Source organism: Magnolia sinica, chromosome 17, assembly GCF_029962835.1.
Source record: "Magnolia sinica isolate HGM2019 chromosome 17, MsV1, whole genome shotgun sequence".
Classification (NCBI taxonomy): domain Eukaryota; kingdom Viridiplantae; phylum Streptophyta; class Magnoliopsida; order Magnoliales; family Magnoliaceae; genus Magnolia; species Magnolia sinica.
Window position 1 is genome coordinate 4879394 of NC_080589.1, and position 64331 is coordinate 4943724.

Below are 64331 nucleotides of genomic sequence, written 5' to 3' on the forward strand. Positions count from 1 at the left end.
TTTTCTCAAGATTACACACCTCCACATTAGGTAAGAAATAATATAAAACATACAGACAACCAAAACAGAGTAAATGCAGTCTTGTTAGATGCATGGATGCATGAATGTAATGATCGACCAGGGTAAAACATCCAGACGGGCAATGTCCCAGGAAAAACATCCGGACGGACATTGGGGTCGTCACCCAGGGATAAGACTGGTCATCAGCGCAACATTCAGTGTAATCACAGGGCATGATAATCCAAGTCAATATCATCATCGAATGACTGGTCATAAGCGCAACATTCAGCGTAATCGCAGGGCAGAGTGATCCAAGTCATCGAAATATGTCATGTATGCATGACTTATCAGCCCATTATTAGTCCATTTGCAACCAGCCAATTTAAGTAAGCTCATGGTCACTACGGGGAGCACATGGCCCAGCGTAGGCTGACGGCTCGGGCATAGTATCCCATGACCACCATCCCCGGCCCATGAGGCTACCACCTTAGGATGTTTAATGGAACCCCATCGACTAGTGGCCAATCATATTACAATATATGGGGCTTACCATCACATGGTTGCACTGTGTAAAACATCGGACCCATATAGGAAAAATACTAGAACAAAGCCACATAGGGCGACATCAAAGTAGGCCACATAGGGTGAGTATCAGAACCGTGCGATAAAAGACCATCCTTGAAAGCTATTGGATACAACAACCTTGGATGGTAGGCCCACATCAATGATCCATCTAGACCATCACTCAATAACCACCAAGTCGAAGGTCCATTACGATTACGACTAGTCAAGTTGCATCCCAAGTATGGGTGTACATTCATATGTGGAAATTTCTCACTAATGTACCAGTTTAAGTTCCATAAGGAATCCACAAAAAGAAATCCACAAGCATGAACAATTATACAGGATAATCATAAAGCATGTAATACATCAATTCAATTTCCACCAGCTAACACATGTAATTATAAAGGGAGATATCAATTATGAATTTAAATAAAAACTATAACTTAAGCTAATGAGAAGATTGAAAGCTCAAAGGGAAGAATCATCACCAGACAAGTTGTAGGGCATCCTTTGGTGTGAGCCCTCTCGAGAAGCTAGCGTCTCTACGTCACTTGAACAGATTCCTAGAGAAATCCCTTGCATTAGCTAATAAGTTCTAAGATTCTAGGACGCCATGGTTGGTCGAATGGCCCAAATCATGATGGTTTGGTGTTTATTTGAGAGGGTACAAGCCTAATAATACTTGTCCCAATAAGTGGGCACAATATTTAGTTACCTAGTTGGTGGGGTCCATTTCAGGACAGGCAGATAAACATTTATATCATGGAGGGGCCCCCATAGGTGGCCCACCGCCATATAGATGAGCTTGCCCACTATATACATCCCATAGTATATCTGTGTATACATTATGTACAATATATTTGCATCATACGGTATACATGTATACATTATGTACAATATGGGTGCGTCAGATAGTATATCTATGTACAAAGCATGCATATTATATTTGTACCATATGGTATGTATGTATATATTATATACATTATAGATATATCACATAGTACATCTACGTACAAAGCATGCATATTATATTTGTACCATATGGTATGTATGTATATATTATATACATTATAGATATATCACATAGTATATTTATGTTTACAATATGTATACTATATGATACGTATATAAATACCGAGCGTCCTGGTGCATCACGTCCAGCCCCTGGATAGTTTATATCCATAGCACAAAAGTGGGTTCCACACGTGCAGGACTCACCCTGCATGAATATATGAGACATGCTTACTTATGCATATAGGTACGGGCATACCTTCACACCTGTGACATGGGTGTCGAATCCGAACGGTTCATGAGGTGTGGAATCTCGAGACACCTTAGGGAGTAAATTTTCACCCTGATCCAAGATTCCGGTGGGCCATAGCAACGATAAATGCAATTTCAAGGGAAGAAACTGTTTGCCTTAATCATGGCCCGCGGAAGTTTTGGTTCAAAGTAAAAATTGGGACCAGAGGGTTTCATGAGGTTCTGTTTCAGGTGGACCATTCAGATTTTCCAGATTCATCAGTCATGGGGAGTTCTCGAAATTTTGCAGTGGCTTACGTGAACTGACATATTATGTCTTCACTCCCTGGTGCATGCATGCACCGCTAATTTACTTCACGTATGGGTCCCGCGTAAACATAGGTGTCAAATCCGAACGGTCCATAAGATGTAGAATACCAAGAAACCTCAGGGCATGAGTTTTCACCATGATCCAAGATTCTGGTGGGCCATAGCAAGAATAATTTCAATTTTAAAGGAAGAAACTATTTGCATTCCTTGTGGCCCTACGAAGTTTCGGTTTAAAGTAAAATTTGAAACCAAGGGGTTTTATGAGGTGCTGCTTCATGTGGACCATTCGGATTTCCTAGACTCATCATAGCTGATGAGATCTCAACTTTTTGCAATTAGTTTACGTGAACTGATTGGTAGGTGAACAGTATGTACTGTTTACACGTCCTGGTGTGTACGTACACCACTCTTTCTTTTTTTCCAGGTGGGTTCTACGTGGACCTTCCACGTATACAATTCAAGGTGGGCCCTAAGTCCGAAGCCAGAATGGATGGACAGCCTAGATGTACCCCACTTACGTCCCACTATGTGGACGGACGGTGCATGCGCACATGTTACACACATAGACATGTGTTCTTAAAAAGGGGAGTCCAACGCTGGACATCATTGAAGGACGTCCAGCCCATGGTCCGCTGCTGGGCCATCATCCCTGATGGACGGTCCAAATCATGCTGCTCGGGGTGGCCTACCATGGTGCAACCCACTATTAGTTGGTGGGGCCCACGGTCAATGTAGGACCTGCGGTCAGGGTAGCCCATAACTGAGGCCCACCTGCATTTGTGCAGGCCCAAGCCAGTAGTCAGCCCATCAGCCTACGTGAACAGTCCTCCCCCCACAAGTAGCGTCTTCTTCTCCTTCCCTCGACCCGGTTGCTGCGGTTTAAGGTCCGATTTGGGACCCACTCACGACCCATCTTCTGATCAGCCCTGAGGCTGGATTGAAGACGATCCAAGGCCAGTCTGAGAGCTCGAATCAGGGCCCGTACCCAGCCTAAACAGAACCCGAAACAGGGACGTTTGATGGCCTGATCGACGGCCTGTGATCAGCTCCAAACAGGGACTAAACTCACTGTTTTCTTGGGCTGACTCTCAGCCATTGATTGGCTGGTCTCTCGTCGAAGCTGAGCTGATTTTGAGCTTCTATAAAGAGCTCAAAACGGAGCTTCTGTTCCACCCTGTCCATGGCCTGACGCACGGCCATAATTTAGCCGAGTTTTTGCCCGAAACAAATGCTGCAGATGGGGTGGTTCTCAACCCGGAACAGAGCCATGGATTGGCTCAGTTTCAGTTTCAAACAGGGACCCAGCGGTTGGCTCCGTTCTAGCCTAAAAACAGGGACCTACTTAAATGCTTTGCTTTAGGTGTGAACACAGCCATTACTTGGCTGGCTTTCAACCCATCTATGGCCATATTCAGGCCTGGTGTTTGCCTGAGACCCGACCATCATTTGGTCAGTCCCAGCTCTAAACAGAGGTTTGAAATGGACCGCTTAATCAACACAAGGGTATTTTTCGGTCTGCTTTCTATCCAAAAGCTTGGCCATTGATTGGCCATCCTTCATCCTAATACAACCATCACTGTGGCCTCAACCTAACTAAAACAGAAAGAAAGAAATGGAAGGAGAAATGGTCACCTGTGGAGGAGAGAACAACTCTCTGTTTTTCTTTCTCTTATACTCTCTCTTTCTTCCTCTCTTGATACGAATTTCCTAGGGCTACAGGGCCCATCTTATAGAGGGAGTGAGAGAGAGGGAACGGTTGGGATTGTTTCCCAACGGATGGCTAAGATTCATCCTTCTTAAAGGGGAAGGGCGGTTCTTTTTCTCCCTTCTACCACAGGCTCGGGTCAGGTAGTTTTTGGCACGGATTGGACGGTGGCATTCAATCTCCTTTGTCCGTTTACAAGTGATCAAACGGCTATACCATTTTGATCGTGTGGGTCCCATGAAGGATTTGAACGGTTTAGAATGCTCGAAAAATGATCGTGTTGGCCCACTTATAGGTTAAAGTGAGTCGGTTTGAAACAAAGAGAGGAAGGGTTGAGAAATGCTCGGTCAGCGCTAGTTTGATCGAGCTATTGGGTTTAGTACACCTCGTGCCCAAGCACTCTTTGTATACATGCATTGCGTAGGGGCCCACTGAAATGTGATTACCATGATCTACTCCGTTCATTTGTTTTGGGGGACATTACCCAAGGATCTTAGTTCACCTTGGGTTGATGGTGAGTCTTGGGTGGCCCGTTACATACATCCTTGGGCCATCATTGGTCCATAGGTCGTGATCCACCGATCAAGTGGGCCTGACAAACTTTTTCAACGGTTAATATAGGGTATTAGTTATGATGAAGGCTTCGTTTGTAGCTAACGAATTCTAGAGTGTTAGTGACAAGTGTGTTGCACCAGAATTAACTAATATAATGGCTTCAACTTTGAGTGTTCGAGTGGTCTCACCTTCCCGACTGTCGTAGGGAGTATTCTGGCTCCTGGAGACCCTGATGGATGGGTCTAATGTCGATGGGAATCCCTATCCTGCGTATGTCGAGTTCACGTTTTGGTTAACCCAAGTAATTTTTAGTTTAGTGTGGGTTTAAAAGGTAACACCCGAGTACTGAAAGTACGGGGTGTTACATCTATCCACGCCATCCATCCATTTTTCCATCTGATTTAAGGGGTTAAGCCCAAAATTGAGGCATATCCAAAGATCAATGTAAAATGCATGAGTCACACCGTCAGTCATGCAGCAATCCTGCGCGTACAGCGCGATAATGTGGGGCACTCCGTTTCATAAGGAGTCCCGTAAATGGTCTGCCTAGTAGCATATGCTATGATCAGTCACTACTCATATCAAGCATACATATGATGCGTATGGGCATGAATCATGGAGTTATACTAAGCATGTTATATGGTGGTGAACTATCCTCACAACGAAGATGGGCCTAGACGACCTACATATAACAAGTATGGGCCTATCAATGGGCCGTAGGGAGAGTTATAATGCGAACATTTAACCAACATTATTCTTACAATGTGGACGTCAAACCAACATTGCTCCCAAGGCATGGCCCGCCATAAAGGTCAACACATAAACCACGGTGGGATCACATTACAATGGGCCTTATGTACATCCCATTAGGCCTCGACCCATGGGCCTTCAATACATCAATTGGGCCTCATAATGTGGGCCTCAATAATGGGCCACAAATGCACCAAGATGAGCCTCCTCAAATGGGCTTTATAATATCAAGGTGGGCCTCAACTACGGGTCTTATATATATCAAAGTGGGCCTCAACAATGGGCCACAAATGCATCAAGATATATAATTTTTATATAAATGAATCACTTCAAAAGATCAACTGTATCGCACTCCAAATAACAGTGGTAACGATGATTTCCACCGTTAAAATCCTATAGGGCCCACCGTTATGTATTTTTGGGATCCAACCTATTCATAGGTTAACATGGAGATAGATTGAGTGAGAGCAAAAACATTAGCTCGATCGGAACTACCGTGGCCCTTAAGAAGTTTTGAACGGTGAATGTCACTGTCCCTACTATTTTCCAGCGGTGGGGATCCACTTGAACCATGGATCTGACTCATTCTTTAGCTCATGCCAAAAATGAGCTTTTAAAGTGGATGGATGGTTTGGATGCAGCACATGCATCATGGGGTCCCATTGTCCACCACTGGACGGTGTGGTGGAAACACATAAAACATGGTGGGTTCCACTGTCCAAAACGGTGGACTGTGTGAATAAAACACATACATTCTTGGTGGGTTCCACGTGGGGCCCACCATAATGTTTATCTGCAATCCAACCCATTGGTAAGGTCACACGGACCCTAGATGCATGGGAAAAATAAATTTCATATTGATTCAAAACTGCTACAACCCAAAAAGGGTTTCAATGGCAGCCGTTCAATCTCACTGTTTCCTGTGATGTGGGCCACCCGAGTTCCAGATAGGGCTGATTTTTGGGGTGGGGCCCACTGCCCTAAGGGGCCATCAAATGCATGGTGTTGATGTTCTCACACATCACGGTGGGGTCCACGGCTGGGACCCGTGGTCCTTGCCTCCAGCGTCTAATGTAACAGGACGCTGCTGCGTCAGCAGCAGCAACGCATGCTGCTAATTTTTATTTTTTATTTTTTTTGAAACGAATATTTTTTCACGATTTTTCATAGGTGGGGCCCGCATTAGATGGATCCACTCCAACCATTGCATTCCATGGCTCAAGACCGACCAAACAAGCCCAATATACGGTATGTTTTGGCATGTAGAAAAATCAAAGTGGATTTTAATGGTGAAAATCACTGTTTTTTATGCTATGGTCCGCCAGGGAATCAGATCAGCTTCATTTTTCAGCTCAACGCCTAAAATGAGCTGGGGAATGGAATAGATGGCGTGGATTAAACTTATACATCGAGTTGGGGCCTACATGGACAGCCCTTCCCAAAAACCATTTTTTTGTCTTGCTGCTGCCGTTAGTACACCCACTGTCAGCTCACCCTTCACTATTTGGCAACGTCCAGCGTCCCTGGACGCTGGACGGTTGGGTCACACATATATTTAAGGTGGGCCCCACCCACAGACATGCTATCAGGGTGGGCCACCAAATAGTTGGATGGCATGGATAAAACATACACCAAGGTGGGGTTCATCCGGGTGGACCACACGGCCACATCATCACACCTAAAAAAATTGAAAGAGAAAGGGAGAGAGAGAAAAAAAAAGTGGGACACACGTGTGATGGAGGGACCTCGACACTATGGGCCCTCCTTTGCAATCAATCATACATCAAGTGGGTCCCATTACACGTGGGCCCATCAAATCAAAAATCAACGGTGGAGATCCTTTCTCCACCAAGATGTAAGGTCTAGATGACCTTATTCATAAAAGGAGAATATACATCATGATGGGGTCCATGGAGAATGCCCCCATCGTGGAATGATCACAAGGATCAAGGTGGACCATCGGCCACACCTAGGGTCCAAAGTGAGATACATACCATCAATCGGTAGGCCTCACTTGGCCCATTATCAAAACATAAAAAATCTAGCCTAATAAGCACCCACCGTTCGATCTTCTTGGTCCGTTGGAAAGCCGATCTCCTTGTGTCTCACTTTGATGGTGGAAGATGAGAAATGAATGGCTAGGATGAGAGATCTTGGGATGGAAAGTGGGCCACACAACTCACTCTTTTCTTTCTTGAAATGGCTTGGACGTGCACTCTCTTCCTTTGCTTGGAAAGTGTGTTGAGAAATGAGAGAGAGGGTTGTAAGGAGAGAGTGTGAGAGATGGGTGATGGATGTGAGTGATGGGTGAGGTGATGGTGTACTTGACAAGTATGGGTGTGTAAGAGAGAGGGTGAGAAAGAGTTCACTTTGGGGTTGCTTGACTTGAGGAGAAAGAAAGCATTGATTGATTTGAGTGATTAATTGATGGGATATTTTATAGAGATTTTCTTGAGATTGCACACGTGCAGCGTTTCTTCGAAATAAACGCTGGCCCACATCTTCTGGCTTGGGTATCGGATCGATGCGCGAGTCACGGTGTTGAAACCGCGGCGACGGTGTTGTCGTAATGGTATAAGTCTCGAATTAAGCCGACTCAAATCTATAGAATACGACTTAGGGTCGCACGTAAACATCAATTATAGTTCGCGGATTGCCGGACTTCGACGGGAATGATCGTGGTAGTCGACGGAACAGTATGGGTTAGGATACGGGTATTACATTTGAGGCCCATGTGATAGGGCCCACCTGCCTTGTAATTAAGGCTCATATGATGGGGCTCATTGTGATGTATTTGAGGCTCATGGGTAAGGCCCATTGTGATATGTATTCAAGGCCTGGATACATGGCCCATTGATGCATATGAGACCCATGTGTAGAGCCCACATGTGATGTATTCGAGGCCCATGAGCAGGGCCCACCAGTTGTGTATATATGGCTCTTGAGTAAAGCCCATTGTGTTATATATTAGGCCTTTGTGTAAGGTCGTGGGCCCATTATATGTTTAGCTCTATGTAGGTCACTACTTGGGAGCGATATTGGTTAAATGTCCACAATAATGGGCAATGATGGTTTAATGTCCACATTGTGACCTTCCCTTAGGCCTTGTTCGGCAGAGTATTAAGGCCGATTCCGATTGTCGAGGCCGGGTATCGAGGCTGATTTCGATCTGTCAAGGTCGATTCCGATCTGTCGAGGCTGATTGTATAGGCCGATTCTGATTGTTGAGGCCGATTCTGATTTGTCGAGGCCGATTATATAGGTCACCGATTCCGATTGTCGAGGCCGAGTATGGAGGCCAATTCCGATTTTTCAAGGCCGAGTATGGAGGCTGATTCCGATTTGTCGAGGCCGATTGCATAGGCCGATTCCGATTGTCGAGGCCGAGTATCGAGGCCGATTCTGATTTGTTGTGGCCGATTGTATAGGCCGATTTCAATTGTCGAGGCTAAGTATTGAGGCCGATTCCAATTTATTGAGGCCGATTGTATAGGCTGATTCTAATTGTCGAGGTTGATTTCGATTTGTCCAGGCCAATTGCATACGCCGATTTCGATTGTCGAGGTAGAGCCCGATTGACGAGGCTGATTCCAATTGTCGAGGCCGATTTCGATTGTCGATTCCGATTGTCGAAGCCGATTATCAAGGCCGATTCCAGTTGTCTATTCCGATTGTCAAGGGCGATTGTCAAGGCCGATTCTGATTGTCAAAGCCTAATGTGATGTATATGTGGTCCGTATTTGAGGCCCATTGTGATGTGTATTCAGCCCGTGTTTGAGGCCCAATGTGATGTATATTAGGCCTATGTGATGAGGCCCATTGTGGTGCATTTGAGGGCCAGGCGATGGAGCCCATTGTGATGTATCTTAGACCCATGTGAGAGCCCATCGCAATGTGTATTAAGCTCTTGAGTGAGGCCCATGGTGTTGTATATTTAGCTCTTGTGTAAGGCCATGGGTCCATTATATGTTAGGCTCTATATATATGGGTCATTCCTTGGGGGCAATGTTGGTTAAATGTCTACATTGTCAGGTTTGATTGTCAATGCCGGTTATTGATACCGATTATGAGTATGTGACAGCATATGTAACGCCCCAAACTTTTCGATGCTCGAGCATCGAAAAGTCCTCGAGCGTTACCAAGGAGAGTAGCATATATGATCTATGCATGTGTACAATACAAATCTCACCATTCTTACCTTACACCTACACCATGACATGAATCTAACCATCGGAAGTGACGCCCATTCATAAAACTCTTAAACTAGCAACAAATACAATAACACTGTTAAAATAGACCCGTGATTTTGAATCACATGGTCCCCACAATCAGTTGGATACGAAATTTTATACCATGCCTTTATACCATAATGTAACCGTACACATAAAATTATAGCCCTTGATTCATCGTAAAACTGACCCAATGGACAGATCAACCTTTAATAATAAAATCTAGGGCCTCCTGATCTCAGGACATGCTTCGAAAGTGGGCTCACCCCCTTAAATTAGATGAGTAAGCTATTGGACGGTGTATATCTCTCATGCAGAAATCATAATGGACCCCACGTGTGAGTTGCGTGTACACCACTGTGGTGCACCCGCTGTGCACCGGGTTAGGAGCGTCAGTCAACATGCACCGACCCGACTCCTGTTCCAGCACGGAGAGATTTCTCTCTCTGTTTTTCTACCGCTACATAACGGGCAGACCACGACCGTTTGAGGACTGCTATGGCCCACCATCACAGCCCCATTGGAAGATCCAAACCGTTCACCTGGTGCATAGGGCAAGGAAACCCAACCTATCCCCACTTTCGATGCCAGATTTAGATAGGAAAGACGGGGAAGAAAGCGTTCGTAGATGGGGGATTCGCAGGCCATCCTTTGGAATGAATCTGAGGACCCATCATCGTCCGTAGAGCTGATCGGAACCGTCCATAATGCTCCTGGGACGATTTCGATCAGATCTCAATGTTTCCCACCTTCGATTAGGTCGCATCCTCGTCCGCAAGCTGCATGGATAGGAGCTAGGGCGGATTTCACTCCGCATTGTAGGACAGACTGGTAAGGGAGTTTCGACCTGATCATGGTCGTTCAAAACCCGAGAAGAGAGGGGACCGACTACTTCCAAGAAGGCTGATCGGGACGTTTAATCGGTATGAATGCCGATTTTGGCTGGGACGCAAGCCCTCTTCCGGAAATCGCTGCACAAGAGAATCCTAGTGCGTAACTGATTACGAGCCTTCGCAGGACGTTCTGGAAAGTGCGCTGCACTCTATAAAAGGGGGAGTGCACGTCCAGGAGGAAAGAAAGAGAAAGAAAGGAAAGAAGAAGAAAGAGAGAGAGAGAGAGAGAGAGAGAGAGAGAGAGAGAACGCTCGACCAGGAGCAGCACCCACGAAAGGAAGAAGAGGGAGCTCTGTTTGTCCAGCAGTTCCCAGGGGAGAAAGAAAGAAAGAAAAAGAAAGAAGAAAGAAGAGGGACTGAGATCTGGCCAACCGTTGTTGCAGCCACAGTTCGCCTAAGACATCAACTCAACCGGGATCACCAGTGGAATCATCCACATTCCTAACCCTATAACGATCAAAGGTACTAATCCTAGAAATTCTAACAGCTTAAGATTGTTCAAGTTGCCATAGCAAAAGATCGATTGAAACCGAGCTCGATCAGATGGTGATTAGAGGTGAACTGAAATATATCCACACTTATCCCAATTGTTCACTCTGATCTTAACCTAAATCATAAAACGTAGTAGACATAATAGTACTATAACCTAACGTACGTGAATCCTATCTGTACTAGATTTGAAGCGTGAGGTCAAAGATCTAATAACCTTGGAAGGGACTGAAATTAATAGGTGAGGGTTCTATCCTTTAAGCTTACTCTAATTTAAAGTTGATAATTGAATTATGCCTTTCCCTGTCTTCATGAGTTTGAATTCGTCTTTACATGTATCTCATCTGGACTTTACATATCACTTTGAATCTTCCATGCTATTATATGTTTCACATCAAATATTAGCCTTGTTCGTGCCTTTTACGATATGAATTATCCTGTAATGTCATGTTTATATGTTCTCTAGGAATTATCCTATCAATTGATTTATTGGCCCCTTTGGGATTATGACATGATGTCAAATACAAAGAGAATTTCTCTAAATTTATGTGAGGCCATGGATGCAAGCCTTGCCCCTGCCTCATCAATTATTGAGTTGGCCCTGCCAATCGTCTCTATATTTGAGTTGGCTCTGCCACTCCTCTTTATATTTGAGTTGGCTATGTCATTCGTCTCTTTAGTTGAGTTGGCTCTGCCACTCTTCTTTCGTTGAGTTGACCATTGTCACTCTTCTCTTATTATATTGGCCTTGTGCCGTCTATCTTTAAGGCACGGGCATGTGTCCTGTTATTCCAGAACCTTCATGATATAGTTTTATTCTTGATGACTCAGCTATATTCTCTGTAATGTGCAAGTGATGTGTTAGGAGGTATCATGACTAGTGATTCGATCATCTTATCATGGACGTAATGCATTACGGGTAGCGGCCCTCTTGGTCGGCACGTAACTCCGTGGGTTGGCTTGCGTGGTGCACAAATCGATGTATGTAAATTGGTATATGTGTTACATCAACTTTTCGGGATTGGATGTCGCAAATAGTCGCTCCATGAACACATCGTGTTACGTAAATCCCCCAACCGCGTGCTGTGTTGCCTTGAGATGTTCCCATAAATCCACGTTAGTGTTGGCCATGCCGGCGAATATCTGTAGTTATGGGATGCGGGTCGAGCCGGGTGTCCTATGAATTATACTTCACATCGTGACGATCACTATGTATGATGAGTCGCACACACTATACTAGGCATTGCACCTCATGTAGGTGGATTGTGCATGCAGATATCTCGTGTATTAGTGGAGTACGAGACATATCATTACGTTATTTTCTCTTCATGAATCTTTTGAATTATTGTTAATCTTGAAGGATGACCATCACTATGAGTAGGGCATTGACTCTCTCTCAACCGTATAGATGATGCAGGTGACGAACAGGTGGAAGAACCTAAGGATCACCAACTTGAGGAAGAACACGATGAATAAAGTAGAGAATAGGAATTTAGTTTTACTTACGTTTCTGCTATTCATGGAATTGATGTTGTGCTCCCATTATGAGAGCCTTTGACAATTTAATTATTTTATTTTGGAATAAGGAAGACAGTTAATATCATTCTTATGGCTGGTTTCCATCTAAAGTGTAATTGAATGTGATGTCGATAGGAGAAAATCTCAGGGCAAGTCCTTGGGACATTCTCACTTTACAATATTAACATCTGGTTTCCTCGGGCACGAGTACATACTCTGGTCGTGAAAATTCGGGATGTTACAGCATAGCATCATGATACATGCTCATACGCATCATCTGCATGTTTGTTATGAGATGCAGTTGACCATTGCATATGTCATTAGACAGGTTGTTATGAGATTCCCTGATAAGCGGAGGTTATCTCACATGAGCGCACGGTATGCGCAGGATTGATGCATGACTGGATTGTATGACTCATGCATCTTGCATTGTGTGTTATGACTACTGTTTGCCCTAGCGATATCAAGGTCATAGCCTCCACAGGCATATCGTGGATGGTCAGATGGGACACCGAAAATATTTAGTTCTAGCATACGGGCTCCATAGATGTCCCTGAGTGAAAATCCATAAACCTCCGTGGTCAGGAGAGGCCCCAACATCGAGACCGAGTGGATATAGATGAGCGCAAGATAGCCGAATACCAGGAGGCCGCGTCTCCCACTGTGTCGTGGTCGGTTGGGAGGAGGTGTGGCCTTACCCGCCCGAGGGTAAGGGGCATTGCTAGGTTGAGTTTGACCAGCTCGTGAATGGATCCGCCATTGACGTGCCGGATAGATATTGGCTGACGACTGGCCAGGTGGATGGTGAGGTCTCTTCCACTCACATGGTCGCGCGTCAGTGGGCGGTGATTTGCATGTAAAGTGTACTAGACCCCGGTGATTTTTCAGAGAGGAACCGTGCTGATATGTGGACTTATTGAGCAAGAGTTACATATTCATTTATTCATTCACTATCCAATCGGGCTGGTGGTGCCCAACTATTTGTTATGTGTACCTTTGTAGTGGCCAGGATTTCGGTTAGAGCGCGCGACTAACCTGAGATCAGGAGTTTACCATATTGAGTTTGACTATCCAAATTTAGGTATGGGACTGGTTTGGATAGAAGTCTCTTGTGAAGGACCCCATAGCCTACGATACTACGTACTATCATCCTGACTTCACTACAGCTTGGTCATTTCATTCGCATCGCATATTGCATTTCATCATCAGCATTTGATATTTGGCTTATTGTCCCTGCATTGCATAGCTGATCTACATTACCTCACAGTATATGATATTATTTTTATTATATTTCTGCATCGCATAGCCTGGATAAGGCTGATGGTATTTATGGGCCTATCAGCATGTTTTCGCATTGCTCTGATATTGTATGATTTATGATCTTATCAGTATTTTCACTTACTCTGATTACTCTGATATTGCTTACTTGACACTTACCTTGTGCACACACTTTCACCACCCACTAAGCTTTCTATAAGCTTATGCATGATAGATGGGTGCAGGAGGCGTTAGGTTGCAGCAGCGTTGAGCTTGGAGCATGCAGTGGATTTCTGGAGCTTTGATTTTGTCATATGTATTTTCCTTTCAGCACTGTATTCAAATGTTTATATTAATGGATATGTGATGATGATGTTGCCTTTGTGATTTGGATAAAGTTATGGTTATGCTTATTACGAGTTAAATGTATGTTGGAAAATCTCCCTTGTAGGGTCCCAGGATCAGAATCTGGTGTATGGACGCTGGGAACTGAGAATGGGGTACTACGGAGGTTGTCGGCACCGAATTCGGCAATCGAAAATTTTGTGAGCTCAGTTTTCGAGTTTGGGGTGTGACATAATTAGAGTAGAACAAGGAGAACCTACATGATTTCTAGGGTTTTGCAAAAGGAAAAGCTAGATTTTTCCATCTATAAGTTGTTTCATCTCTTGTAATTCAGTGTTCATAACGGATTGATCGTTGCTTTGTGTTGTGGTTTTTTCCTGCAAGAGTTTTCCACATAAAAATCTCCATATTCTCTGTGGTTACTTATTCTTTTTCATTCTTTATTGCATGATTGACTCTATTTGAGGTTGCTTCTACACCTAGTAAAAGGTTTAAATCAGAGTGTACGTTAAGTCATCAGATTGAATATGAAAATATGACATCAATGAGATCGAATGTAGAGTTAGAGATAAAGAAGTTCACAGGTAAAAATAATTTTGAACTATGAAGGTTGAAGGTTGAACATAAAAGCCGTCCTAGTTCAGCAAAAGCTACATCATACACTCCTTGAGAAAGCGAACGATCTGAAATTTATAGAGGAAGAAGATTAGGATGAACTTGATCAGAAAACGATTAGCACCATCCAATTGAACTTTGCCGATGAAATCCTATACAATGTCATTGATGAGACGACTACAACATGATTGTGAGTGAAGTTAAAGAGTATCTATGTGATGAAATCGCTCTCTAATCGTTTATATCTAAAAAGATAGTTTTATATTCTAAGGATAGCAGAAGAATTGGATCTGTTTGAGCATATTAACATCTTCAACAAAGTAATTGGTAAACTGATAAGTGTGGAGGTGGAGATCGATAGAGAAGACAAAGCCCTAATTTGGTTAATATCTTTCCCGGAATCCTACGAGTATTTGATTGATACTCTATACTATGGTAAAGACACATTGTATGTCGATACCATTATCTCAACCCTTTAATTGAAGTAGTTTAGAAGGAAGAGCAAAGGCGAAGGTACTTCTACGGATGTATTATTTGCTCGGAAAAAACTATTTAAGCGAAAGAAGGAGAAGTCGCGATCAAAGTCTAAGTTGAAGGGCAAAGGCAAGTTTAAGTGTTAAAATTATGGAAGGATGTGACATATGAAAAAGGACTGTCAAAATTCTAAAACTCAAATGATGAGAAATAAGATGATTCGTTAAAGGAAGCGAATTCAACAGAATCTAGTAAAGGGATGAGTGGTTGTAGTGTGTTGTCAATATCCAAGGTTAGTCACTTATATCATAAGTAAATTTTGGATATAAGGGCATCATACCACATGTGTTCTCATTGGAGTTGGTTCACCACATATAAAAAGTATGATCATGGCTTGGTTCTTATGGGTAATGATCATGCCTGTAAGATTATCGGAATTGATTCGATTCACACTAAGATGTTTGATAGAGTGGAGCACACTTTGACCAATGCGAAACATGTTCTGAATTTAAAGAAGAATCTAATATCTCTAGGAGTTATAGATGCACTCGGGGTGCAAGTTCGCTGGTTATGAAGGTGTCCTAAAGGTTTTAAAAAATGACATTCATAATTATGAAGGCACAGCTAAGTGAAAATCTTTACAAGTTAATTGGGAATACTATATCGGGTGAAGTTGTAGTGTCTCTTGCGAAGTCCACATCGGCATGTTTGTAGCATGTGTGCCTATGCTACATAAGTGAGCACAATATGAATGTATTTCTTGATCGTCAATTAATTCTTCATTTTAAAAGTTTTGATTTAGATATATGTAACCATTGTATATATGAGAAACAATCAAAGTTATCATTTAAAAGTGGAAAATATGTTGGTAAGGTCAGCTTAATTATATGCATTCGGATGTGTGGGGGCCTTCACCCGTTGTTTCTAGAGGAGGGTCACTATTCTTTATTATGTTCATTAATGATTTCTCTAGAAAGGTACGCGTTTATTTCATAAAACATAAATATGATATTTTCACCACTTTCAAGATATAAAGGCAATGGTTGAAAAACAAACAGGATGGAAGTGAAAATTTTAAGGATAGACAACGGTGAAGAATTTACTTGTAAAGAGTTTAATTAATATTGTAAAAAGGTGGGATAGTGAAGCACAACACAGTGAGGCATATACCAGAGCAGAATGGTGTGGCTGAATATATGAATCAGACTCTTTTGGAAATGGTCTACAATATATTGAGTAATGCTAGGTTGGGCAAAAAGATATGAGTTAAGGACATCTCTATGACTTTCTATTTAGTTAATTGATCTCCCGTCTACACATATTGATTACAAAATTCAAGAGGGAGTATGGAGTGGTCTGGAAGTTGATTACTTAGAGTTGCATCTAGTTGTGATGCTTACTATCATGTGTTGTCAGTTAAAAGTGATAAGCTAGACCAAAGGACAGAGAGGTGTACTTTTGTCGGCTATGATGATGAGGTAAAATGATGTAGATTGTATGATCGAGTTTCACGAAAAATCATATTTAATCAAAACATTAAGTTTGATGAAGGTTCTTTATTTTGGAAGGATGAGCACAGAGAAACGAAAATTTAGTGATTGATGTTGAAATACTTGAAGAAGTTGAGTCGCATACAGAAGTATAAGAAGAGGTGATTGCACCATTGGTCTAAAGAAATCCACTAAGGGATCGTGGTGTACCGTTGAGATATAGGGATAACTCAAACGTTATATTTTTTCTTATTACACATATGAGGGAGATCCCTTTACTTTTCAGGAAGCTCTAAAAGACATAAACGCAAAGAAGTGCAAGGCAATGATGCATGATAAGATGGACTAATTGTACAAGAATGAAACGTGAGAGTTGGTGGAGTTGTCTGTTACGCAGAAAGCGATTGGGCGTAAGTAGATTTACCGAAAGAATTGGATAGGTACAAGACCAAATTGTTGGCGAAGGGTAACTCTTAAAAGGAGGGTATTAACTTCGGTGAGATATTCACGTATGTGGTCAAGCAAGTATCTATCATATTTGTGTTAGCATTGGTTGCCCAATACAATTTGGAAATGAAACAGTTAGATGTGAAGACTATATTTTTATATGGGAATTAGAAGAACAGATATACGTGAAGCAATCAGAAGGGTTTGTTATGTTGTGAAAGGAGAATATGGTTTGTAAATTAAAGTGGTCATTGTATGGCCTGAAACAGTCACTTAGGCGGTGGTAAAAGATTTTTGATTCTTTCATGTTGGGCCGGTAGTTTATTACAAGTGAATTCGATCGTTGTATTTATTTTAGATAATTGAGTGATGAAAAATTCATTATTCTGGCGGTATTGATGATATGCTTATTACTAGCCATAATATGTATAAAATAAACATATTAAAGGCTCAATTATCCAGGACACTTGACATGAAAGATCTGGGGGATTGTAAGAAGGATTTTTAGCATCAATATACACAGAGACAGGGAAATGAGCAAGCTATAGTTGTCTCAAGAAGAATATCTTAAGAAGGTCTTTGTCAAGTTTGACCTGAAAAATGTTAAAATGGTTAGCAAATCATATGCTGCTTACTTTCGACTTTTTTCTAAACAATGTCATACGTCAAATGAAAAAAAGTGATATATGTTTCGTGTGCCCCACTCAAGCGTGGTTGGTAATCTTATGTATGTCATGGTCTATATTAAACCGGATATTTTACATGCAGTGAGTGTTGTGAGCAGATATATGTCAAATCCTGACAAGCAACATTGGGAGGCAGTGAAATGGTTGCTCTGTTTTATACAAGGTATGACGAACTATGTCTTGATTATATTCAAAATTTCTAAGGAAAAACTTGTATGCTATATGGATGCGGATTACAAAGGGCCCGTGGATAACAGAAGGTTGACTTTTAGTTATTCATTTGTGCTAGAGGGCAGAGATATCAGTTAAATGTCAAAATTTTAATATGTGGTTGCACTTTTTATAACTGAAGCTTAGTATATGACAGTGATAAAAGCATTCAAGAAAGTTGTTTATTGAAAGAGGTGGTGAATAAGTTGAGGCTTCTGTAGGAAGTCCTATTTGTGCATTGTGACACGGAGAGCGCTATCAATTTGGAAAAAACTCGGTGTATCATTACCAAACTAAACACATTGATATGCATCATTATTTTATTCAGCAGATGCTAGAGAAAAATAATGTTCTTCTTGAGAAGATTTACACTAGTGAGAATTCAGTAGATATGCTTACGAAGATTGTTCCTGTAGAGAAGTTCAAGTTTTGCTTGACTTCTCTAGACTTAGCAATGAAGAAATGAATACGAAGTGTGCACAAGAAGTTATGACGATGGTGTTACTATTGAAGATGATTAGAGATAATGATAACAACTTGGAACGATGGAGTTGGAGGATTAAAGTTATAGTGGAGATTGTTGATCGACTACTTTTAATATGGTATAGTCAATTGGGTCATCCGAAGGTCCAATCGGGTCGATTGAAGCATGTTATGATGTTCCCAGTCGACCAAGGTCTATTTTGTTTCCCCAATAAACTCTGTTGATATCTCAGTTGATCGAAGATGTAACTAACGAAATGCATAAGTTTTTTAAAAAGTGCATGTTTTGTTTCCAATGTTGTATTTATTAGGGGTCGTTGCACAAAACCTTAGAATCTAGCCTCCTAAATACACCAGAATTATGAGATAATAAAGCAATGAAATAAATCAAAACACAAACCACACAACACGAGATTTTTACAAAGATTGTTCCTGTAGAGAAGTTCAAGTTTTACTTAACTTCTCTAGACTTAGCAATGAAGAAATGAAGACGAAGTGTGCACAAGAAGTTATGACGATGGTGTTGCTATTGAAGATGATTAGAGATAATGATAACAAATTGGAACGGTGGAGTTGGAGGATTAAGGTTATAGTGGGGATTGTTGATCGACTACTTTTAACATGGTACAGTCAATTGGGTCATCCGAAGGTCCAATCGGGTCGATTGAAGCACGTTGTGATGTTCCTAGTCGACCAAGGTCTATTTTGTTTCCCCAACAAACTTTGTTGACATCTCAGTTGATCGAAGATGCAACTAACAAAATGCATAAGTTTTTTAGAAAGTGCACGTTTTGTTTCTAATGTTGTATTTGTTGGGGGCCGTTGCACAAAACCTTAGGATCTAGCCTCCCAAATACACTAGAATTATGAGATAATAAAGCAATGAAATAAATCAAAACATAAACCACACAACACAAGAGATTTTTATATGAAAAACCCTCAAAGAGGTAAAAACCACGGGACCTCGTCCAAAGCAACAATCCACTATGAAGTAGAACGTTATAACTGATTACAAGCACACACCGCTTGGATCAAACCTTCTTCACTCACCCAGGAGTGGATAAACAATAAAAGAATAAGAAAAACGAAGAGATCTCACCGATCACAAGGACGTAAGAGTGTTGAGACGTCGATTGCACAATAGATCACCTCTACGAGCATAACTCTCCCTTCCACAAGCTTCCTCTCTATCTCTCTCTCTCTCTCTCTCTCTCACCCCTTTGATAGCCCTAAACCCTTTAGCAAACCCTTTCAAAGCTTTAAGAAACTCCCTTGCATTACCTAGAAAAGCCCTAGGAACTCCTATTTATAGTTTATGCAACTCCCTTTCGCACCTCTTGCGAAACCGCCTCAAATTTTCGTAGTCTACACAAAATTCGGACTCAAATCTGCATAACCTCGATTGGTCGAGCAGGGTCCTCACCGGTCGAGCACCTCCCTTGACTAGTCGAGCACCATGGGATTTCAAAACCAAAACCTCGCTGGACTTTAAGTCCCCCCTCGACCAGTCGAGCAGCTCACTCGACCGGTCGAGCAGCTCGAACTGAGGAGGAAAAATCCCATCAGTATTGGGGTATATAAGTATGTCTCTAAGTTCGATTATGGTAGAACAAGGATAGCATACACAATTTATACGACTTTGCAAAGGGAAAAGCTAGACTTTTCCATCCCTAACTTGTTCCATCTTTTGTAATTCACTGTTCATAGTGGACTGATCGTTGCTTTGTGCCATGCTTTTTTCCACAAGGGTTTTCCATGTAAAAATGTGTTTTCTTTTATTGCTTATTCTTTTTCGCTCTCTATTGTGTGCTTGATTCTGTCTGAGTTTGCTTCCACGCCCATTAAGAGTTTTCATCACCCAACATGAGCCTATACTCTGGTGATCCAAACTATTAATATTATGGGCATCAATATGGATTGACAATGCATTAAAAACCCCTTAGATTAGAAGATCCTAACCCTTTAGCATGCAATTGATGAATGAATAGGTGAGACGAAAATACAACACCGATTCACATTCATCAAGTTTTTATTTTTTATTTTTTCTTAAAGAGAGAATCATACCACCTATAACTTTGTTGATATGAATGCATAGATAACAAGCATTTAAGTGGGCATCACCAAAAAACAAAAGAACAAATCTCACCTATCATTTAAACTCAAAAATATAACAACTGATTCACATTCATTAACCTATCCGCTGCCAAGTCACTTTGTTAATGGCAACACAACAGCAAATTCTAATTCCATCAAGCAATGCTCAGATGTCCACTTCCGTATTGGAGACCATCTCATCATAACGACGATGAAATACAAAAATGAAATCATCTCCTTTGATGGTCCTACAAACTCGACGAGCCATCTATGTACATTGAGCTTAACCCATTCATCCTTGGGCTTCTCCCATTCGGTGATCGTAACGGATCACCCCTTCTCGAATTTTAATTTTGCAGGACACCATCATTTGCACAATTACTCAGAACCATATGTATGTATCCACTAATTGGGTCGGACCAGACACACCTTTATATTTATATTGCATTCTTAAACCTGAGTTGGGTCTTGCCAAGTCCAGTTAAGTTACTCAAGTACGGCGGGGTCCGGTCCAATGACAATTAGATGGTTCAGGTTAGGTTGGTCTTCATCAAGATTTAAAAAAAAAAAAATTTAAGTGGGCCCCATTGGGCAACAGGGTAAAGGGTTGCAGATTGGGTTTGATTTGGTAAATATAGCAGGCTCAGGCAAACCAAGCCAAAATCGGAATTGGTCCATTGCCACACCTACTCTTATCAGTCTTTTATTCATCCGCACACCCAACCCATCCCAATAAGTCTTTTGGGCCTAAAAGCAGGTATAATACAATCTTGGGCCTTTAGCCGAAGTCAAAATCCAGTCCAAAGAGTGCCGTACCACGGCCGAACATAGGCCAGGCCAGCCCACTTTACACGATATCTCCATACACATGATTGTATTTGCACGGATAATTTACTGAGCCCTAACAGCATTTATTTTAAGGGCTGATTATCGTACCAGGATTGGACTATTGGCTTAAACTTCTGGCCCAAGCACATGCAACTACAATGATAAATAGGCCTTGGACCTTGGATAGGGCCTGGGCTCAATCGAAAAGCTATCAAAGACCATTTTGTCTATATGGGCCTGTTTTCTTCCAGAACTTATCATTAAGCCCAACAAGCCTATTGATAGGATTTTTATGGGTTCTCACCACAGAGAAAATTCTCATTCTTCACAATCCCTTGGTTCTGAAATTACTCTGGAGATTTTTAATTTTTCGGGTTTTTTTTCCAAATATTATCAGGAAAATCTCAAAAAGTTAAAATACATTATTAGTGTATATATATATATATGTGTGTGTGTGTGTGTGTGTGTTTAATGTAGCAAAGGTCTCAAGTCCAGCGGGTTGTACCACAGGTTATAGTTCACCTAGTAGATAACTTCCAACCTATCATGTGCACTGTGACATGCAGCCTGCAACATCAACCCTTCAAATAGGTTGGCCCCACCATGATAATCTGCCAGTGCTAAAATCAGCGCTGTCTGCTCATCGGGTGGGCCACAGCATAGAACACAATGTCTAGCCATTGATAAATGGCAAAATTGACACAGGGAAGGACATGATGAGGTTAGTCACCGTCTTCCTCAGGGAATAACTACTCCACATCTACCGAGCTCTTTAGACTCTTCACAAAGTTTTCTTGAATCCACAAGGGATAAAAATAAAAATAATTTCTAATAAATTGATTGATGATTAGAAAAAACAAAAATAAAAGACACTTTACCGTCAATCTGATGGAATCTCGCAAATCCAACGTGGCCAATCTGGCATAGCAGGATTGGTTGGCTAAAATAGCCTCTCTTACTCCAAAATCATATATGATATGTCGAAAAACTCGTCTTAGTTTGCGAGATACAATTGTTTTAAGGTTCCAACGGTCCAGATCATTTCTGCTTCTGATAGAGCGTTCTTTAGTCTATCTGTGCTATGAAACTGTCTGCAACCCACTCTACATAAAAAAAATACAAGTTATACATGAATTATTACATCAATACACATGAATTGTTGGAAGTTACATGTGATCACTCAAACACACTGCACTTTCTCAGCTAATGAGCCCACGACATGCAACAATCCTACTAAAAAAAACCTTACTAATTTGGAAATCTTTGCTAACACACACGTGCACAACAAAGATAGTGTAAATGCCGCACATGTGCCAACATGGCACACAAGTAGCAGATCTAATCCATCCGTCAGCTTGGTCCAACCTTATGCGATTTTTTCCAAAAAATAAAATAAAATCGAATCAGCAGTGGGCCCAATATTGGAAACATGTGAATTGGTTAGAAAACTTACCCCAAGTTCTTTTTTAGAGCCATGCATATGTTTTAAAAAACACTGGTCCACCTGACCAGTAGAAAAAACCTGATTAATTCTTGGGTTGGATGTGTCATGCTGGCACATGTGCAGATCCTACATGAGTTTTCCAGTCATTTTTCATACCAATTCAAGCGGCACGCCAAACCACATGAGCACACATGAACTATAAAACCTAATTTAATAAGAAATGATTAGGTAGAAAAATCATTTCCCACAAAATTAGTGTTTTAACTTAAAGGATATGCCATTTTAATTAGTATCTTCCTTAGCCAAATCCAAGTTCCTCAGGAAATAAAATACTCATTACAAGATTCAGATAAGGTGATTGAGAAATTGGACATGGATGGCTCCAAAATCAACCCAAGTGTCCACGTCAGCCTCAACCTAGTTCTTTCGCCGTCGTTGTAGCAGGTGGTATACAAAGCTGATGTGTTTGTCTCTCTGTTGTTTGATATTTCTTGCTTTCCATTTTTCCGAAGTGTCATTTTCAGTCGGGATCGCCGACTTGCTTTCAGGGAGGTTGGGTCGGGCCGCAGCTCAACTTGTGGCTTTCTTCGCTTCCACGTGGCTGGCATGTCTTTTCCTTAAAAAAAATTGATGACGAGGGGATGTCCCTGCCCCTTTCTAAGACGAAAGTAATTCCCTTCCACGTACGCAAACACCCATAAACCACATCCATTGGATAAAGATGGGGAGGGAAATCGAACTAGTGCGCATGCCCGTCTTTATTCAATAACAAAATTAAAACTTCTTTAATTCAACTCTAATATGCTGTTTCATATATTAATTTCGGCAATTTATAAATAAAGAGTGATATTTTAGGGTGGGACATGTTTAGTTACAGCTGGAAGGACAAGTTGGGTGAAATGGCTTTCCACCAAAATGAGGATCCCTTGTGTTTCAGGTCATATGGGAAACATTAGGTATATGGGAAACATTTTGTGAATAGGTAGTCATTTGATACTCCACTAGCATATGATGCTTTATACACAGGTGGGACTTAGACATTGTACACAAATTAAATGAAACCTCTTAAATTGTGGAACCCACTGTTTCTAAGTCACAGTCTCAAAACAAAAGTTGTTGAACGGTGATGATGTCATGGACACTTGTTTGGTAAAATAGCACCATTGGATTTTTATTTTATTCATTTTCAACAGTTGAAGAAATATCCAACAATCCCACAGTCAGATGATCAGATAATCTTAATTTCTGGTTCCTTATTCCAGTAATCTAGCCAGTCGCCACCCGAGCAATCAGTTTGTAGTGGGCCCATTGTTCAGTGATCCAAACTGTTGATTCTAAGGGCCATACCTCAATAGTAGTCCACAAATTTTCTCATAAAAGAAAAGGAATAAATATTCTACAGCTAGGATCCTCCTGCTCACACTTGGTCTGATGCAGTGCAGATTAACGAGTGAGAAGTCACCACGTGCTTGCATACACATATGGAAACAAAGGAGCATACATACAATTGAAAATACTATTAATACCTATTTGCTAAGAACATGTATCCTTCCAAAAAGGCCGGACTCTCAAAGATGTATGCACGGCCAAAATGCTAAAAAATGGTCATTTATCTTACAACATGTGACTAACAAACACAAGGCACTTTTTTAATCAGCAACGTGTAGAGAAAGTTTTACAAAAAACCCATCGTTGGTGGAGTGCTCTTATTTTGAAAGAAAAAAGTATCACTAGAACACATGAGATCCCTTCAGAAGCAACAAGAAATAGGATGAAAAGATAAGAAGCCATTCAAAGACAGAGACATCATCATTCATGGCCCTGAAGGACTTCAGAACCAAATAGAATATTATCGGAAAGGCCACTACCTAATGGAAGACTACCTGTGGAAGCTTTAGGATTTTATGCACGGCTAACACCTTTCCAATTTTATAAAAGCATAGCAGAAAAAGTAGCTCGAGTCTTTGCGCCAATATAATCACCCATAAACTTTTCAACTTTATATTGCATGTCTTTTCTGTTGGGGGCCTTTGCACAAAACCTTAGGATCTAGCCTCCAAAAATACTAGAATTATGAAATAATAAAGCAATGAAATAAATTAAAGGATAAATCATATGACACCAGAGAATTTTACGTGGAAAACCCTCAAAGAGGTAAAAACCACGAGACCTCGTCCAGATCAACAATCCACTATAAAACAGAAAGTTACAACCGATCACAAGCACACACTGCTTGGATCAAACATTCTTCACTCACGCAGGAGTGGATGAACAATAAGATAATAATGAAAAATAAAGGGATATCACCAATCACGAGGACGTATAAGCACTAAGACGTGGACTGCGAAGTAGATCACATCTACGAGCAGAATTTCCCTTCCACGAACAGAATCTCTCCCCCCCCCCCCCCTCTCTCTCTCTCTCTCTCTCTCTCTCTCCCCTTTGATAGCCCTAAGCCCACTTAGAGTACCTTTAGGAAACCCTAGAATACCTTGAAATACACCTCAATCCCGCATACACCCCTTTATATAAAAATAGAAAGAGGTAGAATCAAAATATGAAACAAATTCCGCAGAATTTGCGTTTCCGCAATCATATCTGTGTAACTCTTAAATGATATCGAAGGTCCTTCGATGACAACCTTCGATATCATTTAAGGTCCTTCGATGATATCGGCCCAGAACTGTCCAGCGACCAGGGGTGAAAAATCCCGACAATTATCGATGATATCGAAGCTAGTTCGATTTCATCAAACCCAGTAATGAGGAGAAAATCACCATTAAATCTCCCCCTTTTCGACTCAGGAGGAATTCATTTTCTTTAAGCCAGGTTGGTTTCTACAAACCTCAAACTTGCCATTGAGGAAAGCCTTGGTTATCATGTCTGACCCATTATTGTTCGTGTGGACATTCTCAGCTGTAACATATTCTGTTCCAAAGTATCTCTAATCCAGTGATACCGAATCTCTATGTGCTTCGACTTGGAATGCTGACTTGGATTCTTACTCAAGTGTATGACACTTTCACTATCGCAATAGACCACGTGTTGTTCCTGCTTCAGGCTAAGTTCCTGTATGAACCTCTTCATCCAAAACATCTCTTTACATGCTTCTATGACTGCAATGTACTCAGCCTCTGTCGTCGACAATCTACGACCTTCTGTAGCTTGCTCTGTTAAGAAACCGATTCCCTTGCAAACGTAAAAATGAACCGCGATGTAGACTTCCTGGAGTCTATGTCGTCTGCCATATTTACATCTATGTAGCCCTATAACACAGATTTTCCGTCCCATAGCATAGGCTCAACCTGGATGAGCCTCTCAGATACCGCAGTATCCACTTCACCGCTGCCCAATGTTCTTTACCAGGATTGACAAGATACCGGCTGACAACACCAACCGCATATGCTATGTCTGGGCGTGTACACACCATAACATACATCAAACTTCTTACTGCTGACACGTAGGGTATCTTCTGCATCTCTTCCACTTCTACCTTCGTCTTGGGATACTGTCTGTCGTTCAATTTGAAGTGACCATCCAGTGGAGTGCTGACCGGCTTCGCTGCATTCATATTGAACCGCTTTAGGACTTTCTCAATATACCGCTCTTGTGACAGCCAAAGCTTTCTGCTGCTTCTGTCACAGGTTATCTCCATTCTTAGGATCTGTTTAGTTGGGCCCAAGTCTTTCATCGCAAACGACTTGCCCAATTCCTGTTTCAGCCTGTCGATTTTCTTGATGTCTTTTCTCATGATAAGCATGTCAGCAACGTATAACAGCAGAACTAAAAAATCACCATCTGAGAACTTGCGCGTGAACACACAGTGGTCCGACTTTGTTCTGTCATACCCATGCTTCAACATAAACGAGTCGAACTTCTTGTGCCATTGCCGTGGAGCTTGTTTCAGCCCATACAAGCTCTTCCTTAGCTTACACATCATATACTCCTTGTCTTTAACTTTGAACCCCTCTGGTTGGTGCATGTACATCTCTTCTTCCAGGTCACCATGGAGAAAGACAATTTTAACATTTAATTGCTCTATCTCCAGAAAGACAGTTTTAACATCTAACTGCTCTATCTCCAGATCCATGCTAGCCACCAACTCAAACAACACCCTATGGATGTCATCTTCACCACTAATGAGAATATCTCATCGAAGTCTATACCTTTCATCTGACCAAACCCTTTCATCACAAGTCTGGCCTTGAACCTCATCTGTGAATTTTTCTGCTCAACCTTCTTTCTAAACACTCACTTGTTGTTTGAAGCTTTCTTACCCTTAAGTAGTTTCACTATGTCATTGGTGTGGTTCTTATGCAAGGATTTCATCTCCTCTTGCATAGCTTTCAACCACTCTTCCTTATGCTCTTCGGCTAGGGCCTTAGAATAATCTTCTAGCTCTCCTCAATCAGTGAGTATAATGTACTCATGCGGCGAGTACCTCTTGGACGGTTGTCTGTCCATAGATGACCTCCTCACCTGTGGCTCAACAGGTGGATCAAGTAGGGACTGCTCCCCTGGTCCATCTTCTTAAGGAACTCCCTCGTCCTTTACACCTTGTTGTACTCCTCCATCATCAGAAACCACAGGAGGAATATATCGGATTCATGTCCTCTAGCTCACCTTAACTAGGTGTTTCTTCTCTGGCTTACCAATGTCTTCTATACACCGATCTTCAAAGAAAATCACATCTCTACTCCTGACGAGCTTCTTCTTGGTAGGATCCCACAATCTGTGATCGAACTTTTCATCACCGTATCCCAAGAACACATACTGTCCAATCTTCATATCGAGGTTGGACCTCTCGTCCTTTGGTACATAAACGGATGCCCTATAACCAAACACCCTGAGATGACTGTATGATGGATCCTATCCAGTCCACACCTTCTCAGACACTTCTCCATTCAACGAGGCTGATGGAGACCTATTTATCAGATACACTGCTGTGTGCATTGCTTCTCCCCAGAATGTCTTGGGCAATTTCGCATGGGATAACATGTATCTGATTCTCTTTACAATGGTGCAATTCATTCGCTCAGCTACACCATTATGCTGGGGGGTCTTGGGAACCGTATGTTCATGCTGTATACCCAGGGACTTGCAATACTTATGAAAGTCGCCAATGTATTCACCGCCATTGTCAGTGTGGATGCACTTCAATGATCTACCTGTCTCTCTCTCGACCATAACATGAAACAATTTAAACACACCAAAGACCTCGTCCTTAGATTTCAAAGTACAAACCCAAACCTTCTTAGATGCATCATCTATAAAAATGACAACATACAATGCCCCACCCAAGGTTTTTGTCCTCATAGGACCATAAACATCAGAATAAACTAAATCTAATGCATGCACTTTATTAACATGAGAAACAGATTTAACAAATGAAACTCTATATTGTTTTCCTGATAAACAATCAATATAGGTTTTGAGAGGTGTACCTGTCATGTTTGGAAGAAGCTGCTTCCTCGCTAGTAGCTGAGCCATTTTTCACTCATGTGGCCTAGACGCTTGTGCCACATGTCAATGGCTGAATCTTCCACTGCATTCAACTCACTCATGCACACACCGACACTTGCCTTGTAAAAGGTGCAACACTTATTTCCTCTAGCTGTAATCAACGAACCCTTGATGAGCTTCCAGCGCCCACCAGCAAACCGGCTTTCATAGCCATCATCATCCAGCCTTCCCGTCGACATTAAGTTGAGGCGAATGTCTAAGATATGCCTCACATCCCTAAGAACCAATATGCAGCTCACATCGGTCTTCACACAAATATCACCGACCCCTACGATGTTCGATACGTCAGAATTTCACATCTTCACGGTCCCATAGTCACCTGACTTGTAGCTTGTAAAGAAGTCCCAGCGTGAAGTCGTATGAAAAGAAGCTCTTGAGTCAATCACCCAGTTGGTGTCCTGACTCGTAGCCGTGAGACATACATCGTGATCTGCTGAAGGAATAACTACAACGTTGCTATCTGAAGCGACTGTAGTAGAATCTAATTCATCTTCCTTCTCATTTCTTTTTTCTTTCTTGTCGTCGTATTCTTACGACATTCATGCTTATAGTGACCATTTTTGCCACAATTCTAGTATTCAACATCCTTCCTGGTACTTGACTTATTTCTTGATTTATCTCGAGCCTTCCCACCCTTCCTGTTCTTTCCTCTCCCCCGTTCCTGTGTTATAAGAGCCTCTTGCTGAGTAGACCCCTGATACTTCCTCCTTGTCTTCTCATTGAAGAGACAACTGGTTACCTATTCCATAGATACCTTTCCATCTGGCGCAGAGTTACTTAGAGACACCACCAATATCTCCCAACTGTTAGGCAATGAACTAATCAATAACAAAGTCTGCAGTTCATCATCCAGGACCATCTTCATAGTGAAGAGCTGGTTCACTATATTGCTGACCTTATTCATGTGCTCGGCCACAGAACCATCATCTTTAAACTTGAGATTCACAAGTCGTCTTATCAGGAAAATTTTATTATCGGCTGTCTTCCTCTCTACAGCCCTTCCAATTCAAACCATAGGCTAGCGGCTGAGGTCTCCGTAAACACATGGTGGAATACGGAATCGTCCAACCATTGTCTAATAAACCCCACCGCCTTCTGATCCATTTTCTTTCAATCATCATCTATCATATCCTTTAACTTTGCTGATATGTCTTGAATTCGAGAATACAGGTCCTTACAATAAAGCAAGTCCTCCATCTTAGCCTTCCATATGGTCCAATTAGAACCATTGAGGCTGATCATTCTTGATGAGCCACCTTTCATAATTCAAAAACCGATCTCACTCCGTTCAATGAACTTAGCTTTGATACCACTTTGTGGGGGGCCTTTGTACAAAACATTAGAATCTAGCCTCTAAAAACACCAGAATTATGAGATAATAAAGTAATGAAATAAATCAAAGCATAAATCACACGACACTAGAGAATTTTACGTGGAAAACCCTCAAAGAGGTAAAAACCACAGGACCTCGTCCAGATCAACAATCCACTATAAAACAGAATGTTACAATCGATCACAAGCACACACTGCTTGGATTAAACTTTCTTCACTCATGAAGGAGTGGATGAACAATAAGAGAATAATGAAAAATAGAAGGATTTCACCGATCACGAGGTCGTAGAAGCGTTGAGACGTGGACTGTGAATTAGATCACCTTTACGAGCAGAATCTCCCTTTCACAAGCTTTCTCTCTCTCTCACTCATTTGATAGCTTGAAGCCCTCTTAGAGTACCTTTTGGAAACCTTACAATACCCTATAATACACCTCAATCCCATATACACCCCTTTATATAAGAATAGAAAGAGGTAGAATCAAAATAAGAAATAAATTTCACAGAATCTGCGTTTCCACAATCGTATCTGCGTAACTCTTCGATAATATCGAAAGTCCTTCGATGACAACTTTCGATATCATATAAGGTCCTTCGATGATATCAAAACCAGAGCAGAACTGTCCAGCGACCAAGGGTAAAAAATCCCGACAAATATCAATGATATCGAAGCTAGTTTGATTTCATCGAACCCAACAATGAAGAGAAAATCCCCATCATTTTCCTTTGTCCCTTAATTATGGAAGTCTATTCTAATTAATTTAATTTCTAAATTCTCTATTTCTATAGGTCCGGAGTCTCTAGTTTCTAGCATAGTCTCTTAGCTTGGTCTCTATTTTCCTTACCACAATAGAGGTCAGTCTTTCTAATTGTGATGTGCTTTTATAATTTTATTCCTTACTAATCATTACACAAGTCAGAACTTCCTTTTGAATGCTACCAATCCATTGATGTTTTTAACCAAGCCAAAAGCACACTATGAACGCCAACCTAATCACATGATAAAATGACATCGAACACATTGTTGGAGTCAATCAATTTGTATAAATATCCATGACTTCGTTGTTGGATCTTCCAATTTGCTAAAAAATAATTGGTAGTTCTTTGATTTTGACCGGTTAACCATACACTACAAGGGTCTAATTGATTTTAGAATCGTCCGAGTCCCGACACTTATAAAACAACGACTATTCCATCAGCATATATAGCTGTCAATAATCTTTTCTACTTATTTTTCTTCTGTTAATTGTATTGTATTCATAACTAGATTAATAAAATTATTAACAAATTATTTTTAACTTTTATATCTTTATTAATTTTATTGAGAAACATGACCAAATCCATTATTATTGTAAAATTTATTTTTTTTAACTATTAGTTTCAATGACAAAAGAATTCAACAGGGGTACTAACTCCTCTCTTTATAAATTGCTTGATTTCCATAACAATCATGGGCTGAATGGTCTGACAAATTTCGTCGGATCTTAATCTGACTAATCCAGTGGCTGAGATTACGAGGCGTTTTATTTTATTTGAGTTGAATAAGTCTCTAGCATGGAATGCCAGACATTTAACCTATTTTCACCTATTTAATCTCCATGTGGGCCATATTTTACAAAACAGATTTACGGCTAAAAATACATTTCTAAAACTTTTTAACCGTCCAACTGCTTCTGATTTTGTAGATCCTATTCTCGATAGACCAGTTTCATTTTTGGAAAATAATATCTAAATGGTCAAAACCACCTTATGGATGGCTTGGATATTTCAACTGTGAGCCAGGATGGCACATGTGTATGCCTGTGCATGAGCAGCCTTGTACACGCGAGTGGGCTTACCAAAGCTCATAACCAAGATACCCCTCCACTTCCACTTGCAATTTGGGGAAGCGGATATCATCCTGCCTCCACTTGGATGGACCAGGGGCTCCGTGGGGCCCACCGTGATGTATTGATTTTATCCACGCCGTCCTTCCATTTTTTCAGATCATTTTACAGTTAAAGACCAGAGATGATGCAGATCCAAGGCTCAAGTGGACCACACCACAGGAAACAGCGGTGATAATGACACCACCGTTGAAACTTTCATATGGCCCACCGTTATGTTTATTTGCCATCCAACCTGTTTATAAAGTCACATACACCTGGATTAAGTAAAATAATAATAATAATAATAAATTTCAGCTTGATTCAAAACTTGTGGACCCCAAGATTTTTTTAATGTGGGCCAATCCTCCTGTGTGGTCCACTTGAACCATGGATCTACCTCATTTTTGGGATCATACCCTAAAATGGATGAACGTCGTGGATAAAATCGATACATTACAGTGGGACGCAATGCGCTGCTTGTCAAACGCCCTATCAACAAGAAAACATGAATTTAAGATATTTTTGACTACTTGAATGCCCTTGTAAATGATCGAAGTACACAAGATTTCATTGCACTGATGTGGGTCCCACTGATAGATAGGGCCTAATAAACGTACAAACTCTTTCCCACCGTCCATTGTTTTGTCCATGCTTGCCTGACCTGACAGTTAAAGCTTACTGAGCTTTTTGCCCCCAATATCTGCACGGTGGGTCCCACATGATACACTGATATACGCAGTAATTGCATATACGAGTGCCAGGTTGGCAGGTGTAAAGCGGACGCGGATTTCCCGCTGGATCCTTTCGAAGGAAGTTCAAACTTAGGGGGGCCACCGTGATGTTTGTAATGAATCCACTCCGTCCATCCGTTTTGTAAGCTCATTTTAAGCCAAGAGATTAAAATTGAACAGGATCCAAGATGCTCTAGCAAAGGAAAAGGTAGTTTGGGAAATTCCTACCGTTGAAATTTTTTTAAGTCCGACAGTAATGCTCACATGCCATCCATACCATTAATAATGTCATTCATACTGGATGAGCTGAAAACACAAATATTATATGATTTAAAACTTCTGTGACCTCATGAATATTTTAACTGTAGACGTTCAATTCTCACATTTTCAGTCCACTTGACATCGGATACAGTTCATTTTTGGCCAAGTGTCTTAAAATGGACTCAAAAAACAGATGGACGGAGAGGAGCTGGAACTTCGTCGGAAATCGGCGTCCATGTAAAGGTACATGTGGGACCAGCAAACAGTAATTAAGCAGGCCTGAGTAGGTTGGATCCTATGCACGCCGGTAACATTTTCAGAATTTACCTACCAAATGAATCATGAGATCGTGAATTTACCGATCACTCCGGAATTTCCTATGGATGGACCACTTCGTGGATGGGACAACGCTCAATATTCGCATTTATTAGCCGTTTCTAGCCGTTATTACTAAGACTTTTCTGGACCTTTGCCCTAAACATTTTTTTGACCGTAAAAAATTTGGATGATAGACCGTAAAAACCACATCTTCACCGTACAAATGGCTTTCTGACGTTGATTTAAAATGTCCAAAAGACAGATACCACGATGGATAGGCCATGGACCAAAAATCAACGATCAGACTGACCCTAAACATCTAATCTGTGGGCCTTAGCCCATCGAATGTGAATCGTTGACCAGCCTTATTTTCACCATCTGAATGCAGGACACCGATCAGACCGGATCATCTGATGGGTGTGATTTTTTTATTTTTTATTTTTGCCCATCCATAGTCCGATGTTATGGTTTCTAGCCGGGAGCGGATTAGGTGTGGCCCCAGCCTCACCCAAAACGGTGCAGCCCTACACGTGGGGCCACCTAGATGTATTTATTCAATATCCAAATCGTCAGCAGATCCAATTCTCAGGTAGGCCATACCATAGGAAACAGTGGTAATTGACCGCCAGATATGTTTTGGATCAAGCTGGTATTTGTTCTTTCCCTTCATCCAAGTTTGTATTGCCTTATCAACGGGTCAGATGGCAAATGAACATGAGGGAAACGATACGTTGAAACCCTAGGAGGTTTTTAATTGCAGAGCGTTCATCCACCACTTTTTCCTATAATATGATCCACCTGAGATTTGACTCTTCTTTATTTTTGGGCTCATGCCCTAAAATGATCTGGGAAAAACGATGGACGGTGTGGATATAGAATATATACATCAAGGTGGGCCAACAGTCAGGGCTGCACCGTCCGCGGTGAGGCCCGGGCCGCACCTTATAAAATCCCTTTCCAAAACCACTGCAGGAGTAGGACAATGACATCTATGCGAGGCGCCATTCAATGTGGTCACGAGAGACACCAGACAAGGCAAATCCGCCCGAGAGACAGAAGTCCAGGATTTTTCAAACCACGCGAGAAATCAGATATGGAATCTCACATTTGCACTCCCCAAGGAACATGCTCATCCTTGCCAACATTGCATACATGTGAGAGATCCATGCCTTTCGTCTATAGAACCCAACAGTAAAAATATATTATAAAACTCAGGACTGTAGAATGATCTGGTGGGCCACATGTTTCGTGAATGTCTAGTCTCAGCAATTCATAACCGTCCATACTTTCATCCATGTGTGGCCAATCAAATGAGCCGATAGCTCTGATTTTAGGAATAAGGAACGATAACTGTAATTCTCTGAAGTTGAATGACATAGATCACTTACAAGTTCGTCAAGTTGGCACGTACGGAGCGAGTCCTTTACCCATTCTATACGCGCAATTCTCCTCGTAGTATGCAATTAATAGTACAGATCGCATTATCTGGTAAACAGGGATTCGAGTGTAACTTTATTATTTTCTCACCTTTAAGCGGCATTATAGGGTACACGTGGCAATGTAGGGTGGAACCGACTAAATAAATTCCCTCTTTTGGTGGGACACAGGCATGTGGAAAATGGATGGTTAGATGGAAATTACCAACGGCTTGTATTCAATATTCCTTAGTGGTCAATGTTACAAGTGCATCGGCCTGGATTTTGGTGTAATTGAGAGTCCCACCTGGTATACGGCCCGATCTTGCTCCCACGATTTGCTTCAGCAACATTTTTGGAGGAGTTTTGAATTTGATACACCGGCAGTATCTTCGTTGAATATGAACCGTCTGATGTTTTAATTTCATCCGTTCATTACATATCGATAAATTGGCCAGTTTTAGTAAGCATACTGTTTGATATTTGATCCATCAAATTGTGTGTCCTGTAATCTGGACCGTTTATTTTGAGTCATTTGTATGCCAAGTGGACAATATTTTAGTGCCAGCGTAAGAACCGTTACGCGGCTAGAATATGGAGGTTTCTCCTTTTTCTCTTTTCTCTTTTCGTGGCTTTTTCTGAGGGGAAATACTAATTCCACACGCCACATCTTCAAGCGCCGAAAACAAACGCGCAACACGTGCTTATTTGGGCACATGTATAACATATCCGAGACGTCCAGATATATAATATCCCTGTTAAATCACCGTAGATCAGCACGTGCATGTAATTTGTAAATCATTTATCATAATTTCTACCCATCTATCTCTTTGGACACTCATGACCACACGATTAAAGATTTGATCATTTATAAAAGATTAGTAGCGTCCAGGATCCTCCACAAGTGGGAATATTTCTCACTTATAATGCGTCCATCCTTTGCGCTTGAATAATCGGCTTGCGAAATCAGCATTCTTGTTCGTTTCCGATGAGAAAAACTTTGATACTCTAGCAGAGTGTGATGGATGATACGCGTGCACTTAGAAATTGCCTGTGCTTCTATAACTAAGTGAAATTAAACTGTTAAAATTATATTTCCCAGTTTAGAAATATCTTGAACCAAACATTTAGCCTATTCGATTATTTAACTAATGGATTGGTGGCCATTTATTGAACGGCTAAAAATGAAAGAAATACAGTGGTCCTCAGGATTGTTTGACGAACAATATTTTCGGAATGGACTTTGAGAAAGCAGATTACACAGTTTATCCGGTTTATATTGATTTTTGTTCTTAACATGTACAATTTAAGTGCATGTGTATCAAGCGTCACGGGCTGCCTGAGTATCTTATAACTCCGGTTTTCTGATGGAATCATGGAAGCGGAAAAGATGCGTCACCGGTCTCGCCCAACACGGTGCGGCCCTGACTGTGGGGCCCATTTTTGATGAATGTATTATATATCCACACGGTCCATCCGTTTTTCCATCTAATTCGTTTTTCCATCTAATTTTAGGATATGTGCCCAAAAATCAAGTAGATAAAACTCTCAGGTGGACCATTGGAAATAATAGTGATTGAGCGCCCACCATTATAAACTTGCTAGGGCCCACATAGGGCCTACAGTAATTTTTATTTTCCATCTAATCTGTTGATAAGGTCACAAATACATGGGTGATGGGGAAAAACAAATATCTTCTTGTTAAAAGAATTTTATAGCTCGCAATAAGTTTCTAATGGTCAATCACCACTGTATCCTGTGATGTGGTAAAGTTGAGATTTTTATCTAATATATTTTTATTTTCATACCATAAAATGATCTATAAAGCGTATGGACGGTGTGGATATGCAATAAATATATCAAGATGGGCCCCACCGTTAGGGCCGAACTGTGTTGGGTGGGGACGGGGCTGTACCTAATCCGCGCTCTTTTCAGATTGCAGACGCTTAACGGTGACGTCGGTCTGTTTTTACCGTTAGATAATACTTTTCCGTCACATGCGTACGTTAGCAATAACACCAGACGCTGTTCTGCTCTGCTCTCTCTCTTAACATCTTTTTTTTTCCGACACAAAACCCCACTCATTCTTCTTCTTCTACGAAACCCCAAAACCCTCATTAATTCTTCTCTCCTGCCATCAGATGGCCGCAAGATCTCTCATTTACAGCCGTCCGATCTCAAGACCATCTGATCGAAGCTCCGATCCGCTTCATATCACCCGCTCCCTATCATTTTCCACGATCACATTAGATCGCTCCATGTAAATATCGAAGTTTGCTTTGAACGACGGTCCAAAACTGCTTAGATCTGAGCCGTCCGTTTCCGGAGCGTTGGCCATGTCCGATTCCTCGTATTCAATCGGCGTCTTTGGCTCTCGAGGTGCTATGCCTTTGGAACTTCTGTGATTATTCTTATTTGAGAATTGACATTTACATCACTCATATTTTATGCAAGCACCGATTTTACATTTGTTTTTTGGAATTTTCTTTGTACATGGTGCGTTGATGAAAAATATAGTGGGTCTAAACTGTAATTATTTAAAGTTCTAAGGTTTTTTTTTTTTTTCCTTTCTATTTTGATTTCTGGTTTAGTAGGAGTGTTTCTGAGGTTGGGAAATTTTGAAGAATTTTTAGGTAAGAAGGGTTTTTTTTTATTATAGAATATCTGTAATTTGTATAGGACATGGAATCTAGGCCATTGATCAAGGAAGAAATATAAGGCCGAAAGGAAACAGTTGTATTTGTATTTTGTTCCGACAGTGACAGTTTTGATCGTGGGGCTTACCGTTCTGTAATCGGAGTTGCTCCGTGAATGGATATCTCTCTCTCTCTCTCTCTCTCTCTCTCTCTCTCTCTTTAAAGCATTTGTGTAATTCATATAAGATGTGGAGTCTAGGCCGTCAATCAAGGAAGAAATCTAAGACCAAAAGAAAACAGCCGTGTTTTTATTATTATTATTATTATTTTATTTTTTTTATCTGGGCGGTGGCAGTTTTGATGGTGGGATTCAACATTTTGTGATTGTAATCAATCAGACCATTGGGCCCTACCATGAATGGGCCATGCCCCATTTTGTGATTGGGACAAGAGGACTTGCCCTGCGCATGGAGTGAATGTGAAACATTGGGTGTTGGCTAAACCGTACATTTGCAAATACATTGGATGGCTGAGATGAATAGTTTGGGTCTATGAAAAATGGGTCTGCTGACACAGTTGGTGGACCAAACAATTGCCATTTTATTCAGTTCGGCATTATATGATATATCTTGATTAAGACACCTGGAATGCATCTCTTCCAAACAAAGGTTCTGTATTTTTATCTTGTTTCGTTTCAGAGTCTACATCCTACAATTGTCTACTTTTTAGATAAAATTACAAGACCTGCAAAATTCACAAGTGGTTATTTTATTTGTAGATATTGGAGTTGATCTGGAATTCTGAATTCGCAGGAATGCTGAAAAGGATCCAAATAATATTGCTGAGCTATTTGTTGGTGTCATCTTACTCGGCAGCTGTTTTTGTCGACGTGGAACTGTCCCACCATATATCGGAATCTCCTGCGGTGGCCCCATCTCTTGCCCCACCAGGCGGAGGGAGTCATGTTGATTCCAGAATCACGCCTACCAGAACCATCCTTCCACTCCCTGTGATTATTCCTTTGATTCATAGACCATATAGGAAGCATTTCTCACCACATGCTGCGCCTTCACCCGTGCCAGTGCCGGCCCCCTCCCCACATTATGGATCATTAAGGACATTTGGTCACCCCTCATCGAGTTCATCACATTTGTCGAAACCATCAATGAAGCGGAACCAAAATCTTGCCCCCAATTCAGGACATATACCTCCAGCAATTCTTTCTGGTATAGCCCCACCTCCATTGGTTCATGCCGTCCCTGGTAAGATGTGTTCCATACCCATTTTGTTTTATTTTGCTGACTAACATTATTTAATGAACTTAAATAGTTTCCTTTAGAGAAGTTATTATTACCTAGTAAGTGGCTATACAATCCATTTTGTTTCTACTAACTTGATGCGAAGCGAGGCTTGGAGGCCATTTTCTGCCTTTTGTTATTTGATACACTGGCAGTGCATGACAGTTTCCATGAGCACAAATTCTGAACATGGGGGAGACATGTACTTCAATCCAAGCCGTCCAATTCCAAATCATGGGCCCTGCTGTTGAGCCCAAGAGCAGATCAATTGGATGATCCTAACCTCTGACATTTCATTTATTGAATTTTGACCATTTACTATTTTATATTTTAACCATCCATTTGATGCCACCATTTAAACAGTTAAATAACCTGTTCTGTGTGACTTTGGGGCTATGACCTGTCTACAGTTGGCTCATGATCTGAACAGTTTGCATTGAGGTATATGGATACCATGTGTACAATAGCCATCTATTCTAGAAAGAATGTCAAGATTTTCCTTTTCTTATTATCGATTTTAGTTTCAATGTGGGAGATTTTCACTTTGGTATAAATGTGTTCACTACTTTCTTCATTCATGGCAGATTGTTGTGGACCAGGCATGGTACAGAGACGAGGAAGCCGAGTTTGTCACTGTGTGTATCCAATAAAGCTTGAGCTTCTTCTTCTGAATGCATCATTTAATTCGAATTGGAGCACTGAGTTTCTTGGAGAATTAGCTTCTCAGCTTAGATTGAGAGTTTCTCAGTTTGAGATCACAAATTTCTATTTGGTTGGCCTATCCAGTTTGAATATTACAATGGATATTGCTCCACATATTGGGATAAGTTTCTCTTCCAGTGATGTGTACACAATGAATTCTTCACTTTCTAAGCATAAAGTTCACCTAGACACTATGTTGGTGGGGGACTACAAACTTCTTAATTTTACATGGTTTAAGCCACCAGCTCCTTCTCCTGGTAATTCTGACTTACCCTTTTATATCCTTACTATCCGATTGACAAAATAAGAATTTCTTTCTGACATGATATTTGAGTATATATTGGTTTTGTTTATTTCTAGCCATTAGATTTTTATTTTTTTTATGATTGCCAACAATAACGTTATTGCAAAATTTCAAAAGATAAAAGGGCAAGATCCATCAAGGGAATGGAAAAGAGTACCTGATTGCTTGCCTCCAAGTGCAGAGGTTCGTAAGTAGTATCCCGTGAATACAGGGTCGATCCCACAGGGAGATGAATTGTGAGAAGAAAAAAAATAATTAAATGCAAAACAAACTAAGTAATAAAAATTAATCTGATGATTTGATTTTGGGATTTTTGAATGGATGTAATTCAACTGAATAAAATAATACCCAAGCTTCAAAGTTCCACACATAGGTTAATGTTCCAAAATCATGATGACTTGGATAACACAAGTAGGATTTGAGCACTATGGTCAGCCTAATCGGAAAATAAAACAGTTTAAATATTTTAATAAATGATATAAAAAATTAGAAAATAATGGATTTGCACCATTGACATATATTCTCAAGCGCCAGTGATTTTAAGTATTCAATATCTATAGGATAATGAATATCAAAGAAATATAACAGATTGAGAACCTCTCCTATCTAGGAAATCTGATTGATCTAGGGTAAGCCTATCCATCAATGTGGATCTCATATGATGGAAACATATGGATCTCACAAGAGGATAAAAAACAAAACCTAAATAATAGATAACATGCATACACCATTCTTCTCATCATTAAAACAATCAATCATCATAACTTAAAGAAATATTAAACCCATGTGCTTCCCTTCTAGCTTAGGCTAGCAGGAACTTAGAAAAACATAATTAAATTGCAGAAATAAAAAGCAACAAAAAATAAAGAAAAAATTGCAAATAGAAAAGATCTAAAAGGAAAGAAACAACTTACAAAGCTTTAATAAAACTAAAAACTCTTTAGAAACCCTAAATTTTGCTCATGAATGCTTCTAATGATGTTTAAGAATGCCCTAGGAGGCCCTATTTATAAGTAGGGAACTCCAATTTTCATACAAAGTTGAAAACCCTAGAAAACGCCTTAAATATACGTATTTTTTCAAAATAGACTTCTCGCTGCATAGTTCATTTAAAACAGACTTCCTGCTGCGTAGTTTTTCAAAATAGACTTCAGAGCTTTAGAATACACTTTTCATGACAATTTCAGGATTCTTCACTTCAAATCTTCGATTCTTTTCATTCCTCACTTGGTTTTCTTGGATCTTTGGCATGTGAATTCTTCAATCTTGGTTTCCTAAGATCCATCCCTTGCCTTGGTGATTTTTGAGCATCAAATTCTTACTTTTTAGCACCCTTTTTCAATCCAAGCTCTTAAATTCACCTTGCAACACATACATGAGTAAAATAGAATATTAAGATGATTTATGTTCATAAAATCAAGATATAAATGGGGAAAATTATGCAATATTTGAGTCTCAACACACCCCCCAACCAGCATTTTGCTAGTCCCGAGCAAAATAAGCGAAGAAAAATAAAAATAAAAATAAAAATAAAAATTAATTTTTTTAAAAAAAATTAAAATGAAAAAAATTCTAACTACACCACTTTCACAGGTAATCTCGATTGCATTTAGCATATGCAACAAGCCTTTAAACCCCTAGGTTTCCCCTAGTGGACGAGTTATAGTCTCGTGAGGGTTTCCAGAAATGTTACCCACAAACATTGAAAACAAGAAAAATATTTCAACACTAAAAAATTTATACAATTATGCCCCCATTCATCATATGAATTCCAAAACAAAACAATACTTAACCTAAGTCTGAAGTTAGTTAGAATCTCAATTTTCTAATCCATTACATCCTTGAGTTCAGAGACCTAATCAAAATTTAGAATAGTTATGATCCAATATCCTTAGGTGCTCCGTGACACTAGTCTAACTTTGAGAAATATGCATGTTCCCTATCCTAACTCCTTTCAATCATCCCAAGAATATGAAATCTCTAGTTATCTCATTTTCTTCATGTCATTTCTTCTTTTATCATCATATCCTCATTATTATAGACCACCCTTAGATGAAGATTCCCACCGGGTTTGCTTCATAACCTAAGGTATCGTACTTGTAATGGTAACAGTAATGGATACTTAGGTATCCTTACTCCGGATTACTGACACGATTGTTATGGTCATTGCATTCATGCTCTATAATAAAAATTTCTTTTTTCCATCACTCTTTTTTTTCCTTTAATATTCTCTCTTTTAAACATATATCAATGGTACTAGTTCATTCAACCTTGTTTGAATCAAAAGTTGTTATTCTAGTTCACATATCATATTCCTCACTTAGTTAGATAGGGTGTATTGTGAATTCAGTACATCAAATTACAACTCACTTTAAACTAGTGATTAGATAATTGAACTCAAGTTTATAATTTTCAGTTGTAAGAATTCTGACTACTATCATCCTAGAATAAATATTAACTTTGCCTTTGGAATTCGCATAATATCATGTTTATATTCTTGTATATAAACATATAATTTTGAAAATGTTGAAATTTTTTTTTTTTTTTTTCCATAAACCTAAAAAAAACAAAGAAAAAAAAAAACTTAAACTTAACTGAAACCTAAAAATAATAAAAATAATAATAAAATAAACTGAAATCTAAAAAAAAAAAAAAAAAAAACATTCACATGAATGACTATCCACACCCCCAAACCTAAAATCTGCATTGTCCCCAATGTAATGATAACGTAATGCAGAGAACAATAAAAATAAAAGAAAGGGCGGATAGTACCTGCCATGAAAAACTCATCTGATATGTGACACTAAAAAAAATTGAATATGATACAAATCCTACACAAATGCTCCGTCAGATTAGGAGCATCAATCTGAATATTCTGGCTCATGAAAAGGGACAGACTCCTCTCCCAAATGAAAGTTTTCCATATAAGGATTCAATCTTTGACCATTAACCTTGTACACATTGCCATTACGTGGATTCTTAATTTCAACAACCCCATGAGTATAAACATTCTTCACAATGAAGGCACCTGTCCATCTTGATCTTAACTTTCCCGGAAAGAACTGGAGACGGGAATTGTACAATAGGACCTTTTGCTGAGGTTCAAAATTCTTCCTCAAGATATTTTTGTCATGAAAAGTTTTGGTCCTTTCTTTGTAAATTTTAGAATTTTCATAGGAGTCTCTCTTCAGCTCCTCTAATTCATTCAACTCTAATTTCCTTTGTCTACTTGGTTGATCCATATCAAAATTTAATTTCTTTATTGCCCAGTAGGCTCTATGTTCAAATTCCACAGACAAGTGGCAAGCCGTTCCATACACCAATCTGTATGGAGACATTCCAATCAGGGTCTTATAAGCAGTCCTATAAGCCCATAAAGCGTCGGATAGTCTGAGGGACCAATCCTTCCTATCTGGCCTTATAGTTTTCTCTAAAATGTGTTTGATTTCCCGATTAGAAATCTCAGCTTGCCCACTCGTTTGTGAGTGGTATGGGGTGCTCACTTTATGCTTGATGCCATATTTCTTCATCAAAGCCTCAAATGTCCTATTGCAAAAGTGAGACCCGCCATCACTAATGATGGCCTTTGGAGTTCTAAATCTAGCAAAAATATTTTCTTTGAGGAATCGTATGACCACTTTGTTGTCATTGGTCCTACTTGGAACTGCCTCAATCCACTTTGAAACATAGTCCACACAAACCAATATATAAAGAAAACCAAAAGAAGATGGAAATGGACCCATAAAATCAATACCCCAACAATCAAAAATCTCCAATGGTAAAATTGGGGATAAAGGCATCATGTTACGCCGAGACACTCTTCCCAACCTTTGACATCTATCACAAGCAACACAGAAAGCATGAGTGTCTTTAAACATGGTGGGTCAGTAAAAACCACACTGCAGGATTTTTGCAGTGGTTTTCTTAGTAGAAAAATGGCCACCACATGCTTCCATGTGACAAAAAGAAATAACACTTCGAACTTCATCCTCTGGGACACAACGTCTAAAAATTTGATTAGTCCCATATTTATATAAATACGGGTCATCCCAGAAGAAGTTCCTAACCTCGGTTTCAAAACGCTTCCTATCTTGTGACTTTCAATGATATGACATTTTTCCCGTTACAAGATAGTTCACTATATCCGCATACCAAGGCAATTTGGAGATCGTAAATAATTGTTCATCAGGGAAAGTGTCTTGGATATGTATCTCCTCAGTGGAATCATCTAACACCAATGTAGAAAGGTGATCGGCCACTTCGTTTTCTACTCCTTTCTTATCTTTTATCTCTAAGTTAAATTCTTGGAGTAGGAGGATCCATCTCAAAAGTCTCGGCTTTGCATCCTTCTTAGATAACAAATATTTCAAAGCTGAATGGTCCGTGAAAATGACCACTTTGGATCCCAGCAAGTAGGACCTAAACTTATCCAAAGCAAAAACTACTGCAAGTAACTCTTTTTCAGTTGTTGAGTAGTTCACTTGGGCCGAGGTTAGAGTTTTACTCGCATAGTGAATAATGTAGGGCCGTTTATCTTTCCTTTGGCCCAAAACAGCCCCTATGGCATAATCACTTGCATCGCACATTAGTTCAAAAGGAAGTGTCCAATCTGGTGGACGCATGATAGGTGCAGTAGTAAGGGATGATTTAATTTTATTAAAGGCACTTGCACACTCATCTGTCCACTTAAATGGAACATCCTTTTGAAGAAGATTAGTCAAGGGTATAGTAATGGCACTAAAGTCCTTGATGAATCTTCTATAAAAACCAGCATGCCTTATAAGTGATCTAATATCTCAAACAGTTCGGGGGATAGGTAGATTAGCTATAATGTCGAGTTTTGAGCGATCTACCTCGATTCCATTTTTAGAGATAACATGGCCCAAAACAATTCCCTTTTGAACCATGAAATGACATTTCTCCCAATTTAAGACAAGGTGTTTCTCTTCACACTTAGACAAGACGAGATAAATTGTTGAGGCATTCCTCAAAACTACTCCCAAATATAGAGAAGTCGTCCATGAAAACCTCAAGAAACTTTCCAGCCATATTTGAAAAAATGCTTAACATACACCGTTGAAAAGTTGTTGGGACGTTACACAATCCAAATGGCATCCGTTTGAAAGCAAACGTGCCAAATGGACAAGTGAACTTGGTTTTCTCTTGGTCTTCAAGGGCTATCTCTATTTGATTATATCTAGAATATCCATTAAGAAAACTATAAAATGAGTGACCTGCTACCCTCTCTAGAACTTGATCAATGAATGGTAGAGGGAAATGGTCCTTCTTTGTGACCTGATTCAATTTTCTATAATCAATGCAAACACGCCAACCAGTGGTGACACGTGTTGGTATGAGTTCATTATTAGAATTCTGCATAATAGTTATTCCGGATTTCTTTGGGACTACTTGAGTTGGACTCACCCAAACACTATCGGATATTGGGTAGATGATTCCCACATCCAACAATTTGATCACCTCATTTTTTACAACTTCCATCATGTTTGGATTGAGACGCCTTTGAGGTTGTCTAATTGGTTTGGCGTCCTCGTCGAGGTGGATCCGATGGGTGCATATAGAAGGGCTTATACCCTTGATGTCAGAAATGGTCCAGCCCAAAGCTCCTTTGTGGTCCCTTAGAACTTTCAACAATTTAATCTCTTAATCATTCTCTAAAAATGAAGAGATCACCACAGGATAAGTTTTATTTTTACCTAAGTATACATACTTAAGCTCATTTGGTAGTGGTTTTAAATCAAGCTTTTGAACATTGGTTGGTGATGGCAGAGGTCGCAAGTCCTCGATAGATAGGATTTGAGTGCGCGGTCTCCATTGGTACATACCAATGTCCTGGGTGGTAGTGCTTTCATTATCATCAGAAATTTCAGCAAGCACTTTTTCTAAATCAGAATTTTTCAAGTCTCCAATGACTTGAATCAATTCCTCAGTCAGACCAGGTTCCAATTCCTCTTCTTCTATCAAGCAGTCCATGAAATTCAGCTCATGGATTTCATTATTATCAATGGGCTGCTTACATAGATTGAAAATATTTAGCTCTAGAGTCATGTTACCAAAAGATAAGTTCATCATTCCATTTCTGCAATTTATGATTGCATTTGAAGTTGCTAGGAATGGGCGGCCTAAAATGATGTGAACTTGAGCGCTGACATTTATACATGATTCAGTGTCTTGTACAATAAAATCCACGGGGAAGTAGAATTTCTCCACTTGGACTAGCACGTCCTCTAAAATTTCCCTTGGTACCTTAATAGAGCGGTCAGCGAGTTGGAGTGTAATCGTGGTTGGTTTAAGCTCGCCTAACCCCATTTGTTTGTAAACTGAATAAGGTACTAAGTTGACACTTGCACCTAAATCTAGCAAAGCATGCTCAATTTGGAAATTCCCAATAATACAAGGAATAGTGGGACTTCCCGGGTCTTTATATTTGGGTACAACCCTTTGTTGAATGATAGCGCTCACTTTCTTAGTAAGGAAGGCCTTTTTGTGCACATTTAATTTCCTCTTTACATTGCACAAGTCCTTCAGATATTTAGCATATGATGGAATTTGTCTAATGGCATCAAGCAGAGGAATATTAACAGTAACCTTTTGGAGCACATCCAACACCTCTTGATATTTTAAGTCTAGATGAGAATAGAACTGGAGGCTCATATGACTTAATCTCTTTATCCTTTTGTTGTTGTGGCTCTTGAACCATAGCCGGTTCATCATTTTCTTGAGACAGTGGCTCATCCTCCGGTATTTCTACCGGTTGCATTATCTTGTTATCGATCTCTTTTCCACTTCTCAAGGTAATGATGGCCTTAGCTTGTTCATGATGTAACTCACTTGGATTTGAGTCTCCAATGAAATGTGTGTTTCGAGGGTTTGGCACAGGTTGAGAAGGAAGGGTGCCTTTTTCCCTAGCATTTAGTTGAGTCTCAATCCTAGCCATAGCTGTCTTTAATTCCTCATTTGATTGGATTAGAGACTGATTCATTTGAGCTTGAGAGTTCATGAATGTGGTCAATGCATCCTCCACAGATGATCGCTTTGGTGGGGGCACATATGGTGCATTGTTAGGTGCCCCAAAGAAGTTATTTTGTGGAGGCATTTGAGGTGCATTGGGCACATTAATTTGTGGTCCATTCCTCCAACTAAGATTAGGATGGTTACGCCAATTTGGATTATACGTGTTTCCCATTGGTTGCATAACTGACCTTTGGTAATTGTTTATAGCATTTGCTTGATCATGCTCATGCATGATATTTTGTACAACTGATATTATTGGACAATCCTTTGTGTCATGGTCTGTACCACCACAAATGCTACAAAAATTACCTAAGGAAGTGTTTGCTTTAACCATATCAACCTTCCTAATTTCCAAGGCTTTGACCTTTCTAGCCAATGCAGGGAATTTTGCATTAAGGTCGTCTTCCTCTCTTAGGACATACATTCCCGCTTTCTCTCTAGGAATGGGTCTAGTTTGGTCTGATTTAGCAGAGACATCCCATGTCTGCGTATTCTCTGCTAACAAATCTAGAAAATCCCAAGCCTCATTATGATCTTTGTCAAGAAAGGTTTCACCACACATCATCTCTATGAACTAACGGGTATCCATGGTGAGCCCCTTTCGGAAAGCATCAATCACGTGCCATGGTTCATAATTATGATGTAGACAAGTAATTAGAATGTCTTTGAAGCGCTCCCAAGCTTGAAAAAATAGTTCATTCCCCTTTTGGGAGAATGACATAATTTCTTGTTTTAGTGCATTTGTTTTGTGCTCGAGAAAGAACTTTTTCAAAAATTCTCTACTTAAGGCTTGCTATGAAGTGATGGTATTAGGTCTTAGAGAGTTGAGCCATGCTTTGGCCCGATCCTTTAGAGAAAATGAGAATAACCTAAGCTTAAGTACATCCCTATTGCCATTGTTTACTTGTAACGTTGCAATTACTTCCTCAAAGTCCTTGAGGTGCAAGTAGGAGCTTTCAGAATCTAAGCCATGAAATTTAGGAATTAATTAAATCACACCTGGTTTAAAATCAATGTTCCCTGTGTGAGCAGGGAACATTATGCAAGATGGTAAAGTTGATCTTTCAGGGTGTAAATGTTCACGTAAAGTCCGTGGTTGATTTAACACATTCCTATGAACTTCATTTTCATCCTCAAGAGGAGGATTATATTGATTTTCTCTATTTTGATTTATAGTTGGATCTGGCAGATTTGGATTTGGATTATCAACTGGGTCTGCCATGGAATCCAAGTGATGTTGAGTGCCTCTTCCAAGTGAATAATAAAGGCCTGGAACTAGTCCCCCTTCAGAGGAGAGTCGATTGTTTTAATCCCTACTCCAATGGGACATAGGCCATCCACACCACACAACAAATACCACTAATTCAAATCACAAGTATTATACTTAAAATAAAAACAAAAACTTAAATCAACAACCCAGGTGGCAGGGCCGACCATGAGGGTTCAGTCCACAAAGCAAAATAAATCAACAACCCAAGTGGCAGAGCCGACCATGAGGGTTCAGTTCACAAAGCAAAATAAATCAACAATCCAGGTGGCAGGGCCGACCATGAGGGTTCAATCCAAAAATAAAAATAAAAATAAAAATAATAAAAATAAATAAATAAATAAAAGTAAAGCTAATGCAGAAATTAAACTATGCTAATCTGGAAAATAGATTCAGCGGATGATCTTTGTGATCAAACAGCAACTGTAGGACAACCATAGCACTTGGGTGATAAAATCCCAAGCAGAGCAACCTTATGTCATAGTTAGTGCTTGAAAGACCCAACTGAATTTATTTTCAAAGAAAAAGAAGAAAAAAAATTTAAAAAAATAAAAAAAAAATCTACAGAAAATCTGGAGGGTTTAAAAGAAAACTTACCTTAGCTATCTTGCACAGATTTGATCTATCTCAGTCTCTCCCCGGCAACGGCGCTAAAAACTTGATTGCTTGCCTCCAAGTGCAGAGGTTCGTAAGTAGTATCCCGTGAATACAGGGTCGATCCCACAGGGAGATGAATTGTGAGAAGAAAAAAAATAATCAAATGCAAAACAAACTAAGTAATAAAAATTAATCTGATGATTTGATTTTGGAATTTTTGAATGGATGTAATTCAACTGAATAAAATAACACCCAAGCTTCAAAGTTCCACACATAGGTTAATGTTCCAAAATCATGATGACTTGGATAACACAAGTAGGATCTGAGCACTATGGTCAGCCTAATCAGAAAATAAAACAGTTTAAATATTTTAATAAATGATATAAAAAATTAGAAAATAATGGATTTGCACCATTGACATATATTCTCAAGCGCCAGTGATTTCAAGTATTCAATATCTATAGGATAATGAATATCAAAGAAATATAACAGGTTGAGAACCTCTCCTATCTAGGAAATCTGATTGATCTAGGGTAAGCCTATCTATCAATGTGGATCTCATATGATGGAAACATATGGATCTCACAAGAGGATAAAAAACAAAACCTAAATAATAGATAACATGCATACACTATTCTTCTCATCATTAAAACAATCAATCATCATAACTTAAAGAAATATTAAACCCATGTGTTTCCCTTCTAGCTTGGGCTAGAGGGAACTTAGAAAAACATAATTAAATTGCAGAAATAAAAAGCAACAAGAAATAAAGAAAAAATTGCAAATAGAAAAGATCTAAAAGGAAAGAAACAACTTATAAAGCTTTAATAAAACTAAAAACTCTTTAGAAACCCTAAATTTTGTTCTTGAATGCTTCTAATGATGTTTAAGAATGCTCTAGGAGGCCCTATTTAGTAGGGAACTCCGATTTTCGTACAAAGTTGAAAACCCTAGAAAACGCCTAAAATATACGTATTTTCCCAAAATAGACTTCTCGCTGCATAGTTCATTTAAAACCGACTTCCTGTTGCGTTTAGTTTTCCAAAATAGACTTCAGAGCTTTAGAATACACTTTTCAGGACGATTTCAGGATTCTTCACTTCAAATCTTCGATTCTTTTCATTCCTCACTTGGTTTTCTTGGATCTTTGGCATGTGAATTCTTCAATCTTGGTTTCCGAAGATCCATCCCTTGCCTTGGTGCTTTTTGAGCATCAAATTCTTACTTTTTAGCACCCTTTTTCAATCCAAGCTCTTAAATTCACCTTGCAACACATACATGAGTAAAATAGAATATTAATATGATTTATGTTCATAAAATCAAGATATAAATGGGGAAAATTACACAATATTTGAGTCTCAACAATACCCTATACAAAGAGAAGATCCGAGGACTCCCTCCTTAGCTAGAGAATCGGCCATAAAATATGATTTTCTAGGAATCTGATTGTATACAATCTTCATGTTATGCAAGAAGAATTTCAATTCGTACAATCTTGAAATGTGATGCCTTTTGGAATTGGCTTCTTCTTTTGCAATTGATGGCGATGGAACCATTCGCTCCTCTCTGTTTTCCTTGGATCCCCAAATCGTTGTAGACCATTTGCTACCGAATTGTTGAACCAAATCTCTAGCTTCCTTTTTTTTTTTTTCATCTACTTTTCTCAAGAGAATGGGAATTCCATTTGCATTCGGGGATGTTGACATGCTGTTGCAGATCTGATGAAATGCATCTTGTTTTATATATATATATATATATATATATATATATATATATATATATCATCATCATCATCATCAATTGAAAATTTTCTAATACCTATCTGAGGCAACCCAATGTAAGGACTCGTTTGGTAGCAAGAAATTTGAGGGATTTGGATTTCAGAGGAATCAAAATCCTCTGAAAGCCAAAACCCCCAAAAGAGCCCTTTTTGCATTACCACTTCAAAGCTTATTTGTAAAATCCACTCGATTCCATAGGTTACAAAATCCACTCTCTCTCTCTCTCTCTCTCTCTCTCTCTTGTTGAAATCCACACCACCAAATGAGCCTTAATTGTGAAAGATTGGAATTGGACAGCTTACCAACCCTGTCAACAAAATGTTGTCTCCTTGAAAACAGCTCAGACTGAGGTGATTCAAAAGGCAAAGAAACCTTAATCACTCTGGTATCAGAGGGGAAAAAAAGAGAAGGTCTCTCTACTCTTGGCTCATTGGTATACACTGTGTGTCTCATCTCTGAGGTCAAGGGTTCGAGAACCCATGCGTGCTTGGGGTGTAAGAGTGTGTGTGTGTGTTTCTCACCTTTCAAAAATGGAAAAGAAAAAAGGAATGATTTTAGGATATTCACAACTGTACAGAAAATCATCATTTTTAGAGAATTAGTACTCTAGGAATTTTTATGAATTTTCTAGTAATCTGAATGACCTGAAATCCTGTAGGATGAGTAGAGTTGAAAGGAAAGCATCAGAAAAATTGGAAAATAGTTCTCTAACTAGAAGTACAAAAAATGTTGCAACCAATAGAGCCTTGAGAACTGAAAAGTTTCTGCAACAAATAAGGTGCAAACAAGGTCCAAGAAGTGGGACACAGGCCTTCTCAATGGCTGATTTTATTTTATTTTTCTTTAGAAAAGTCTTAGAATCAATCAGAGGTGTTTGGGTATTTGTTGGTGGAGAACAGTGTTGAAAATGGACCCAAACTTGGGTGTGAATATAACCAGGAATTGGTGCCGATGAACCAGGAATCACTTGATCTATTTGGATTGAAAGCTCTCACAACCAAAGAGGAACCACTAAACGTTTTCTTCTTGGTACATTTTCAGGAAACACCAATTGTTTTGAACTCAAAACTTAATGCATTTCTCATTACAAATGGATCCTTATATTAATCAATCACACTAAGATTCCAATGCTTGCAACACATCCAAGATAAAAACACAAGTTTCCAAACAATTCAAAATATTCAAAGACATGTAATTTAGTTCCATGTATTTTTTTATTTATTTTTTATTTTTTTTTTGCCTTTTCCCATGTACACAACATGGTACCAAAGCCACGAACCATAACTGTGCCCTAAATGAATGGACTTGGGCTGGAAATGATAGAGTGGATGCCCAGCCTTGGACCTAATTGTTGGGCAGGATTTTCATCTTGAATTGGGCTTGGGCTGGATCACCCAATGTCATGTCTTTCTGCAGAACTTAATTGCACAGAGCATCAGAAGAGTGGGAGCAGATTTGAGCAGAGAAGTGTCTGTTTCAAGATGTTAGAAGGAGGAAGCGTATATGTAGTGGAGTTGGAGTGTGAGCCTGATGAAGGAGTGGCACCTCAGTAGAAGGTTACTGCAACTAGCTGCAAAATGTTGCCATTGTGGATGCTTTTCGATGAATGATTGCACGTGTAAAAGATGATATGAGGAGGAACGGGGTGGAAGGACCCTTATTTAGTTGCTTGGCCTTTTTACTTCTTCTTCTTCTTCTTCTTCTTCTTCTTTTTTTTCTAAATAAATTTTTAGTATGTGGCCAAACTATTTGATGGCTCCATGACGCATGAGCATCCAGAAGGATTGCAATAACACATTTCGTTGGTGCTGGAACACATGGCATGCAACATCTGTGTGGGGCTTCACAACTATTTCCCCCTGATCACTTAACAGATTATAACTTTCTTACATGCATGTAGTTATCCTTTGTTATTGTTATATGTATTCAGGGGATACTTGTACGCATTTAAGCTTACTTGTAATATAAATAGCAATGATGATCTAATAACTTAGTTGTGGATGATTCCAGCTCCAGCCTTCATTTTGTCACCAACATCTACCCCGCCTGATCTTCTCTCTATACCTCCAACATCCAGGAATACAAACAAAGGGAAACGTCACAGTTTGATCCTTATTCTTGGTATCGGCATTGGTATTCTGATCATTGTTATTATTTCTGTGGTAATTATTTATTTGTGCATGTCTGGTCAAGTAAAGAAGAAAGCAACAGCAAAAGAAACTGGTATGTATTTCAGATGCAATTTAGGTTTATCAACTTATCTCAAATAATAATCAGCATTCTTTGTTGAGGTGTGCTCCAGTGGTACTGATACCACCGTAATCTTACAGTGTTACCGATCAAATGCAGGGCCTACATAATGCATTTAGGACATCTAACCAGCCAATTAGATGCACAAGCTCATGTTATCACCATGTATAAAAAATCAGCCCAATACAATACTCAGGTGGGCCAAAGCACAGTGAACCAGTGATGTAGCACGGGTCACGGACATTTTCATGTCCAAGATGGACTAGAGAATGCCCGATCGGAGGCAGTAGTCATCAAAACTGTTAGAACCTTAAAACAAGCATATCTCGTAAACCGGAATGAGTTACTCGACGTACCATTTATGATTTTGGGGTAGGACGAGCTACTTTAGCCAACCAACCTGGATATGCCGGGTTGCCCATGCCGAATTTGTGAGATTCCATCAGATCGACGGTTGAATTCCATGTTTCTTTCCGTTTTTACTATTTTTAGTAAGTTTTGGTTTGATTGTAACTCTGCATCCATTGGGCTTTAGGAGTTTTGTCCAACATGAAAAGTTTTTAGAAAAATTAGGAGAATAACGTGGTTAAGCCACATAGGACTAAAATTACTATTTATAGTAAGTTACGAATTTTAGGGAGTTTTAGTTGTAGTTTAATTCCGAAATTTCTTCCAAGGCTTGGTATCCCTATTTAAAGGGTTGTAGACTCATTTATTTCATCATTAATCAAATTACGAATTTTGTAGAATTTATTTTCTATTTTCCTTGCTCTTTCCTCATGGATTCGATAAGTCTTTGCGAGGAGTCCAAAGAAGCTCCATGGATTCGGAGTAGTTATCCTTGAGGAAGACGGTGATTGACCTCATCACGTTCATCCCTGCGTCAACCAGATGGTGGGAGGGAATGCCCGCCGTTGATTTGCGACGAGGCCCATCTCAGTGGAAAAATAGCCTAAATTTTAGCCTTACCCTTTATCCAGACCAGATGAAGAGTCTGAATGGCCTGGATCGAGTATACACTACTCGGTTGGGCTCCTATTCAAATCAACAGTTGGCATACATTCTCAACTTATTGCCTTTGGTGTGGCCTACCTGGTTTTGGATCAAGCAGATTTCTGGGTAACAGGGATAACCTGAGGTTATGCATCTGATGGACAGGTCGGATGTCCTAAATACATCACATGGGCCCCACTTCTGTCCACTACCACTGTAGCATACGGTGATACAGTTTCCACTGGAGCAGGCTTGTTTGTGAATATTGATCAATATGCTTGCATTTGGCTTTGATTGTCATCTAATAGTTGCTGATAATATTTTTTTTCCTGTAAGCTTTGAGTGTTGAGTTGTTAGAAGCAACACAGAAACGTTTTTATGGTAAATTGATGGTTAGAAAAGTTGGGAAAAAAAATAAAATCAAAGCTAATCATAGATGCAGTAAGTTCTGCAAAATAGAATGGTAGATGAGTGTTGTCCTATCAATGGCACCAAACAGCCAATGAAAAACAGAACTAAAGGATGTGACAACAGCATCTACAGTGGTGGGAACAAGAACAGTGACCTTGAAAGCTGATAGTTTGGTGTAGGACAAGTCAAGGGAAATTGTATGGGTAGTCAAGATGGAGAGAAATTAAGTTGTATGGGTCCCGATTGGGCAAAAAGGGCCTAAACATGCACCATAGCTTCTGACAGCCATAACTTTGCAACCTGTTATCCATTTTGTGCGTATAACATACCATTGGAAAACTGTCGACCAAACGGCTTCACGAAATTTAATCGTTTTGGGGGGTCTTATTAGGGTTTTATGTTAAAATTTACTATTTTTAGTAAGTACCATTTTTCCTATTTATAGGTTTTTAAGAGTCTGGTTGGGATCTAGAGTATTTGTTTTAATAATTTAATCTTTGTTGATAAGTTTTTTTTATAGGATTAGATGCGTCTTTAATATTTTTAATAATTTTTACTACTTAGGGTAAGTGTCCTATTTCGAGTCAAATTAGGGTCTAGGGTTTCTTTTGCTTATATAAGCCCATTAGATATGTTAATAGCACTTTTCATCAGTAAATCAATTTTATCTCTCGTTTTTAGAGATTTCTCTCTCCTTGTGGATTCAAGGGCTATTCTTGAGAAGAAGATGGTGATCTCTTCTCGTTATCCATGCACCCATTACATTATATTTATTCAGGACAAGTATCCTTCAAGATATGCACATGACTCTAGTATATAGTGCTAAGACCTCATCTCCTCGTCTACTCCAGCGTTAGTGAAGATGGCTCTCACAGCCCAGGTTTTATTTTTATAGTTTCAATCAATTTTAGTACCTGTTACAGCTTCCTTAAACCACACCATGAAGTCGATGTCAGAACTTCTGGTCAAAATTCTGAGCCAGTTTCAATCACCTTCATAAGGTCTAAAAATAAAAAATAAAAAAATAAAGAAAGAAAGAAAAGAAAAGAAAAGAAGTTAATGCTTATATGTACATATTCATCTTTGTTGACAATACCCCCATTGCCTTCGACCTCCTTTCGAGCTCTCTAAACTAAGAGGATTTTAGAGCTTACATGTTTTTGGGTTTATTTTGCAGTGAAGGAAAGGACTATAAATGCTGTTTCTGTGGATGGGTCCCTTCGTCACCCCACTAGCACACGGTTTCTTTCATATGAAGAGCTTCGAGAAGCAACAAACAACTTCGAAACTGCAAGTATGCTTGGAGAGGGTGGGTTTGGACGGGTCTTTAAGGGTGTGTTAAGTGATGGCACGCCTGTTGCTATCAAGAAGCTTACTAGAGGAGGGCACCAAGGGGATAAAGAGTTCTTGGTTGAGGTTGAGATGCTGAGCAGGCTGCATCATCGCAATCTCGTGAAACTCGTGGGTTACTACAGTAACCGGGACTCTTCACAGAACCTTCTTTGTTACGAGCTTGTCCCAAACGGAAGCTTAGAGGCCTGGCTCCATGGTATTTTTAAATCTTAATTACAGGGTTTTGCTGTTTCTGAGATTGTTTTTGCTGACACTAGCTACTTAGGAGGCATTATATGAACCTTGGACCATGATGTATATTCTATCCTTTCATACAAATGGGACTGACAAGGTGATCCATACTGTTGATCCAACAGACCCCACCGCAGATGTCCATTCCTGAAATTTTCCCCAATGGGACAATCATAACCCTTTGATTGGTGGTCTGAAATAGATGGTAAGAAAAAATAGAGCAACAGCCCACAAACAATGGAGAAAAGATAAAAGTTGGTTGGCTTGGAGCCTCTAATTTGGGAGATTCTCAGTGCATTGTCCATCCACTGCCCATCAGAGGAATTCCATGCATATCTGATTACCATGGCCTAGAATTTCCAATGATTCAGTGAATTATTGAGGAAGTCATTCATATGAACCATATTTTTCTTCAGGCCCCTTGGGAGCAAATTGCCCTTTGGATTGGGACACCAGAATGAAAATCGCACTCGATGCCGCCAGAGGACTTGCGTACCTACACGAGGATTCCCAGCCCTGTGTCATCCACAGGGATTTCAAAGCATCCAATATCTTACTCGAGAACGATTTTCATGCTAAAGTTGCTGATTTTGGTCTGGCCAAACTGGCACCTGAAGGCCGGGCAAATTACCTATCTACTCGCGTGATGGGCACATTTGGGTAAATCTCTCTTTTCCATAACTACTGTCCTTTCATCCATAATTTTCTTGCGTGGTTGGAATGAACAGAGTGGATTTGCAGGTATGTGGCCCCTGAGTATGCCATGACTGGACACTTACTAGTAAAGAGCGATGTATACAGCTATGGGGTTGTTCTCCTTGAGTTGTTGACAGGAAGGAAGCCTGTGGATATGTCACAGCCTTCAGGCCAGGAGAATCTCGTGACTTGGGTTAGGACTTCTCCCTACCTTCTACATTCATGTTTATCTATAAGTTTCAATGATTCTCATTTGGTTGCTCTAGATTTAGGCCCTGTTTGGAAGCACCCATATATAGGGATTTGTTCCCTCTGGTGGAATCAATCTGCAATGTGTTTGGGGCAGCTCAGAAAATGGGAACTGCATTAGGCAGGTTCTTGTTTTCTCATTATGAAGTTTCCTTCTGTTCTACATACACTTGATCCAAAATTTTCAGAGACCGATCACCTCCAGGCGTCCATGATGCAGGATATGAAATCAAATATGATATGCAAGATTTCAAGCTTTTAGATCATACCAATTTTCAAACAATCACAAAAGAAAAAAAAAAAGGGGGAATCTACGGGGGTCCAAGCCTACACACGTTTAGGGCTGGATCAAGTAACGTTATAAACCAAACAATAACCAAAGGAGTGTAAGATTCATCCAATCCTGCAAAGGATTGTTCCCCAATTCAAGAGATTCACCATGTTTCAAATAGGGGAAAACCTAAGGTTTGTAAAAGTTGGAAATACTTGGAATCTGGGATTTTCTAGGGTTAGGGTTTGGGATTTAAGGCGAGAGAAGAAAGAAGTAGAGGAGAGGGAAGAACTTGAGAAGGATTCTGCATGTGGACAATAGGTCCACCTGGGCACACGTGCGTGACTGTCTGGCCGCACGTGTGTGGGGCCCATGAAACTGAAAAAGGCCACCTAGGGCTTAGTCAGCCAGGGGAGGCCCACTCTCAAACCAAGTTTCACGACGATCCACCTTCCGGTGTGTGTGTGGTTCTCCACCGAAGTTTTAGCTCCTCTAGTGGGCCAGAATCTGGAAATCCGTTGTAGTGGAGAACTTGGACACAAAAAAAAAATAATAATAAATCTGAAGATGAGAGGACTGTGGAAGATGGTGGATGTGGGGTGGAGGATATGGGGATGATTTAGAATAGTTGTGGCTTCGCACCACGGTAGCCCTTTGAGGAAGGGAGAGTTTCGCACCCAATTAGTTTCTTCAACTTAGAGGGATAGAGAAGAAAAAACGCAGAATTTTATTCATAAACTTTAATGAAAAAAAACCTACATGGGGTTGCCTATTTATAAGAAAACTCTAAACCCTAAAAGTCACGCCATGTGCGCCCACTATTACTTAGAGACGAAGTAATAAAAATAACAACTAATCAATGCAATCAAAACCGTTCATGATGTTTCTAATAACAATTATAACTAAAACTCAAAATCCTAGATCATCTAGGGTAGTGGGCTACGATCATGAGATTCAATGGTGGACTCCCTATGATGATCGGGTCCGCTCCAATGCTCCATAGCACGACCTCCTAACTAAGAGGTCCTCCATAGATGTCGTCGACAATTCAGATCGATAGGGGGGCTTTCTCCTTGAGTACGTGCGTAGGGTGAGGGGCGTGGGCGTGCGCATGATGTCCCCATCAGTCTGCACCACTCCTTGTGATGCTGCCCTTTTTAGCTACAGGATGTGTTAAATGGGGAAATAAAATAGTTATTTAAAGCATCCAATGGCCTGAAAAAAGCCCTGTACTACAAAAATTGGTGCAGGCTCCTGTAGGTGATCAGTTCTCAAATTTTCAATAGTTCTCATTTGGGTGCTCTAGATTTAGGCCCGTTTAGAAGTACCCGCATATCAGGTTTTGTTCCCCTTATTTGGAACCAATCTGCTATGTGTTTGAGGCAGCCCACAAAATGGAAACTGCATTAGGCAGGATCCCATTTTCTGCACCCCAATTCTGGGGCCATTCTTATCTTACTATCAATTTTGGAGGGAGTGCATACCAGCAGCTGTGAAGCTTGACAGCCCCCCCAAAGCGCACCATTAGTTAACCAACAATTTCAGTTCTAAACAGACCTGCATTTCACTATGAGAATGTATTACTTCATTTTTGTGTCTGCATTTTGTTGCATCATGAAAGCTACACAACTCTCCATGATTGAATCTATTTCCTTACAGGCTCGACCAATTCTTCGAGACAAGGATCGGCTAGAAGAGCTTGCAGATCCAAAGCTTGGGTGTAAGTACCCGAAGGATGACTTTGTACGTGTGTGCACGATTGCAGCAGCTTGTGTGGCACTCGAGGCAAGCCAGCGGCCAACGATGGGAGAAGTAGTGCAGTCTCTTAAAATGGTGCAGCGTGTAACAGAATTTCAAGATTCCTCCTCCACCCGGCCCAATCTCAGGCAATCTTCAACTACATATGAATCTGATGGAACTTCATCGATGTTCTCTTCAGGCCCGTTTTCAGGTCTGAGCACCGCCTTTGATAATGAAAACATTTCTCGGACAGCAGTTTTCTCAGAAGATCTTCACGAAGGACGGTGAGATTGCGATTGTCGGAATGAGAACATGCGATGATGAGGGTGGGATTGGATGTGGATGGCCTGGAGTATTGGTCTGGAGATGGATTTTTTTAAAAAAAAATATAATTTTGTAGGGAATTGCTTGATTTTCCCATGCATTTGGTGATTCTCTACAGGTGATCTTGTATATTCCATGTTTCCTTCTATTTCTCCCCCTTTTCTTTTCATTGTTTTCTTTCGATTGATTTGCTAACTTATGAGGATGTCTGATGTGGTGAGTGGTACAATTTCCTCGGTTATTTTTAGTTCGTACAAGTGTGGCCCACTATTTAGAGATCAAGACCATTGATTGTATGGGACCACCAATAAACATATGTAGATAATCTCCTAGGTTTGAAGGTTATACACATTGAGGCATAACACAGTCAGACACACATCAGAGCAGAATGGCGTGGTAAAATGGAACGAATGAATTGGACTCTCTTAAAGAGATCCTGAAGTATGTTGAGCAATGCTGGATTACGCAAGGAGCTATATACTGAGGTTGTTAACACCATTCGTTACTTAGTAAATCGGTCTCCATCTACGCCGATTAGTTGTAAAATTTCAAAAGAAGTGTGGAGTGGTCGTGATGTAAACTACTCAGGGTTGCTAGTATTTGGTTGTGATACTTATTCTCATGTATCGTCCGTTGATAGACATAAGTTAGACCAAAGGGTTAAGAAGTGTACTTTTATAGGCTTTGATGATGGTGTAATGTGATATAAGTTGTATGAACGGATCACACGGAAGATCATAATTAATTGAGACGTTAGGTATGACTTGGATTCCATGTTTCGTAAGGAAAAATACAAGAAAAAAAAAAGCAATTTTAGGCATTAAGTTGAAAAAGATGATACACGTGAAGAAGTCGAACCATAAAAAGAGGTACAAGAGTAGTTGAAGTAGTCACCTGTGAGGAGATATGCACTGAGATATCGCAAATTACCAGCGAGATATAGAGATGACTCAAACATTACATTATCTCTTTTTACGTATGAGGGAGATTTGTCTAGCTTCCAAGAAGTACTGAGTGATCTAGATGCTAAGAAGTAGATGACGGTGATGCAAGACAAGATGAATTCTTTGTACAAGAATCAAACATAAGAGTTAGTGCAGTTTTCTGTTGAGCATAAAGTAATTGGTTGTAAGTAGATTTATCAGAAGAAACTTGACAAATACAAGGCAAACTTAATTACAAAGGAGTATGCTCAGAAAGAATGTATCGACTTCAGTGAGATATTCGTAACAATTGTTAAGCAAGTTTCTATCATATTTTTATTAGCGTTAGTTGCCCAATACAATATAAAATTAAAACATATGGATGTGAAAACTACTTTCATATATAAAAAATTAAAAGATTAGATTTGCATGAAACAACAAGAAGGGTTTGAGATGAAATTGTTGGAGAATAAAGTTTGCAGGTTAAGGAGGTCATTGTATGGCCTGAAACAGTCACTTAGGCAGTGGTATAGGAAGTTTGATACTTTCATGGTGAGTCAACAGGTTACTAAGAGTGAATATGATCACTTTGTCAACTTCAAGACGTTGAGTGATGGATGATTCATTCTACTGGTATTGTATGTTGATGATATGTTTATTGCCAGCCATAATATGTTTGAGATCAGTATATTGAAGACTCAATTATCAGGGATATTCGAAAATGAAAGATTTATGGGTTGCAAAGAAGATTCTCGACATTGATATACATAGAGATAGGAAAATGAGTAGATTATAGTTGTTTTATGCTAAATACCTTAAGAAAATATTGCATAGTTTGTGATGGACAAAGCTAAGCCTCTTAATATACCCCATGCTGCTCACTTTAGACTTTCTTCATAGCAATGTCCTACTACGGTTGAAAAAATTGAAATATGTTTCATGTGTTCTATTCGAGCGTGATTGGCAGCTTAATGTATGCCATGATTTCTACGAGACTGGATATTTCACTTGCAGTTGGTTTGTGAGCAAATACATGTCAAACCTCGACAAGCAACATTGTGAGGCAGTGAAATGTGTGTTTCGTTATCTACGAGGTATAAATGACCACGTCTTAACATTTCAGAATTTAAAGGGAGAACTTGTAAGTTATGTTGATATGGACTAAACAGGAAATGTGGACAACAGAAGGTCAGTTTCCGGCTACTCTTTTGTATTAGTAGGTGAAGTGGTTAATTGGATGTCGAAGCTTCAGCCTCTGGTTGCTCTTTTCATAAGAGAAGTTGAGTATGTGGTGATGATGGAGGCTTTTCAAGAAAATGTGTTTGCTTGAGAGGAATGATGAACAAACTCGAGCTTAAGCAAGATGCAGTGTCGGTTAATTGTGATAACGAAAGTGCCACAATGTGACAAAAAACCTGATTTACCATTCTAGAACTAAACATTTGATATTCGTCATTATTTTATTTGATGGGTGCTCGAGGAATGCGATATCATTCTTGAGAAGATCTACATGAGTGTAAATTCGACAAATATGCTTACGAATGTGGTTCCCACAAGGAAGTTCTGATTATGTTCAACTTCTCTAGGTTTGGCGACAGGTTGATGAAGGAGTGTGCATGAAAATCGATGGTGATGATGAAGCTATGATGAAGGCAGTTAGAGGTAGAGCTTGGAGCATTAACTCATGATGATTGAAGGCATGCTGGAGATTGTTGTCAGATGTCTTTAATTTGTACATGAAATAGGGGATCAATCGATTGACTACATTGGTCGATCAGTTGAGAGCACCCTGAATTACATAGATTGGTCTCTAGACAGTTTTGGACATTCTCGATCGATCGAACTGTCAGGTTGATTGATCGACCATAATTCAAAAAATTCATGTAAACTCTTTGGACAGTTTTGAGTACGTTCAATCAATTGAATATGAGAACTCGATTGATTGAGGATTGCCTAATCAATATTTATCAATTGATACTTAGATTGACAATGGTTTTGCGTAATTGCGCAGATTTTCTTTCCCATTCCGGTTGCAACACTATATACATGGGTGTAACGTGGGATTATGGCAATTCTAAGGGAGCTTAAAAGTTTCTAAGATTTCGAAGAGTAGGAGGCAAAGGTTTTCTGAAGGAGTTTTTGATCGGTAAGTCGATCCATCTTTTGTAATATTATTTTCATAATAAATTTTATTGTTGCTTTGTGCCGTGGTTTTTTCTTTTCTACGAGAACTTCACTTAAATTTTATGCATACTTGTGCATGCTTTGGTGCCTTTATCTTTTGTTTATTTGATTTGAATTTGGGTTTGCTTCCACAAATTCCTAACACACCACGCTGACAAGTATCCATCGGTCGGCCCAAGAATGTTAATTAAAACTAGCTATAACTTGCCTAAGTCACCCCAGCCAAGTCTTGACTCAATGCTGGACGAGTCAGTCCGAGTCACAGAGTTTTAACAAACTTTTTTGACTGTTGGAGTATCTAAAAAATCTTTGATATTAGAAGATGAAAGCCAACAGCCATCAGGACTTTTTCCGATTGGATGTGGATCATTGTCTTATTTCTCTTCTCAGCCGTTTATCTGAATGGTCACGAGTGAAAAGATAAAGATTGTCCTAGTGAGGAAATATTTTAGGTAGTAGGTATCTACAATGGGAGATGACAGAGCAACGGTCAGGATTAACGAAGCATTGGGCCACCTGTAAAATTAAAAACGCGAGTGCACTATGGAAAAGATACCTGACACCTACAAGCTTCTTGGTATCCTTGGATGGGAAGCAAATCGCCTGCGAGGCTGCCACCGCAGGCACAGATATTCCTGTGCCCGGGGCTGTATGGGGCACACAGAGATGTCTGTAACCAATCCACTCTGTTCATCTGTTTTGGACCACGATATGACAGAAATCTAAAAATCAGACGGATCGAAAACTCGTATAAGGATACCACACTAAAAGAGTGGGTATTGAACCCCTGGGGTCGACAGAAGGGTTTTATCAGGATGATATTTGTGACTACAGTTTATCTGATTGGTAATAACACTAAGAACGGTTTGGATGGATATAAAAATCATCGTCAGCTCCAGGAAGGTTTCAACGGTGGATGTTTCAGCTCCCACTGTTTCTTGTGGTGTGGCACAGTTGACTTTTGGATCTGCCTGAATTTTAGGGTCCTGTCCTATTGTAGTCTTTCAAAACAGATGGACGGAGTGGCTTTGTCACGGACATCTCTGTGGGCCCCACACATCCTCGGGCACACGAATATCTCTGTGCGCGCGGTCACCGGCAATCCACTTCCCCTGAAGAGAAATTGACCACTGTACTACCACCTTTTACCCAGCGTCTTTCAAAGCCGTCCCAAACTCTACTTTCCCAAAGTAAACCATTCTGTACGGATAGACTATTTGTAGACTAAATTACGTCTTCAACACCTGTAGCTACGGATTATAACCGTGGCTATAGCCATTTAGCTAACGTCCAGGCACCAGTATTTCCGTCTGCAAATAGTGTGTCGGTGGAATAGTTTACTTTGGAAAAGTAAAGTTTGGGAGCGTTTTGAAAAGACGCCGGGTAAAAGGTGGCATTACAGTGGTCAATTTGTCCCCCTGAATGCGCCCGAAATCGGATTGCGTACTGAGTTGCCCCGTACACTTTTATCTTACTGAGTAAACATAATTGCGCTCACCGTGAATGTATTTGTTTAATCCATGCTGTCCATCCGATTTTTCAGCTCATCTAAGGGGTTGAACCCAAAATTTAAGAATATCCAAACCTCAAGTGTATCATACCACAAGGAAACAGTGGTAATAATGATTTTTCACCGTTGAAACCTTTCTGGGGCCGACAGTGATGTTTTCTTGCCATCCAACCTGTTCATAAGATCTTACAGACATGGATGAAAGGAAAATAAAAATATAAGATTCATATAAAACTTCTGTGGTCCACAAGAAATTTTCAACGGTAGACGCTCAATTCACACAGTTTCCTGTACTGTGGTCAATTCAAGGTGGATATGATTCATCTTTTGTCTTAAGCGCTAAAATTATCAAATAAAATGGATGGACGGAGGGGATTAAATACATAAATCATGGTCAACGTCACAAACTTTACTCAGTACGCAAATCTGCTTCCAATGCGCCCTGGTTTTTGTACATGCATTGGTCCACCACGGCAGCTTCCGAGTGGAAGCAGATTGCGTACCGAGTAAAATGCGCTTAGCGTACTGAGTAAACCCTGTGGGGCCTACTGTCATTCATGCATTTCATCCGTTCCGACCATCCATTTTACCGGATAATTTTATGGTTCAGCCCAAAAATGAAAGATATTAAAAACTCAAGCGGAACACACCACATGAAACAGTGTGAATTGAACATCTATAGTTGAAAAGTTATTGGAGGCCACAGAAGTTTTAGATCAAGCTTATATTTGTGTTTTCCCTTCATCTATGTCCATATGATATTATGAATTGGTTGGATGACAAATAAACACTACTATGGGCCTTAGGAATGTTTCAATGGTGGAAATCAATACTTCCACTGTTTCCTATGGTATGGTCCACTTGAGCTTTTGATATATTTAAATTTTGGTCTCAACCCCTAAAATGATATGGAAAAAACGAATGAACGGTGTGGATAAACTACATGCATTCACGATGGGCCCAACAAAGTTTACTCAGTACGGCCAGAGCGTACTGAGTTACTCAGTACGCAATCCAACTCCTTTCCAAGTGGCTTGCTAGAATTAGAGTTGTACACGAGCAGAGTTAGCTCGGTAGCTCGCTCGACTCGACTCAGATCGAAGCTGTGTTCGAATTGAGTTGAGCTGATTTTTGGAGCTCGAAATGAGTTCGAGCCGAGTTCGATCTTGGCCCAGCTCAACTTGACTCGAATACTCCTCAAACTCGGCTCGACTCGAATTAACTCAGTACGGGGTATATGTACCCTTTAAAAAAAAAAAAACCCTACCCATTTTCAAAAACCATCCCGCTTGCACAAACCCTAAACCCTAACCCTCTCTCTTAGTCCGGCGAAGCTAACCTTCCCCCCCCCCTTCTCTCTCTCTCTCTCTCTCTCTCTCTACTCTCTCCCTCATCCTCCGTTACTCGCACGGTCGCACTGATGCACGACCTTCCGATCTCCCTACTATCTCCCTCCTCCCTTACGCGCACGGCTCGCTAAGTCT

General features: G+C 40.0%; 1 protein-coding gene across 4 annotated transcripts; it reads left to right on the forward strand.

Moving 5' to 3' along the window:
• Positions 1-36142: 36142 nt before the first annotated feature.
• LOC131230414 (proline-rich receptor-like protein kinase PERK3) lies at positions 36143-58399 on the forward strand. Of its 4 annotated transcripts, none has more exons than XM_058226335.1 (9): positions 36143-36474; positions 36687-36728; positions 37544-37993; positions 38614-38988; positions 51723-51935; positions 54544-54915; positions 55367-55610; positions 55692-55839; positions 57826-58399. In XM_058226335.1, exons 1-9 carry the CDS (start codon positions 36432-36434, stop codon positions 58192-58194), a joined length of 2256 nt encoding a protein of 751 aa, XP_058082318.1. In that variant the 5' UTR covers positions 36143-36431; the 3' UTR covers positions 58195-58399. The 4 variants fall into 4 exon arrangements, with proteins under 4 accessions (XP_058082318.1, XP_058082319.1, XP_058082321.1 ...); XM_058226336.1 differs by having other exon boundaries at positions 36144-36474; positions 36690-36728; XM_058226338.1 differs by lacking the exon at positions 36687-36728 and having other exon boundaries at positions 36144-36474; positions 37510-37993.
• The last annotated feature ends 5932 nt before the right edge of the window (positions 58400-64331 follow it).

Bases quoted from the DNA above. Each gene is read 5' to 3' on its own strand.
- LOC131230414 (XM_058226335.1), top strand. From the start codon at position 36,432: ATGTCCGATTCCTCGTATTCAATCGGCGTCTTTGGCTCTCGAG. The intron at 36,729-37,543 runs GTAAGAAGGGTT...CTGAATTCGCAG, and splicing joins AAATTTTGAAGAATTTTTAG to GAATGCTGAAAAGGATCCAA. The intron at 54,916-55,366 runs GTATTTTTAAAT...ATTTTTCTTCAG, and splicing joins CTTAGAGGCCTGGCTCCATG to GCCCCTTGGGAGCAAATTGC.